Raw genomic sequence first — 60,948 nt, 5'->3', positions numbered from 1 at the left:
ACCTCAGCTACTAGAAATACGTCCTTGTATTACTATTATTTCTCATGTATGGGTTATATCATATAGAAAATAATTTTATCGTTACTTGTTTATTTTTAAATTTATTAATATACTTTATCGTTGCGTTTTATTAAGCAGAAAGATGAGTGCTTTTATCAGAAGAATATTTCCAAAGTTGCTGATTTTTTTGTATGGCAAAAATTGTGAGAAGTATGCTTGTGAGAGACACATCGAACCTTTTCAGGCAAAATTTGTTAAATATATTTCAGAAAATCTTGTGAATGACTAAAAATGACAAAAGAATGTAGTGATTTTTATATTTAAATCAGAACAGCGCTTGTAATAGAAAGATAAATCCGAAAAAGGTTTCCTATAGAATAACTGAAAAAAAAATGATTGCCTTTAAATAAGTCCGGTTGAAAAATTTTAATGACAGTTTTTAAAGGGTTAATGAATGCATTATACAACATATAGGTTCTTGATAACTTTCTGGTTAAAAAGGACTTTGCAGGGATTTTCATTTATTCCCAGTTACCACGTCTTAAATATAGTAAAATCTTTTCGAAAACTAAATATACAAAATAGTATAAACCCTTAAATTTTCATTACTGTTTAACAGTGTACTTAAACAACTTAAATGCCAAGCAAACGGATTATTATTTCAAATTTGTAGTCAGTTTCAGGGTCTTTTATTGTACTTATCTTTGTGTGTGTGTGTGTGTTCGCGTGCGAATGTATGTGGGGGAGGCGCGATTTTTAATGAGAAATTTAGTTTTATTTAATTAGAAATTAAATTATTATATCATATTTCCATTTTATTTCCCAATCTTACATAAAAAATTACGCTCGTGGTTCCTTGGTTTATTGATTCCTTTCAATGGTTATTACTTCCTTGTACGAAGTAGGGAAAGTATTTTGATAGCGAAAAATTTCGGTTTTCAGATTTCAACGGAAATATCCATTTTGACCAGCTCTGAATCAATTTTGACTAGTTTCTGTTCGTACGTATCTCGCATAACTCAAAAACGATTAGCCTTAGAATGTTGCAATTTTTATATTTAGGACATCTAGTGTTGCACCTCCGATTTTCATTCCAATCGACTGGACCAAAAGGTTCCAAAAAATCCCAAAAATGTGGACTTTTCACTATTTCTAAATTCCAGTAATAATCTCTCATTGAGAGTTTTTCAACTATTTAAGTGGTCCTTATTTCTTATTTTCATTGCTTCCAGAGTTATAGCCAAATAAAATTTTAATTAATGAAATATTTGATCTTACAAGGGGAAATCTTTGCACTGTTGAGATTTATTAGTGAATAATGATACCATAATAAAAAATGTCACTTACATTTATTTTTTTAAAAAAATCATCTAATCTGTTTACTACAATTGATTTTAAAACATTACAGATATATTAATTTGATTGTTTAAGTACTATGAAATTATATCATAGTCATTCATTTGAATTAGACAAAAAACATGTGTAAAATCTACTTCTGTAATGCAACACAGTAATGATTTTCACAACATTTCATTCTGATGGGAGAAACCAATAATTTTTTTTTTTTTATTAGGAAAAGGAGAACAAATGTTTGAATCATTAAAAGCGATGATATTCTTCTGACATTTTTGGGCTATAATGTCCAATATGGGCTTATTTTAAGGTTGATGAATTACTTTTCATATGAATACATTTTACTTTTTTCAATATTTACCATAATAATTTCCAATGATTGGTTTTCACAGTATCCACATCTTCAGTTGGTATTAAATTATTTTTTTAATTTTACATATTGTTGGCTGGCAGTTAAAACCTGCTAAGTATTTTCACTTGGAGAGCTAAAAGTTATCATCATAATTAATGTAGCTCTGCTGTTAACATGATACAGTATATATTCATAATTTTTCATATATTATTAAGTTGCAGTGGTTATAAATATAAAATATATTATAATATATATATATATATTATAAATATAAAATAGAACCTTAAGTTATATCCCACAACTAATACCTAGTAGTTCAGCTTTGATTGAATCAAAGTTTATTAATCTTGGCTTGTCAAAGGAGAGGGTCATTAACCAAGAGCCCAAGATATTTTACCCACCTTTCTTCTTTACCAGTAGCTTTAAATAAAATAATAGGAGCTTAATTTTTTTAAATATCAACTCAACTTGACCCCTACCCAGATCTTATTGAGTTAAATGTTTATTGGCGGTTCATATAAAAGCAGTATATTAGTTTTGATGACTTTTGATGTTTACTATTGATATTGTCATTGGAGTGTTGTTCACACACTAAAAGGTTAGGTTATGTAAAGTTAGTGTGTAATCTCCTGTAATGTTAATGTAGGTTAATTCTGTATTTGTTAAACATGTTTTTACCTTATATTTTAAGAGCAGTGTTAGCAGTTTATTGTGCATCAGAAAGTAGAAGAAATTAACATTTTCCTTCTAACCTCCTCTACAGTAAGTTTGTTTTTAAAACCTAACATCCTTAGCAAGTATTTGGTTTTCTGCAATCGTGGATAATACAATATAATCAAGAATAATATTCTCCATTATCCTTCTGAATTGAAGTATAATTGAAAAAAAAAAAATAATGAGACTAGTAAATCTAGAAAAAATATTTTACCATCCTTTCATATCAAACTGAGATTAATAAAATATTCTGTAAAACCTATGAAGGACAGTCAAGGATTCTTTTATACAAGGCAGAAATTAAAGAAGGGATTTTCATTGACCCACAAATAAGGGTCACAATAACTGGTCAGAGATGAAATGTTCAATTCTGTGTTGACAGATGTAGAATTCACAGTCTGGAATTCACATTACTAGTGACATCTGCATTTCTTCCTGCCAAACCTTGGGACAGTAAGTGACAGCAAGATATTTCCACCAAACACTGAAATTTATTAAAAAAGTAATAAAACCAAATCTGTATAGGTAAACATTCAGTGTGATTCCCTGTATTTTTATTTTTATTGAAAATACAATTTACCCTTTTGGTGAATTTAGATAAATTTACTTACTCGTATTTGTCTTCCTTACTTTAGTTACTAATTTACTTAACTAACTTACTCTTAGGTCTTTTTCAGAAAGTACACCAATTTTTTACATTACGATCAATATTTTACAACTCTATTTAAAATTACATCTAAATCATACAGTCTTGAAATTTCCTTTTATGGAAATGCATTACTATACTGTTTCACCTCTAATTTGAAAAGTTACAGTATAGGCTGAACGATTCATTATTAGGGCTGGAAGTATATATCCAAAATTAATGAAATTAAAAAATGATTTTTATTTTTATTAATATATAATGAATTTTAACATTAACATATGACTTTAACCACACAAAGCTGACTCCCACTACATTTCCTAACTTATGACCACTACTTTTAAAACATAAATTTTCAATTAACATAACATTATTATATTAGTTGAAAAAGAAAAACATCACATCTGAATTTACTGCTTTTACACACAATAATTATAGAAATAAGAAATGAAAGATTTTTTTTTTTTTTTTTTGTCTTCAGTCATTTGACTGGTTTGATGCGTGGCCTGCCTATACAACTTTTCCCTTCTACTTGTCCTTCCAATATTAAAAGCGACTATTCCAGGATGCCTTAGTATGTGGCCTATAAGTCTGTCTCTTCTTTTAACTATATTTTTCCAAATACTTCTTTCTTCATCTATTTGCCGCAATACCTCTTCATTTGTCACTTTATCCACCCATCTGATTTTTAACATTCTCCTATAGCACCACATTTCAAAAGCTTCCAATCTTTTCTTCTCAGATACTCCGATTGTCCAAGTAAAATTATATTTCTTACTGAAGGCTCGTTTCGCTTGTGCTATTCGGCATTTTATATCGCTCCTGCTTTGTCCATCTTTAGTAATTCTACTTCCCAAATAACAAAACTCTTCTACCTCCATAATCGTTTCTCCTCCTATTTTCACATTCAGTGGTCCATCTTTGTTATTTCTACTACACTTCATTACTTTTGTTTTGTTCTTGTTTATTTTCATGCGATAATTCTTGCGTAGGACTTCATCTATGCCGTTCATTGTTTCTTCTAAATCCTTTTTACTCTCGGCTAGAATTACTATATCATCAGCAAATCGTAGCATCTTTATCTTTTCACCTTGTACTGTTACTCCGAATCTAAATTGTTCTTTAACATCATTAACTGCTAGTTCCATGTAAAGATTAAAAAGTAACGGAGACAGGGAACACCCTTGTCGGACTCCCTTTCTTATTACGGCTTCTTTCTTATGTTCTTCAATTGTTACTGTTGCTGTTTGGTTCCTGTACATGTTAGCAATTGTTCTTCTATCTCTGTATTTGAACCCTAATTTTTTTAAAATGCAGAACATTTTATTCCAGTCTACGTTATCGAATGCCTTTTCTAGGTCTATAAACGCCAAGTATGTTGGTTTGTTTTTCTTTAATCTTCCTTCTATTAATCTGAGGCCTAAAATTGCTTCCCTTGTCCCTATACTTTTCCTGAAACCAAAAAGGTCTTCTCCTAATACTTCCTCCACTCTCCTCTCAATTCTTCTGTATAGAATTCTAGTTAAGATTTTTGATGCATGACTGGTTAAACTAATTGTTCTGTATTCTTCACATTTATCTGCCCCTGCTTTCTTTGGTATCATGACTATAACACTTTTTTTGAAGTCTGACGGAAATTCCCCTTTTTCATAAATATTACACTCCAGTTTGTATAATCTATCAATCGCTTCCTCACCTGCACTGCGCAGTAATTCTACAGGTATTCCGTCTATACCAGGAGCCTTTCTGCCATTTAAATCTTTTAATGCTCTCTTAAATTCAGATCTCAGTATTGTTTCTCCCATTTCATCCTCCTCAACCTCTTCTTCCTCTATAACACCATTTTCTAATTCATTTCCTCCGTATAACTCTTTAATATATTCCACCCATCTATCGTATCGACTTTACCTTTCGTATTATATATTGGTGTACCATCTTTGTTTAACACATTATTAGATTTTAATTTATGTACCCCAAAATTTTCCTTAACTTTCCTGTATGCTCCGTCTATTTTACCAATGTTCATTTCTCTTTCCACTTCTGAACACTTTTCTTTAATCCACTCTTCTTTCGCCAGTTTGCACTTCCTGTTTATAGCATTTCTTAATTGCCGATAGTTCCTTTTACTTTCTTCATCACTAGCATTCTTATATTTTCTACGTTCATCCATAAACTGCAATATATCGTCTGAAACCCAAGGTTTTCTACCAGTTCTCTTTATTCCGCCTAAGTTTGCTTCTGCTGATTTAAGAATTTCCTTTTTAACATTCTCCCATTCTTCTTCTACATTTTCTACCTTATCTTTTTTACTCAGACCTCTTGCGATGTCCTCCTCAAAAATCTTCTTTACCTCCTCTTCCTCAAGCTTCTCTAAATTCCACCGATTCATCTGACACCTTTTCTTCAGGTTTTTAAACCCCAATCTACATTTCATTATCACCAAATTATGGTCGCTATCAATGTCTGCTCCAGGGTAAGTTTTGCAGTCAACGAATTGATTTCTAAATCTTTGCTTGACCATGATATAATCTATCTGATACCTTGCAGTATCGCCTGGCTTTTTCCAAATGTATATTCTTGTTATTATGATTTTTAAATTGGGTGTTGGCAATTACAAAATTATACTTCGTGCAAAACTCTATAAGTCGGTCCCCTCTTTCATTCCTTTTGCCCAGCCCGTATTCACCCACTTTATTTCCTTCCTTGCCTTTTCCAATGAATGTGCATGAAATTACAGAATTTTGAATTTTTATAAAGGTTCTTTCTGTTTGCACTTCAATTTTATTGCTTTAAAATTTTTTTTCAATAGTTCCATTTTAATAAAAAGTTAACTATTTGGAGGACTAGTAAATTTTCTCTCAAAACACCACGGTCGTTTGGGAAGTTCACGGCCTGACACAGAGGTAGCCGAAGAATGACCAAATGACTGTGATATTTTTCTAGTATGGTGCTTAGATCAGTGGTCTTCAAAGTGGGATAAGCATACCCCAGGGAGTACGATATTCATATATATCATCCTAATTCATCCTCTGAAGTAATACCTTACGGTGGTTTCGGAGGCTAAATAGAAAAAAGAAAGAGGAGGTACACCAAAGAAGTAGTGTAGTTAATAAATAATTTAGTTTTAGTTCCTTGTTTGTGGTGATCGTGTTAAGCAAACAATTTTTGACATTTTTAAAAAAAATTAATAAAATTGAATTTTAACCTTCCATAAAGTACTTTGTTTTAAAAGTAGACATGCAAAAAGAGTTTCCAGTTTAAAGAGTCTTCCCCTTCATTTTCTTCTGGTAGCTGCTGTTTTTCTTCCCAGTAAAAAGGCAGTCTGCTGAAATTTAAACGTGGTCTTCATCCGTTAAAGATGATGAACGCTTGGAACGTCCAAGAACCGCTACTACCAATAAAATCTTAACAAAAATTCACAATGCCATTTTAAATAATCGACGACTGAAAATAAATGAGCTAGCTGACATTTTAAACATCTCAATAGATGAAGTTCCCAATACATTTTACACTATTTTTTGGATATTAAAAAACCTTTCAAGCATAATGGTTGCCGCGTTTGTTAACAATCGGCCATAAACGTATTCGAATAATACCTCTCAAAGATGTTTAGACTTAGTTAAATGCGATTTTGCTAAGTTTCTCTGATGTTCACAACAGTAGATGAGACATGAAATCCAGTAACAAACAGCAGTCTAAACAATGGGTGGAAGCAGGTGAAAGTATGCCAAAGAAATCAAAAACATTTCCATCTGTATGAAAAGTCATAACTACATTTTTTGGACGTGATTTGGCGTTCATAGACTACCTGGAAAAGAGCAAGACCATCAGCGGGTAGTATTACACTTCACCACTGGACCTTTACTTAATGCTATTCAGGTTAAACGTCCACATCTGGCCAAAACAAATTACTCATTACCACGGTAATGCACCTGCACTCACTTGTCGGATTGATGCTGCAAAACTTCAAGACCTACGCTTTCACATGTATCATATTCGCCAGATTTGACTCCCACCGATTATTTCCTCTTCCCAAACCTGAAGAAATTGTTCACTGGATGAAAATTCACTTCAAATGATGAGGTCAACGCTGAGACAACCTCTTATTTCACCAACAAATCACGTTATACTGAAGATATTCAAAAACTGAAAAATCATTGACCTAAGGGTATTAAGATGATTATGATGAAGAAAAATAATTTCTGAAAGATCTTTTATTTTCTTTGTCAGGTCAAGAACTTTCCAAACAGCTCTCACATGCTTTATCTGATTATTAATTTCAACAGTAACTAACCTTCATAATATATTAAAAAGGAAAATTTGCAACTTATTACATAAGGATTGCAAATCAAACTTCCTTGCCATGGCCATTGTTCTGAAATTCAAATAATAATGCTTATAATAATACACATTAAATATTAATTGTTTATTAAATTCAGTACATTGATAACATAAATAACATAAAAAATATATATTTATGTGAATTTACTAAATAATGACTTTTACAAAAATTTCATGCATATATTTTAAATTTGATGAATGCATTTTTATTAAAAATGTAAAAACATTTTTTAATGATTCTATAGCCAAAAATAAGAAAAAAAAGTATGCAAAAACATAGGTCATAAAATGATTTGTTAGCGAGTTTCGGCCCATGAAACATTTAGTCCTGCTAGCTGCTCCCTCTGTAAAATTTAACCATATTAAAATTCTTGAGGTAGAAATTGAAGCTCCCATATGGTTTTTGATCTAAAAGATTGAATAAGTGATCCCAGGCTTCTATCTAACTTAGGTTTTAAGAAAAACATGGTAAAACATGAATGTTTTATTGGAAAATACACATTTTTAGGTTTGGAATAAAATAACTTTGTTAATTTATAAACAACTAAAAATTTCTAGTTAACTTTTTAGAGAATTTAATTCTGAGAAATTGATGTAAATAACGTCTATTAAAATTAAACGTAAATTTTAGAAGTTCAACTTTAATTAGAAACAAAAAACAAACTGGACTGGAAAATTGATCTGATTTTAAACAGAACAATTTACATATAAATGCTAAACATTTGAAGATATCCTTCTAAAACATATTAAACATTTTTATTTTTTATTTTAAATTTTGTTTCAACAAATTATTCACATCACCAAAAAAGAATTTGGTTTTTGTTTAAAATAACTACTTTTCTTTCAAATGTAATGTACTGTTTCTAAATTTTTCTCACTTTTATTTTTTTATTTAACATATCTTACACCATTTTGTTCAGAATTAAATTCTCTTAAAGTTTTGTCTGAAAGTCTCGTGTTTATTACCCATTTAAAAAATTATTTTATGTAAAACAAAAAACACAGGGTTTTTTTACATCAAGTTTATTAGGTTTCACCCCAGATTTCTCAAAACTTACCACAAATACGGTTGTAGGTCAATTTTATTCAATTTTTCAGATCAAAACCTAAAAGAAATCACTAATTCTGCTCCTTAATTAATGTTGTAAAAATTTCAGTATGACCTCATTTCACCATGGTAGCTGAAATCTGAGAGAAAATTTTCACTAGCTGTAACTCGCAAATGAAGCAATTTAGGGCATATGTTTATGTACTTTTCCATTATTTTCATGAATAGAATAAGTTAAGAAAGTTCCAGGAGAACTTTGTGATAGATATGTATATGTTTATATATATATATATATACATCAATCATCTCTTATATATGACTGTGTTCTTGTTGCATATTTTGTCTATTATTATTAATAATACAAGGTACACTAAAGAAAAAATACAGAAGACAAAATCATATAGGAATTCTATTCAATGAAGTTGTTGCACATCAACGAATGAACACATGATGAAATGGAGAAGTTGAACCCTCCATGTCACATATCTTGATGTTTGATAAACCCAAGTGTCCCAAAAAAATAAAGGCTGGCTTTCTTACACTGGATTCCCGACTCCATTGTGGTGTTTTTGGTGTGTTAGATGTCAGAAATTCAGACATAAAACAACTCAGTGCATTAGGAATGAGGTTTCTCTTTGTGGTGCCTACTACATCTGGATGGCACGTGCAGGGATTTCTTAGTTTGTTACACATTACTCTGTGAGATCGTGAAATTGCTCAATTTATAACAAGGAAGTAGCAATCCGGGAAGTAAAGAGCATTCAAAACGTCAGTTACTTCAAAGTTAAAAAAATTCTTGCTCAGCAGATCACTGAAGCTGATCATCTTATGCTCAGGTTCTTATATTTAGCTCAGGAAGCTAGATTTTTAATAAAGAAAGTAATTTCTTAACTAGTACCATCTCTAGTGAACATGCCAAACATATCATTAATGACAAATTGAAAAGTCAACCAATTAGAGAATCTGGTCCAAAGCTAGTGCAGAAAAAAGCATTTGTCTTCAAACAAAGGATTGTTATACAACTGAGAATGAGTCTTTGACCAGTCAAAAGGTGAAGGAAAGTTGAAGCTAACCTGCAGAAGAAATTCAAACATAATGTACTTACAATAAAAGGTGAAATAGATAAAATCCTCTTGCAGGGAATCAGCAAAGAAGACAATGTAAAAAGAGTTTTGCACAAGCATCAATAGCTTGGATGCCTCTAAAAGAGAGGACAAGCTGCCCCAAACATTTTAGCAGAGAGTGCATCAAGCTTAGATTCTGATTTAATGCTCTATGTCAGTTTCATTTGATACCAGCAGCAAGACATCCTCTGTGATTTACTGTGAAGAATCTGAAGATTCAAAGCCTCAGACATCCTGTAAACATAAGTGGAGGCTTTCAGGAGGATGGAGAAAAATTGTAATTTTTTGAAAAATTTACATTAAGGATGATCTTTTAAGAATTGTAACATTATTACCACTATTTTAACAGATGGATGTATATTTTTGATTGGCAAGGGCCCTATACACTCTTGTTATTTTGTATTTCTTTTTTGGTGTTTTAATATCCTGTGAAAATTCAATTTCAGGATGATCTGTCTGACAAGACTAGTCTTCTGATGAAGTTGCTAGTTATTTTATTAGAGAAGGAAAGAATTTTTCCTTCTTTAATTTTTTTGTTTGGGAAAAGGAGTGATGACCACAAGAGTCGATCTGAAACTCCTACAAAAAAAAAATTCTTGTTTATTATAACTAGTTGGCCACCAACTTCCAATCAGTAAACACCACTTACGCTTACTTCTCACTATTGTTCAACTGGTGCTTGAGTACTGTTCTACAATTTGGAATTACAAGAGATATAATTGAAGCAGGCCAGAGAAGATGTTTTCCAACATGCATTGTCAAGGTAAGAGTAAACCAAATGGCGCACAATAAAAAAATCAATATTAAATTATTACTGTAAAAATCCTTTTAAGTAATGTAATGTTTTTAAAAACCTTTTAAAAATTTCAAATTGACGTTTTGATTTTATTGTTATACAAGTTCTTATTTTTCATCTATACAAAATTAAATTTTTTCTATGTAAAATCGATTGGAAATATCAAAAATTAATTCAAATATGGCGTAGTTGGGTTATACCATAGTAATAATTTTGCTTACATTTAATGAACATATGAAAATCAGTTTAAATGGTCATTTAGCCAAAGGGATTAATAATAATCCTAGGAAAAGTTATACTTTTTTATTAATTATAAAACACTATTTTAAAGTAAACTCTTAGTATACACATATATCTTTATAATATATCTAAGGTATATAATTTTTATTAACCGCTTACTCTTTTCCGACATTAAAATAATATTATTTAATTATTTTTTTAAGATTACTGAGATTTACATTTAAAATTTTCTGTATTTATTTTTAATTGTTTTTTTTACCGCAAAATGTTTAAATATGTTCTACCTTCTCTCAGATTACTGGTTACACCTGCCTGACAAATCATCTGTCAGACAGCCACAATAAAAATCTTTCGTATTTAACCTTTTTTATCAAATACATTTTTATTTTTTACCTCTTGACACTATTTTCCGATGTGTCAATTCTTTTAAGTATATAAATCTTTTAAAATGGTGCCTGTGATGTGATACGAACTTAATTTAATAAAATTAATAAGGTAAGAAGTTGTATAAGTAATTCTTAACCTATGCGGTGATACGTACATTACAATATTTCCTTATTTATTTTCCTTTTGCTATATTTAGATGTGCTGTCTTCTTCTCCTTTTGGACTATTATCTCAGTTTATTAAGTCATTAATTTGGTGGTTGGTTTCTCTTGTGCTGATTTTGATTGCTCTTTAAAAGACAGTTGCTTAAATGGAAATATAATTGAAAAAGGAAAGTAGTTTTTGTTTATTCTGTAAATGATTCAGCGTACATAGTTCATTCTGTGATTCATTCAGTTATGGTTTTTGTACGTTTATTTTATATGCAGGAATTTTTACATCACTAAATTACGTCAGTTTGTTAGAGAAGCTTCTACGCAATTAATTACGTAAGGAATATCGACGTAAATGTTTACACCTTTTTATTTTATTGTTACTATATTTTGTAGCCAAATTAAGTATTATTTAATTATATTTTCAAATGAGGCCTAGCCTTTTTTTAAAGTACTACACTTAATCACTGCTGCTCAAAAGCATTAAGTGCTTTTTTGAAATTATATTTTTCAGAGTATATTTTTTTATAATTATGCCACCTAATGTATTTTTTAAATGTTTTTATGTTGTTTGGTACTTGAATATTACTATAGGGTCACCTTGAAAGATTATTATAAATTTGTCGTATGTTATTTTTAATTTTTATATGAAAGTAAAGATCGGGATAATAAGAAATGTTATACATACATGAATTAACATGACAAGTCTTAAGCAGTACTACTGTTGTGTGAAGATTAATTTATTTGTAGATGCTGCATGCATAGAACATAGATTTTCTCTTGCATATTGCCCTAGCTGCTTTTAAAAAATGGTTAATTTTATATTTTTACCTTGAGTACAGATTCAGGATCATGAATTGTGTACAATTCCAATGGACTTGTGCTTGCATAAGTTATTACTGTTGGCCAACATTTTTCAAATTTCAGCACAGATTTTATAATGTCCAAGTAATAAAGTAACATTTATTTTGTGTATTAACTCCTTAGTGTTCAGATATTGAATTTGTGCATTGTTATGGTAGGCTACAAAGAAGCATGTTACACAGAGTTAGGAAAGTATTTCTAAGGTTTATTATTCGGCTGGTATTTTGGACAAAGGGGAGAAATGCAACACACTATTAGCTGGAATGACAGTCATCCAAAAATAATATTTTAGTTATTAAATTTAGCTTGTAAAAATTAGGTAACTAGTATAATTAAATGAAGAACCTGTCTGTGAAAATATATTAACTTTTATGAATGAGATAGTTTTTTTTTTTTTTTTTTTTTTTTTTTTTTTTTTTTTTTGGTAAAGCACATTGAAGTTGCCACAATGTTGATTAAATTTAAGCCCAGTCTCTTTTGAAAAATTTGATGAAGTGACCAGTTTTGGAAACAAAGGTATTGCATAGTTTGTTTTAAATATTTTACAAAGAGTTTACATTCTGTTAATATTAAAGTAGTAACAGACGTTTACCCAGAAAAAATTACAACTTATGCTTTGTTGGAAGCATTTAGAAATAGTCCATGAAAAATGCAGTTGGAAAATTTAAGTGGTCATATTGCATTCCATAACTTTTCTTAAACACATGGTTATTTCTGCTCCTAAGAGATACTAAAAAGATAAATTCATTAAATCAAATCTCTGTTAAACATGGAAGAGAGATCAATTATGTGTTCTACATATATATAAATAAAACTGTTACAAATGCAAAATCTTTAGTCTAAAAAAAATTTTTTTAAATTGATACTTGTAATTCAGATGTAACTATTTCAATGATTATTTTTTTTCTAGAAGAACTTACTCTAGTTGTCTTGTAATTATATCCAAACAACTGAAATGGTCAATTTTTTGTCATGCCTAAATTCAGACAATTTATGAAATTCCACTTCAACTAACTTAAGAACGTCTGATGTGTTAAAAGTTGTATTTCTATTAGCTACTTGCCTTTTCATTTAACTCCAAATCATTTCAATGGCATTTAAGTCAGGGTGATAAGGTGGCAGCCATAGAACTGTATGAGATTTTGGCTGTTTTTGTAGCAGTATCTTGTGATACGATGTATTATCTAGTACAATGACCGACCGAGTTGACAAGTTGGGAATACACTTCTCCCGTGACAATTTCGTGTACTTTTCGGAATCCATTGATTTGTGATAGTCTTCTTTCTTATTTGACTCATACATAAGTAAAGCATTGTTAATGAATCCTTTATTCTAGCTGGTATTAAACAATTATTAATAGTGAACCCTTGGATACTGGTGTTTTCAGTCCCTCATGAAGGTTTGTTGTGTCTACCCACAATTTTGGTCACAGTGACTACTGTGAATGTAGGTTTCATCTGTGTATACAATTAGTCTTTCTTCTTCGCAAAACAGTAAAATTTGTCAGAAATTTCATTCTTTGCATTTTAATGTCATGTTGTTCTATCAGTATTTTCCAGTTTTATATTGTTTTTTCCATTTAAAATCCCATTTTACATAATATTCTCCTTAAAGATCTTTCACTCCCATTGAAATTTTCAGTTTTGCCGGCCTTTTGCATAATTCTCTTCATGATAGGAACGCATTTTTTAGTTACGTAAAATTTATTTATTAAATGCCTCAAAGCATCCTTGTCAAAAAAATCTAAATTGCACACAGCACTGGGGTGATTTACAAGTTTTCTCGGCGAAACAAACATGGATGGCTTCTCAGTTACATTTGATTTCCCTTCTGCTATAATTCTGTGGGCCATTCATTTTGATAATTTTGTCGCTTGAAGAATGTATTCAGCACTTCTGATTTCCTCACTATTCAGGTTCCGGCATTGTTTTGTAAAAAGAAATTGTAAACATTGGAACACAATTTCCCTTGCCTGACTATGAACTACTGTACCTTTTCCTCCTAACTTGGGCATTTTAAAAGAAAATAACTGTATTGAAATATTAAAAATTTGCATGACTGAATTTATGACAAAGCCTTAAATGAAAACAACATAACAAATAATAAAAATATATTGCTAACAGCTATTGACTTCATTACGTAAAATTTATTTAAGTAAATTAACTTAAAATAACCTGCAGTTATTGTAGGTTCTGTAAAGTTTGTGCAGATAGCTCCCTCGCCTTTTGACTGCAGATAAGAAGTTGAGACATTTGGAGGTTTGTCAGAGGCTTATAGCAAGGTTTGCGAAAGAAGGTGGTGCATTTTTGAGTTGGATCATCCCCTGCGATGAAACATGGGTCCATCACTACACTCCCCAGTCGAAACAAGCCAGTATGGAGTGGCAGAGGAGAGGGAAGGCAGTCCCATTGAAAGTCAGGACTTGACTGTCAGCTGGCAAGCTTCTTTCAACCGGTTTTTTTTACTGATGAGGCATTTTGCTCATTTTTTTTGGTGCTTACTACTGCGAGCTTTTGAAAGAGAGAGGCCATCCTCCTCAACAACAATGCCAGGCCTCATACTAGAGCTTTAACGGTCTCAAAACTATAAGAAATGCACTGAACTCAACTTGATCATCCTCCTCACAGCCTGGACCTAATGCTCTGAGAATTTCATTTGCTTGGGCAGCTTAAAGAAGCTCTAGGAGGGCAAAAATTTTTGAAAATGACGGATGTGTAGGGATTCATGCAATTGGCTCCTGACGCAACCAGGTTCATTCTATGATGCTGCAATAAAAAACCTTCCTTTCACTGGGAAAAATGTATTTCTAAAGTAGGAAAGTTTTTTAGCATATAGAAAATTGTATGCCTGACTGGGATTTGAGCCTCAGATCTCTGAATGAAATCTCTTTGTAGTATCTTGTTAATTTTTATTTTTCAATTTATTTTAATATTCAGTAATTTGTAATGTTTTTGTTCATGACAGTCAAAAGTGAAAATTATGTAAAAGTATTTAATTTTTATGACAAACCGAACGACATTTATAAAAAAGTTAATTTTTTAAAATTCTCTTATGTTCTTGTCGATTATAGTAGACTGTGATATTGATTTAAACTTTTCTAAGAACAGATCCAACAAAATATTTTAGACCTATTTATCATTATTAAAATTATAAAGTAAAAACTTGTTTTTATTACTCTTCTGTTAGTTGCATATTTTATTATTTACACTTGCCATTGCTTATTATTACTAGTAACCAGCAATAGCAATAGTAATAATAACAAATATAAAATAATTCAGAAATGAGTTGGGAAAATATATGTATTTAAACTGTGTTTGAAAAACATAATTTATTTGAATTGTGTCTGTGTAATTTATATATCATTGACAAACGTATTTGTGAGTTTTACTCATAAACTTAAGTATGTGATACTTTTATTTGTATATGTGTAGAATATTGAGGATGTTGTTTAAATTGTTGGGTTTGTGATTTGGATCCATGAGGTGGTCGGTATAGCGGGCGGCACGTATACTTACATAGTGTGCAGTACATTGTCAGAGTCGTTCAGGATAGTTAAACAGTAAGTCAGCCGTCAGCCTATGTGTACAGCAATACGCCACCTGCTGTAATAATGATTATATGAGTTTTAAAATATTTATGAAATAAAATTTAAAAAAAATTTACGTAGATTTTATTCAGTTATGCCTATAATAATATTTCTGTATCATTACTAAGCAACTGTTTTTGATGTTATAAATTTTAGTTTTTTAATTTTTAATTTTTTTAATTTATAATGTGAAAATTGAGGTAATATATTTTTTAAAAAAGTTAATACATTTTATTTTAAGCTATTGTGGTTGTTGTAATAAAAAGTTATTCAAGATAGGTTCTAAAAATTTTTTTGTCAAGTTTCAAAAACGTGTAACTCATTTCTTTAATATCAATGAAATGTTGCATTCATCTGCTAAAACTAAGATAATGAAATCTCCTATTGGTGATTATCTTGCTTACAGTATGGGTCAAACTTTATCTGAGCCAGTAACGGCAAAAAAGTCAGCTTGTTGTCGAAATGAATTGTTCAAGATTGGATCGAGCTGCATGCAAGGATGGCGGATTAATATGGAAGATGCTCATACACATATATTATCATGTCCTGATGATCCAGAATCAGCATTTTTTGGTGTTTATGATGGCCATGGAGGTAAGAGTAATTTTTATTATGGTACATTACCTAACTGTTGATTTTATTATCAGCAGTGTTCAGCTTTTATTCTTGTAAATTAATTATGTAAAAGATGTAGGCTTATCTATATGTAGAAGATATCACTGTAAACTTAGAGGCTGCTGGATAGATTATGCCTCTTTTGATGTATTCATGCATGCCCTCTTTCTTTTTGATGGTATACTCTACAGTATTTAAATATGTATATCTTTTAAGAGAATCTTTTTCAAACCTAAGTTAGGTTTAATCATTTATTACTTAGGTAATATGGAGTTTTTTTCTTCTGAAGTACAGGGTCATCTAAAAAGGTTGCAGCAATTTAAAAAAATTGTATCTCAGATACTACTAGAGATAATCAAAATAATAACTCAAAAAAATGTTTTCATACCTTAGAATGTTTCAATTTGAGCTTCATTGGTTGCTCTGCAAACAACCAGCTGAAAATCAACTTCTGCCCAGGTCTGCTGAATCATACAGGTGTAACTATGGCAGTAACAGTGGTGATCGATTGTCTTTTTTCACTGTGACAATGTGATTTTAACATATCCATAAAAAAAGTCTAGGGGCATCAGATCTGGGCTTCTTGGAGGCCAAAGCTCAGGACCGGCCCTACCAATCCAACAATTAGGGAATCTCTTATTGAAAGCGTATCGAATGCCTAGGCTAAAGTGTGGAGGGGCACAGTCCTGTTAAAACATTACAGGAACATTACTTTCTTGTTCAATTTGGTCAACTTGCAGGAAAACATACAGTTGTAGCATGTTTAAATATACATTCCCTGTGATAGTAGGCTCATGAAAAAAGAATGGGCCAATCACACAATTAGACATCAAACTGCACCACCACACATTTATTTTTGGGAATCTCTGACATACTCAATAATTTCATTGGGTTGCTGAGATCCTCATATCATACAATGTGCCGGTTGTCAATGTTATTAAGCATTTTTCTTGCAAATTCAACACATTTAATTAGATCATAGGTTTAATTTGATCTTTATACTGAATTTTGTAAGCGTGAAGTCAATGCTTGTTCAACACATTTTGAATAGGTTTTCTTTGGAATTCCTAACTGAAAACTTCACCTAGAAATTTACTATTTAAGGCTTCTTAAACAACTTTGGCATGTATGCTCAACTGCTTTGTCACTTGTTTTGGGCCGTCAGGGGAACTTTTTCACTTTCACGTTACCAGATTCCTTAAACCGCATACCACAATGTAATGTTGTTTGAATAAGGGAATCATTGCCATAAACATGCTGAAAAGTCTTTTCAGTTTTGAGCAGTTATACTGATTTTATACTTTGTTAACCATAAAATGCACTATGCTTTTTGCTGAACTGTCGCCATAGCACTGACTGACAGTGGCATTGTGTGTTGTGCTGTTTTTCACATCGACTCAAGGTCACGGCCAGTCACATTTAAAAAAACTTGACGATATCCCGATTATTTTGCAGTTACAATTAATACTTTATCTCGGTTATATACAGAGATATAATTTTTTTTTTATTGCTGCAACCTTTTTCAATGACCTCGTACTTATTGATAGGCATGTAACTATATTTTCATTAAAATGAGTTTCAAGAAATTTAAAAAGAAAATTGTAGAAAGAACAGGTCAGAAGAAAAGAATTTGATTCGTTTTTACGAATCAAATTATAACCCAAAATATGAAAAAAACACTGGAATAAATTATCTTAACATGGTCTATAAATGGCAAAAATGAAAAAAAAAATGTTCAAAAACCAATAGTGATCTGAAAACTCTGTTGTTAAAAAAAAAAAAAAAACCTCTATCATTATTTGATAGTAATCCAAAGAAAATAAGATAAAAATTAAATAATTGTTTTACATATATATATATATATATATATATATTGAAAACAATTTTAATCAATAATATAAAATTACTTTGTATATATTTTTTTATCTTATAAATAAAGTAATTGTATGTTACTAATACAGATTACTGCTAAAATTATACATATTACCTAAGCAAAGATTTCTCTCTGGTTGTTTGTTCTTTAAAATTAAAAGCCCCTGGTATCTAGTACTACTTTGTTATATACAGATCAGCTGGAAAGAATTTAAAAAAATGATAATTTTTTCAACAATTTTTTACTTTTTTTATATTTGTTATTAAGATAATACTGTAAAAGGTTGTTGGTCACTCAGAGATATTTGTCAAGTAATTTACATTAGAACTTGCATAGTAATTCTAACCTCAAACTCATAGAGGCTTTTGTTTAAAGTTTAAGAATTTTGTTATGTTTTCACATAGAATGTAATGACTCCAATCATGATGTTAATAACAAGGTTTAACTTATATTTACAAAACAATACAGATACAATCATGACTCCACAATAATTTTACAATCTTTAAAAACCACTGGCTGTTAAAGTACCATGTGTCTGATCAATAGGAAATATTCGATAGTATTTTTAGCCCAGAAATCAGTTGATAATAATTAAATCCAGTCATAGAAATACAACCAACCAACAAGCAAACACAAGTGAACATTTCTTTAAAAAATACACAAATAATAACCTATTCTACTTCCTTGTATACTGTTATCTAATTAAATTCTTATCTACTGGATACAAGAATTCCTATCTTTTGAATGTAATATACCAAGTAAACACCAGCCACAAGCAGTTAATCTGCTAACAGACACAAAAAACAAGTAGAGTTACAATAACTCCAAAGTACCGTTATTTTTAAGACTTGGGTCTGCAAGAGAAATTTGATTTTATATACCTTTCTTTCTCAATTATAATTTTTAAGAATTATTTTTTCCCCCAAAAATGAATAATTACAAATTTTTTTCCTCACTTTAAAATTGTTTCATTGAAAAACTAGATTACAGTACTAGAAGTATATTAAAAAAAAATCATTCTTCCAGGTTTTGCAAGAGATTAAATGAGAAATCTGTGCCAAAAATCCTGTTAAACAGTAAAAAAAAATTGTGGAAGGTGGCAAAAGATGTTTGCTTGGATATTTGTAGAATATTTTCTAGTTTTCTTTGTGTTTAATTAAATTTCATACTTAATTTCAATCACCTTTTTTAACATAAGCTTTTTTTATTTTAATATTTTCAGTTTCATTTAGAACTGTCCTGCTCTATATGTTCCTTCCACACTTTTTTTATTTTTCAACCAACATCTTTAATCTGTGGCATTGTTTTTTGGTCGGAATACTCTACCGACCTTATCTTTTGGTTCTTCACGACACTTCTCAAATCCTGTCTTCTTCCAACCTTCAATATATCTTTACCTAGCGGATTATTGATAATTTTGATGGCCCAGCAAGTGATGAGCACCCATAGTTATAATTTTCTGCAGCTTTCTACAGAAGCAACAATATTTTTTAGATATACTACAGGTTTTATTTCACGTACTCCAAATCATAATATGCATTGATTCAAGCTATAAAATATTTCAAGGAAATCAACAGATATGATAAATTTTGCTTGTTAGCACAATTTAAAGGTTATTTTATGAGAAGACAAAAGGGTATTTCTACAAATTATTTTACAGAATAAGTATTCAGGTACAAACTACAAATAATAAAATATAAACATTAATAAAAAAAATCTATTTTAATTTTTATTTAAAAATGTGTAAAGCCTTATTAAGATTAATTAAAATAGTTATCTCTGTGTGTTTAAGGTAACAGCTTGTGCGGTATGTATTTCTTATTCTTATAAAAGTTTTCTATTTTTAGGCTGTAAAATTGCTCAACATGCTGGTAAAAATTTACATAAATATATTATGAAAAGAACGGAATATAAAGAAGGACATATTGAAGAAGCTATGAAACAGGTATTTACATTTAAATTTTATGTAAATGTATTTAGTCTGTTGACTGTAAATTACAAGTAAATACATTTTATAATCATGAATACACTTTATTGGTGTAGTATGATTCAGGTAATTACAGGTGAAATAATTCAGGCACCCAGAATTAATAAGTTAATTTTGTCAGGGAAAGAACTTTAGAAGAACTGTATTGTGTGATAAAATTCTAGTATTTAATATAGCAAATAAATGCAGATGTAGGGTATAATAAATGCATGTTAATATTAAAGGATTAGTAACGAATAGATAGAAATGGAAGAATGCATTAAATTAATGAAATGACCCATGATGAAAAATGCATACTTTTTATGTACATGTGCTTTTGTTTGTAGGTGTAATATAATATACTTGAATATGATTTTATTAAACATTTTATTATGAACTGACAGCAGTCTGAAAAATGCTCTTCACCTAAAAGACAAGTAATCTGTATTGGCAAATTTTTTATGAATTATCTTTATTACTAAGATTCAGAAAGTACATCTAATTTTTATGAAGTATTAAATTTATTATAGATTATTTGTATAGAAATTTATTTAGTAGAAACTATTTAGTAATTCAATTTAAGTTATATTTGTATGGTATCTACTTAATTCATGTGGAGTTTTAAAAATAATGTCAAATGAATATTAGTAAATTATGATAAAAATTTGATAATTCAGATCAAAGCCATTAATGAGGTGTTTATCATTTCTTTATCATTAATAACTAGGATTGGGAATGATAAATTGATGAGAACATTTTATGATAACCTCTCATATACAATATTTAATATTAGTTTGGATCATCACCTAAATAAAATCTATAAAGAACTTATACTATAAAAGAAAGCCATTAATTATAGAAATATGAAACCTGTAATTAAAAATTTAATGATATAGAATTAGAGAAGTTCCTTATTTATTTATAAAGCAATAATCAAATTAAGGCAGAGAATTTTAAGTAAATTCAATTACTCATAATTATATTAAGAAATCTAACAATTAATTTTATAATTCTGTAGAACATTATTTGAGTGTAAGCTATGTCTGATAAGTACATTCACAATATTAGTTGAATGTAAGCCATCTTAGTAGGGTTAAAGTTCATGGAGCAGAAATTACTGTATGCCATAAGAGGTACATGTAAGGGTAGAAATATTTTTATAAAAAGAGTAAAACATTTGTTAAATGAAGAAATTTTATTTACTTCATTCAAGAATTTCTTTTCCTATCCAGTCATGAGCAAATAAGATAGCTTTAAATTAATGATTAAATTTAACTTTTGATATGCTCTATTCCAAATAATGAGTCACCAGAGAATATTTTTATCTGTTCAATGAAATCTACTTTAATGTATTATTTTGTCAGGTTTATATTTTAATTGATCAATTAGAGAAGTTCTGTAATCAGTCTTAATTTCAATTCATGGTTGAGAAAAATTTCTATTTGGCTATGGTGTTTACTAAATGAATAATTCTTCATCCTTCAACTTCCTCAAATGCAAAACAGTTAAAACAAGTGCTGGTTAGCTATACTAACATAATTTATTATATTTTCTCTTAAATTATTTAACAGTTTTACATGCAGTAATGGTACTGTATCAAGGTCAATATGCACATCTTTAATTCTTTTATAATATTACTTTCTATCCTGTGCTTCCTCATCTTCTAATACTTCTTTGTTAGGTTCTTTGACATATTATCTCTTCTCTTTACTTTCCCTGCTGTGTTCAACTTTTGAATTCTATTTTCAGTGTATGGTTTATCACTTCACCCCACATGTAAAAACTATCTCGGCTTACATTCCTGCAGCTTTCTGCCCATTTGGCTTACTTTAGCTATTGCTCTCTTGCATTGTAGTTCTTGCACATATTAATGTTCTTCTATATATATATCTTCTTGTATCCATTCTGTATTGATTTTACATGTTCTCATTACTCCTTTCATTTGTCTTACTATTCTTATCTCTACCACTTCTACCTTCATTTTTTATACCTTAATTTCCCATGCCTTGGAGGAACATCATTTTTGACGTTGTCACAGTTTTACACTTTTTCCGCTTTATCGTTCCTTGTTTTTCTTATACCGCGTGCTTGCTTATATTTCTCAAATTATTATTTGCCCGTGTAATATTCTATGCTTTAATTTCAGTTTTTACTTCCATTCTTTTCTATGCTGAAATTAAGATATTTGGTCATATTTACTGCCAATCTCACCTTGGAGACTTGTAAACTACTGTTCTTTAAATACTCTGTTTTGGCTCTTCTGAAAATTAATATCTTTCTCCTTGAGACCTTTCCTTCACTCCTGCAGTTCCTTCTCAATTTCTTTAGCATTGGTTTACACAGGATATCATCTGCAGATAGCACACTCCACAGTGATGTATTCTTTCCATCACTCACTAATAGATTTGTTACTAGATCAGGTAGATATAACTGAGGATTGATCTCTGACCAATTAATCAATCTATTTATACTACTCTTCACCTGGGTTGTTTGTTATCCTTTTGTTTATTTCTGTCACTTTATGGTTATTCTTTTTTATATTATTCAAAAAGACTTTGAATAATATAAATTCCATCTCTTATGTTAGATTCCATGTTTAAATTTTTTTTTAATATTAATTATTGATTTAATAGCGTTGTTAAAATTATTTTTATGTTTTAGGGTTTTCTTGATCTCGATGCTGCTATGTTAGAAGAAGAAGCATTAAAAGATGAATTAGCGGGTAGCACTGCCATCTGTATTATAATTAAGGATAATAAATTATATTGTGTAAGTTAAACAGTTCTTTAATTTTTATATTACCAGTGATCATTTTATTATTTAAGCTTACATTATTTATTATTTATTTACATTAATACAGGTCAAAGTCCAAAATAAAATTTTTTGTTGTGTATAAACATCTGAATTTGTGTGCATTTCTTGCCAATTTCATGCTAAGAAGGTTGAATCTTTTTAATGTTGTAAAGACTGAACTGGTTTCAAAACCTGATCAGCCTTGCTATTTTTCATTTGCTTAAAAGATGTTTTTACACTTATTCTCTTGTACAAGCTTCAACTTTTTAATGACTTAAAAAACTTCATATAAAAAAAGATATGATTTTTGCTGTACTAAAATTCTTGGGATAAAAATTAAGGAGTAAAATTTGGTGCCTCTTTATGGATTTTGATCTAAGATATTGAATAAAAGTGCTCCCAGACTTCTTTCTCACTTAGGTGTGAAAATACGGGATAAAATAAAAAAAAGGTTTTATTGGAACCTTTTCTTTTCCATGGAATAAAAAAAGAAAAAGCCTTTTGCTAGGTTTGGAATAAAATAACTTTGTTAATATACCAATAAACATATAAAAATTTCTAGTTAACTTTGTATAGAATTTAATTCTGAGAAAATTGGTGTAATTAACATCTATTAAAATTAAACACAAATTTGAGAAGTTTAACTTTAATTAGAAACAAATCACAAACTGGATCAGAAAAGTGATATGATTTTAAAGAGAACAATTTACATACAAACACTAAAAGTTATAAAAATAAATTTGAAAGACATCCTTCTGAAACGTATTAAATTTTTTTATTTTTTCCTAGGTTGGTTTTTACAATAGCTGATTTTCATAGCCGATCATCAATTAAGTTGTGTCTAGAATTTGAATATTCATTTGAACAGTGTTTGTGCTGTTATTATTTGGTCAGTCATTCACAATGGATAATACCTCAAATTTGTTTTCATTTGGAGAGTTGATAGACATGTTAATTTTTGGTAAATCAAATAAAAATGGATTAACTACTGTATATGAATATCAGGAAAATTATCCAGATCAGAGTACCAAATCTTCAAACATTTGAGGCTTTGGAGAGGTGAGTTCAACTCTGCCAACTCTGAAGAAGCAATTTTGAATGCAGTACAATTATCTCAAGCACCAAAAGTTTTGTAACAACACTTTTCATGTTTTGCAATCAAGTACATGGCAAATGTTACAGGAGCAACAATTATACCAAATACATACAGCATGTGTACAAGAGTTATTTTATCCCCTGATTTTGATAAAAGGATGAAATTCTGTCAATGATTAATTAAAAAATGTGAACATCATCCCAATTTCTTAAATAATATTTTAATTACTGATGAAGCTTGTTTTACAAGAAGCATTATAAATTATCAAAATATTCACATTTGAGCATAAGAAAATACCCATGAGACAAGTCATTTCCAATGCACTTTTTCGTTTAATGTGTGGTGTGGTATGGTCTTCTTGGTGATAGACTCACAGGCCCTTTTTTCTTGTCGCCAAGACTCAGTGGAGAGCATTACTTGCATTTTTTATGCAAACAGATCTGATGGAACTCTTGGAAGACACTCCACTTGCAGATAAGAGTGCAGATGTGATTTTTCACTAATGGCGCACCTGTTCACTACTGTTGTAATGTGATGAATCATTTAAATAACACATTAGTAAGCAATGGATTGATTGAAATGGACTAGTAAAGTAGCCACCATGATCTCCTGATCTCATGCTAGCGGGCTTTTTCCTTTGGGGTTGGTTGAAGTCTGTTCTGCTCTTATTGGCTAACAAGAAGAACTGACATCATATAATAGAATCTGGGGCTACTATTAGGAATAATAATTATGCTATTAGACGTGCCTGGATAGTATGGATTCACTGAGCTGAACTATGCATTGAACAGTATGTTGACCACATTGAGCAACTGCTTTAAAGAAAAGTTTGCAACTTTATCAAGTAACCATTTTGGTATTTAATAATTAAAAAAAAAAATTAAAGTATGAGATTTCTATTTTTTTAAATCTATTTTTTATTCCTTTTTTCTTGTTTTGATAAGTTTTATATTTGTTTTCATTTACATTATGTTGTCAAACATCGTTGAAAATTGTTCTGTTTAAAATCATATCACTTTTCCAATGCAGTTTGTGTCTTTTGTTTCTAATTTGAAAAGTTACAAATTTGAGAAGTTCTTTCTCAAATTTGTTTAATTTTAATAGATATTATTTCTATCAATTTTCTCAGATTTAAATTCTCTACAAACTTAATTAAATTTTTGTTTGTTTATTGATAAATTAACAAAGCAATTTTACTCCAAATCAAAAAAGTGTATTTTCCAATAAAACCTTTTTGTATTTTACCCTGTTGGTCTTAAAACCTAAATGAGGTAGGTCCACTGTTATTCAGTTTCTTAGATCAAAAACCGTAAGGAAGCACCAAATTTATCCCTCAATTTGTACTCCAAGAATTTTAGTATAGTTTAATTTTCACAAACGCTATGTTTTTATGAAATTTTTTCTTATTTTTAGCTGTAGAATCATCTCCTGAGAGTTTACTGTGCAATTTGGAATAACTCTATATATATAAAGTGTATAATTTTTTTTACATGAATAAAGTATTTATTTATTCCAGGCAAATGTTGGTGATTCTCGTGCCATTGCATGTGTCTGGGGTAACGTTATACCGTTATCATTTGATCATAAACCTGGTAATGAAGATGAAATGAGAAGGATAACATCTGCTGGTGGTTGGGTCGAATTTAATCGTGTTAACGGTAACCTTGCTTTATCAAGAGCTCTTGGTGATTTTGTATTTAAAAGGAATGATAAGAAGAGACCAGAAGAACAGATTGTTATAGGTAATAACAAACATTTTGTTTATCGATTAAGTGCTTATCTTAGTAATGTCATATTCTACTATGTGATAAATATTATTTATCTTCAAGCTTGAGGATAAATTGGACTGTCAGATTTTAATAAAAGTATGTAAAAAATTTAGCCTGTTCAATTATACGCAAAAATCTGATATACATGAATTTGGAATAGTACATACCAAGAACATGCATTTAAATGATTCATGCTCTTTATTACACAAACATTGAGTGCAACAGTTCATCAGTACAAGTCTCACATTTTTAGTATAGAATGTGATTTGTTTTATTTCATACTTTGTTTTATTATTTTATATTGGAACTCTTATTTTATTTATTTATGTTTTATGAAATGACTTAATATTTTTCTATTTCAATCTATAACCTTTATTTTCTAACTTTGTAATATTATAGAAATAGAAATAAAAATAATGAAAATTAAAGGTGAGACGGTAAATTGTACATTACCTTAAATAATATTATGTACTCTTAAACATTGTAATTGTAAAAGAGGTTAAACTTTTTTCATAAAGTGCTGTACTGCATGTGAAGATTTTTATTATTTTTGAAGACCTAATATCAACAGTGGTTATTTGTTTACATAAAATTGTAATTGATTGCGGTTGTTTTATGGTTACTTTATTTAATTTTGGTTTTCTTTGTTATAATTATTATCCATTTTTTTACATTTTTTATTTTTGAGAACATACTTTGTATTCATTTTATTTGTATAAATACATATTATCTGATAGTTTGTCAGTTTGGAATAAGAATGTAAGTAATAATTTTGGAAATTTTCCTTCACATTCTGTTTCCATATTAATATTTAAAATTGTATATTAATATGTATACATTTATCTTATTAGCATAATTGCTAGTCTCACTACTATTATTTTCTTATCTCTCATTATAGTTTGTAAGTTACCAACACACCATAATACAATGTTAATAAACTTAACAGTTTATATAAAAAGCTTTTCAAATCCACTGGTTCAAAGTATTGTATCAGATAATGTATTACTCATTACACGTACAGTGAAAAGGTATCTGTTAATTAAAATTATTAACTGCAACCTGCTTGGCGACGTGTATAATATATAAATTTAATATTACATGAAGTATAAATCACCATAATATAGTAATTAGATAAGTTAAAGTTACCATATTAATTTCCAATAACCATTTTTCACAGTATCCCGCATCTTCAGTTGGTATTAAATAAAATAATTATTACATTAAAGCTTATTCTTTTTTAATGATTTGTCATATTCTTTTCTAAAATTATAATGTTTTTTATTGTCAAATTTTAAATAAGTACATGTAATTTTGTTGTACAGTACTGGAATATATATATATTATTTAAAAAACAAAAACTTAACCACCAAAACACAGTATCAGAAAACCCTAAAAACTAATACCAATATTAGACTTTCATGATCCTGCTTCAACAGTTGGTACATTATTCTATAATTACATCAACAAATAAAAATAAAAAACTACAAAAACTTAACAAATTTAAAAAATGTAAACCCTAACAACCATAAAATTTGCAACAGCACAACTTCACTACCATATTGGAATGATTTAATTTAAAACATCACACAACTATGTTCTTAAACAATGTTGCCAATTGCTACAACTCACTGTCTTAAAACATTTTCAAAAATGATCTGTTGGTTAACCATTTCATACTTGTTTTAATTTATAAATATAATATTTTTCAAGTTAATTCATTTTTCTATTTTTACATATTTCCAAAATTTCAAAATTCTTTTTGTAATTAGTAGTACTATGCCTATATTACAACAAATGGTTGGCCACATTAGACACACATCTCTCTTGGTTACTGTAAGCATTGTAATGATCCATAAATCTTTTTTTTTTAAAGAACTGCTAGTTTTACCAATTAAATTTTACTACAGTCATTACATTTAATTTTATATATTTCCCTTAAATCGTCTCTGTTATTTTTGTTATTATTCCTTAAATATTTTATAATATGGTAATTTATTTATTATTCCGTAAATATTTTATAATACGTTTATTTGGTTTGTATGCTTTTTTACATTTATTTTTATCATAAACATTATAAATTTTTTCTATTATATTATTAGTATAAATGTATTCTAAGAAAAAACTATTAAAAATTTCTGTTATTTCCTTATTTCAATTTTGTAGAAATATCATGATACTTTATTCTCTACTTTTTATGTAGCTTTTCTAATCATCCAAACGTTGAATACTACTACGTTTTATTACATCTATTTCTGTGTTAAGTTTATTTTCATTGTTCCTTGTATAATGTATAGCTCTAAACATCAGGTTTTAATGTGTTCTAATTTTTTGTGACATGGATGATTAGAATTTTCTTTTAATACTATTCGTAGTGGGTTTTCTATAAACTGATAGTTTATTATACTGTTTCTGGTTATCTCAATTTCAGTATCTAAAAAATGTATTTTTCTGATATTTACCATTTCACGTGTAAATTTCAAATATTTATTCTAATTAAGTTTATTTAAAATAATCTAATGTTCATTATTTATAACTGGGTTTTATATATGACCAAAAATATCATCTACATATCTTATTGATAGTAGCATGTGGTGTTTTTTCAATATTTGTTTTCTAAATTTTTAAGTTTTTTTTTTGTTGATGTAATTATATAATTATGTACTGACTACTATATATATATCTATATATATATATATATATATAAAAATTAGACTTGTATGAGTGAGTGAAAGTATCCCTAAACTACCTGATAAAAAAGAATTATTTTAATTTGTATCCAAAGTGATTCCAAAACTGCTGTGTTATGATAAATATATTTTTAATCGTTTTTGTGTTCCAGCTCTGCCAGATGTACAGGTACATACTATTACTCCGGAATGGGAGTTTGTAGTTGTTGCATGTGATGGTATATGGGATGTTATGACAAATGAGGTGAGAATTTTCTTTAACTATTATCATTAAAGCCATAGTAATTGAAATTTTTAATGTATTTTGATTAAAATTAGCCTACGTACTAATGTATTCTTCAGCATCACTGCCTTCTCATTCAATGAAATTAGATTACTGCTGCTGAATTATTCTTTAGTTCATTATGACAGTATCAAAAAATAAAACTTATTAGATATTATATGGTTTTGTAATTAATATTAAAAAAATAGCATCCTTGTTGATTGCGGTCATCACTTTGGGATAAACGGAACCAGGTATTAGCATCTTATTTTACCTGCCTTAAGGGACAGTCAAATTACCCGGCTATTGATGCAGTTCTTGGAAATACTTATTTTCAAAGATAAAAGGACTTCTTTCCTGTTTAGCCTCCGGTAACTACCGTTTAGATATTACTTCAGAGAATGAATGAGGATGATATGTATGAGTGTAAATGAAGTGTAGTCCTGTACATTCTCAGTTCGACCATTCCTGAGATATGTGGTTAATTGAAACCCAACCACCAAAGAACACCGGTATCCACAATCTAGTATTCAAATCCGTGTAAAAATAACTGGCTTTACTAGGACTTGAACGCTGTAACTCTCGAATTCCAAATCAGCTGATTTGGGAAGACGCGTTAACCACTAGACCAACCGGGTGGGTTAAAAAAGATAAAAGGACTGTTCACATTGTACTGCACCTATAGGTCTCGTAACCAACTTTTACTGTAACTTATGAATGTTGACGCACCTTCTATTTTTCCTAATTCATGTTCATATCCTCTGTGGACAATCAACCTTATAAATTTTATGTTTGACCTCATGAAATACAATAAAGAATCAACACTACCTATTTTCTTTCAGCAAATGTTTCACCATATTCTCTCCAAGGCAAACCTGGAAACAGTAGTATACATGGATGGATCAAAACAGAGCAATACTGTTGGATGTGTGTTTATTGTTAATGATCGAACCTATATGTTTGGTCTACCTGGTTTTACGATTGTCTTTACTGCTGAACTCAACGCTATAATGAATATCATTAACTCCAAGTACCGTCATGTCCTTTTATTTGTAGCAATTCGTGTACTCCTCTCCAAGCCTTAGAAAATCTTTATTCCAAGTATCCTTTTGTCACCAAAATTTATGACTTAATCGCTGAGTTGAACCGTCGCAACACATAAGTGAGTTTCTGCTGGAACCCTAGTCACATGGATAATGAACATTCTGGGTAGTGAACATGCAGATTTTGCTGCTAAAGATTCATGTGGTCAACCGTCTTTCACTACCTGTGTTACTACATCTGATTTTATTAACTGTGTAAAACTCACGCTGCACGTAATGTAGCAAGTTGACTGGACTGTTACAGTAGATAACAAACTCCAGCATGTTAAAGGTTGTTTGTTGTCATGGGACTCCTCATGCAGGAAAATTCGTCATGATGAAGTGGTCCTCTGCCATTTGCAGATAGAACATACAAGAGCTACTCACCGATATGCATGCGATGCAACTGCCGCTTATGCATGCGATGCAACTGTGCGCCACATTCTTGTGAAATGTATATGTTATGCGGCTTTGCATAGTAAATTTAAATTGCCCAGGAATTTTTGTCAAATCCTGGGCAATAATAAAGAAGTTTTGGACTAGATGTCTTTGTTTCTCCAGGGTGTTAATATTTTACATAATTTTTAATGGTGATAATAAGAATTTTATACAATAGTTGTATGTTTTTGTGTCTTAACATTTTAAAGATTTTTGTTTTTAATTTTTCACTTTAAGTTTTTATTTTGTTTTGATTTTTGTTATATTAGGTTTTGTATTTATATTTCCTGTTCTGTTTTCTAGGCGTTTTTATTTAATTTGTAATTGTGAATTTTTAATTTAAGTTTTTTAAAACACATACATCATGTTTGGGCGATGATATTGCTGAAGTGTTTTTCGTCCAAAAAAAGCCAAACATAAAAAAATAGTAGTATGTTTTTGTTTGCTTTTTTTGTTGACATTTTTAGAAAAATTATATAATTTTTGTCAGTTCTTCATAATCCTTTAGGAGTGAAAACCATAATCTGTGGTAATAAATATATTTTCCCGCTCACTCGTAGTCTTGTATTTATTTATCCCTCTATATTTTGTATATTTTAGTTTTAAATTTATTAATAAAACAAGTAAAATTTGAATAAAACAAGAATCTCAACTTGCATATAAAATACATTTTTTTAAATTATCTAATTAGACCTTGATGAAATAGAGATCTAGAGAAAAAGTGGTTTACTTGATGTATTTGGTATAAATATTGACAGTTTTCCTGTCATTGTGTCTTTATAATAATAAATATTTTTATTGAACATAAAAAACAAACCAGGAACTAATTCTGCTAACAATACTTATGGCAAAAGTTGTCTGAGCAGTTGTCCTTTACAATTGATTATTAAAAACCAGATATATATTCTAGAAGTAGTATTAATTGATTATTATACTCTTAATTAACCATTCCAGTCAACAGTATTAAAACAGATAATAATAAATGACAGCTTATTGTTTAAAATGCTATTGTTGTAAAGTAATCGTGCATAATTAACTAATCAATAATTAAGAGAATAGTTATTACCCTTATACATTACTTTTTAGTTTAATTTATTTAATTATTCACTCATTTATTTACAATCAAAAGTATAATTACCACTAATTATAGTGAGTGAAAGTGACAGTTAAAAGTAACACCAATTACATTACGTTTTAATTTATTTTAAAAATAAGGCTAATTAAGATTTTCACGTTTGTGAAAAATACACTAAATTTTCAAGTATATTGAAACAATATACAGGAAATACATACATACAGTACGATTTCACTTTAATGCAGTTCAAAATTATATGGATATGGACTTAAATTATATTATATGGACTTAATTCTAAATCCCCCACCCCAAAAAAAAACTTGTAAAATGATGTAAAAAAAAATGTCTACTTTTTATAGTAGAAATGTAAAATAAATCCTTTTTTAATTGGTTTGATAGTGGCGGGTGTTTTAATTTCTTAGGTATAATTTTTATTTTGTTTATTATTTTTGCTCAAAAGAATTCTTATGATAATTATTTTTGTGGTTAAGTTGTTACTTAGGACATAGTTCTGTTTGGTTCAACATATAGTGATTCTGGTTATGGGAGATTTGGAGACCCAGGTTTGTTTTGTTCTTACAAAAATTTTGTGTTATATTCATTCTAAGAACTAGTGAATCTACTTACTAATAGTAATGAGAAATACTACTGCTGTATGCATGAGAATAGTTGTCAAAAGTATAACATTAGTCAATCCATTTGCAATTTTTTGACTAACTTTTATATGGGGTATAAACATCAGAATCAGCATACTTGAAAATACCTTAGGCAGATTGTAATCTACATTGTTCCTTAGTGTAGGTTTTGATCCAGACTTCTGAAACATAAACACTAAAGGAAGTATTCAAGGACAAGAAAAAAAGGAGAGTGATGGAAATACATGAGTTACCCAAAATGAGCCTGTGTAACAATATTAGACAGTTAATATTAATTAAAAATGAAGTTATCTTATAAAAGAAATGAGCTAGCTTGATAAAACTTGGGCTCATTTAACATCAAAAGAATAACAGACTTTCTTTTCCTAACCTGATTAGTTTGAAGCATGCATGGGGCTTTTACAACCACTCCCTAATTCACATGTGCATGCAAACACACAACACAGAATTTATTGTAAATGAAGTCTCATTTCATTTTGAAATTTTGAGTTTTTTTTATTCCAAATGGTTTCATAAAGTGAAATAAAAAGCTAAAAAATGAAATTATTTTAAAACTCCTTGCTTTATGTGAAAAACATTTATAATTAGGTAACAGTTAAAGCACTAACATTTTGTTTCTACTATCGAGCATCTGTCAAATTAGAAATTGAGTAAATGTATTTTTAAAAAAAAAATTGTTTTTTCAATAACTACTTCAGAGAATAAAAAGTTATGGTATAATTATCATGCATATCATTCACTGCTGTTGCCTATAAGACAGTGTGCGTTTTTGCAAATTTTTTTTTTAATTTACTGTAAATATTTAATCACATTTTTATTCTCAAACAGTTTGTATAAATATATCAGTTTTTTTTTACCATTTTTGATAAAATTAGTTATCCAAAAATATTCCAAATCTTGTGAGAAAGTAGTCAGTTATTTGCTCATAGGGGATGTTTAAAAATGTTTCATGCAAGTTTCTTGCAGGTATTTAGATGCTTTAACCAAAAAATAGACAAAAAGAGTTTTATTTTTTGTAGAAAAATTTCAGCACCAAAATGAAAATACAGAACCTAACTGATAAATGATTACATTATTAAAATAGATATCCACATTTTTTTTTTACTGTCTGTATGAAGCAAGTTATTTAAACTCATCAGCAGAGATAAAGTGCATTTTGTATTGTCTTTCTTTCAAGTGTCAATGAATGGGTACAAGAAAGTAGGAAGTTAAATGATTTGTTTAAAAGACAGATAAATGAAACAGCTATTTTTTCAGCTTGTGGTATATCTTCTATTTTATTTCATATTTTTAATCATTAAAAACTTGATAAGTTTTCTTAAAATTTGATTTTATGAGAGGAAAATACATTAACATTAGGTTGCTTAATTACAGAATTGTAATGGATTGTATCAGTTTATAATAACAGTAGGGGGTTGATTTATTGGGTATGCATATAAAACTGTTCAGACTTAGTTAATTTTTACTTCAGTTTATTTAATGATTTATTGTTAACAGGAAGTGGCAGATTTTGTCCGTATGAGGATAGGAACAGGTATGGAACCTGAAGATATATGTGAAGATTTAATGACACGTTGTCTCGCTCCTGACTGTCAAATGGGAGGTCTCGGTTGCGATAATATGACTGTTGTTATTATATGTTTTCTTCATGATAAACCATATTCCGAATTGACATCGCGTTGCAGTATCACTTCATCAAATTCATTGCAGATGCAGTGTACTTCATAACAACAGTCTATTTGTCAATCACTTTTATCGCACTGTTATCACCAGAATTAAAATCACTAATATATTTATTAAAAAAGAAAATATATGTATAAAAAATAATAAAAATGGAATCATATTTTGCACATGTGTATATGATTTTTTTTTTTTATTTCGGGTATAAATATAAATTAAGACATTTCCAGTTTATTTATACTGATTTTACATTGGAATTGATAAACTTTATTTCCACTGATAACAGTGGCATACCTTTTATGTAGTTCTATTTTTATTCCTATACCTGATTGTATATATATATTTTCATAAAATTATTACAGAGGCCATATTATTTGCGAATCGAATATTTTATTTTAATTTTTTTCTGGACGTAGGTGTATGAAGTTCTTACGTAATATTGTTTTGTTGTGAATTTTTTAATTTATTTATTTATATATTTTTCTTTATATTTGTAAATCTATTATTTTATTATAATAAATCTAATATATTATTTTTTATTTTATTATCTGATATTTTTTTATTTTATTTATTACTGTTATTAAAAAGAACATTTTTTCAGTATTCCACAAGAATAATGTATGATATGTATATATTTGTACTTATCAGGGCTGTGGATACGTGGGCATGTATTAATGTTAGTTAATGTTGTTTTGGTGCTGTACAAGTGCTGGTTAATTTATAAAAGCTAGTAAACTGTTATTAGTTCACCAGTTGACTAAACTTGCTCAGTATTTTATTTAAAAAGAGGGGAAAAATCAGTATTACACTCCACAAACTTACCATGCTTTTATGTGTTTTTAACACATTTTAATGTGTAATGAATACACATTCCAGCAGATTATGCAGCAACTACCAGCATTGATTAATGCTGGTATATGTTTCTGAAAGTTTTTGGTTTTATTTATATTAACATGTGTGCTTACATTAACTGTGTTTACTCAAAATATAACCTCTATTTTCTTACATATCTTGATGATGAAAATTCTGCATAACAAATATGTCCATGAGTCCCCAGTCTGACATTATATTCTTTCTTTGTTTTAAATTATTTTTTTTTTCATTAAAGTAATTACGTATTCTTATTATTATTTTATATATATATATATTTTTTTTTATCTTGATATATTCATCTTCTATCTTAAATTGTACTTATAATTTGTTTTGTATTATAAATTACATAATACATTCTTTTAACTATTTGTGAAATATAATAGGCAAGAAAAAAATAAAGATTATTGATGTTACATTTATTTTTTGTAAAAAAAAAACAATTTATTATTTTTTGTAAAAAATAATTATTATTAGTAAATAGAGCAAAATATTGTTTGTTGAAAATTTATTATGTAAAAATTTTCCTTAAAAATTGATTACAAATTATTTTATTATCTATAACAATAATTATAGAAATAACAATTAGTTGTCTGTAACTAAATTTAAAAGAAAAACAATAGAAATTTCAAATAGCTACATTAAAAAATTTAGTCTTTATAATAACAATCAAGAAACATTGAGACAAAACTATTCACTACTACTGACACAAAACAACAATTATTTCTGATGTACCAAGAACACATAAAAAATGGGTTTGTGTGGATAATTTAAACTTCATACCAATTAGTATAATAGTTGCTGTTTTAAACTCTTCTGAATAACATGTCTAATTATTTAGAATAAAACAGGAAATGAATTCTTAAACATGGTTCTGCTGATAATTTTTTTAATAGAATAAAAAATTATTAAAAATTTTATATCCACCTTATCAGAAAATAAAGATGTGTTTTCACGAGATCTTTCAGTTTATTTCAAACCATCATCAGGAGATAAAAATAATAAGTCAAAAATTAAAATAATTACACAGTTATGACTGTTCGAATGTCAAAATTGTACTGAATAGAATATATATAATTCCTAGTGAAAATATAAATCCTGGTGAAAGAAAATAGAATTAAAGAATCCATGATAACAGAAATGATATTATTGTTGTTTATGATTGTCTTTATATTTATATTTAAGAAGTATTTGAATAATTTATCTTCTTTAAAAAAAATCTTAGTTTATTAATTAAATTATTGTGGTTACTGTGTATGTGAAAGTTTTCTAAATTGTGTATTTATAGGAATTACCTAAAATTTTTATAAAATTATTTTGATTGTATATATGACCATTACCTAAGATGTGTTAAGCAAAATTAGAATTTTCAGGTTTATTATTTTTTTTAATACTATTGATGTGTTCTTTTGCGCCTATGAAAAATTTATGGTTTGTCATACAGATATTTATCATAGAACAATCTTTACATTTTAGGCTATATAAATCTTTGTTTATTAAATTTACAATTAATTATTTAATGTTTTATTATAATTATTATTAATATTTTAATTAATTTACTATTTGTAATATATTCTGGTATTATGTTAATCTTTTTGTAAAATTTTTCAGTTTTTGACTGTATGGCATGGCATGCATTCATTTTTATATATTTTTTCATTTTTTTCTGGTAATAATTTTATATTGTTTATCATATTAATTTTATTATATAATTTATTTATTATATTAGTATTATGTCCATTTGTTTGGGCAATATTTTTAATTATTTAAATTTCTTTATTTAGAGAAACTTTTTTAAATAATGTCTATTGTTCTATATGAGTTCATTAAAAATGGTCATCTTTTGGGACCATGGATAAAGTTTCTCTAAATAAAGAAATTTATATAATTAAAAATATTGCCCGTACAAATGGCTGTAATACTAATATAATAAGTAATTTATATAATAGATTAAATAATAAAATTAGTTCAATAAACAATATAAAATTATTACCATAAAAAACAGAAAAATATATATAAAAAATGAGTACTTGCCATACCATCAAAAAATTGAAAAATTTTACAAAAACATTAACATAACACTGGTGTATATTACAAATAATAATTCTAAATTTAATAAATAAGGGTATATAGTCTAAATTGTAATATACGCGCAAAAGAAATACAATGCGTAAAATATGTATTGATAATATTAAAAAAAAATAAACTCAAAAATTTTAATTTTGCTACACTCTTAGATAATAGTTTTACGTATAATCAAAATAAATTTTTAGATATGTGTATATGAGGGGGTGCTGAAAAGTTCCTGACTTTGCCTAGAAAGAATGGAACCGGATTTTTAAATTATTCATTAAGTCAATATATTCTCCACTGAGACTGATACACTTGGTATATTGTTGTTACAGCTTTTCTAGTCCATGCAAATAAATATCCTGTGATTGGGCGTGAAACTAGCTCCCAACAGCCTCTTTGACATCATCAGTGTCCTAAAAAGGAATACCCTTCAGGTGTTTCTTCACGTTCAGAAACAGGTAATAGTCTGAAGGGGCTAGGTCTGGTGAGTAAGGAGGATGGTTGACTAGTTGGAAGCCCAGGGTTGTAAATTTGGCAGCCACACTGTTGGTTGTGTGCGCAGGTGGATTGTCATGCAACAGATGGATCCCTTTGGCCAACTTCCCTCAAAATTTCTTCTTAATTGCCTCCTTCAACTGGTCCAGCAGGTTAGCATAATATTGTTTGGTTATACTAGATCCCTGAGGTAAATATTCCACCAACAGAGTGCAGTCTTTGTCCCAGAAAATGGATGCAGTCACTCTTTTGGCTGATTTCTGGGTGCAGAACTTCTTTGGCCACAGGGAACCGCTGTGGCGCCATTCTTATGACTGCTCCTTGGTTTCAGGATCATAAATGTGAAACAAAGTTTCATCCTCAGTCACTAACCTAGCCAAAAAGGCCTCTTTAGCTTCAAACATTTGGGCACCCCACCCACTTTGCCAAAAGCTTGCGCATGTTTACAATTGTGGTAATAATGAAACCACCATGCTCCTTGGAGGTGTCCATTATCTGTGTTATCTTTTTAGCGGATAATCACTGGTCCTCAAGAATGAGTTTATGGACAGCATTGCATGTTGCAGTGTCAGTTGTGATTTGAGGGCGCCTGCTGCAAGGCTTATCTTTTCAACAATGAAATAGCCAGTCCTTGAAATGAGATGCAAGTTTTCACAGTGGTATAGGAAGCACACTCTTTCAGAGTTTGTGACATCTCAGTGATGTTAATGTCCTTTGCTGACTTTCCCTAGAGAAACAAAAACATCATAATGACCCCTAACTCAACTGATGAGAAACTTGCTTGAGACTCTGCCGTCTTGGATTTCACCTGCAACAGAAAAAATTATATGAATCCTAGACCTTTTTTCTGTTTAGCCTCTGGTAATTACCTTTCAGATAATACTTTAGAGGATGATTGGGGATAGTATGTATGAGTGTAAATGAAGTATAGTCTTTTACAGTCTCAGTTCGACCATTACTGAGATGTGTGGTTAATTGAAACCCAACCACCAAGGAACACAGTTATCCACGATCTAGTATTCAAATCCATAACTGACTTTACTAGGACTTGAATGCTGGAACCCTCGACCTCCAAATTTAATTTGGGAAGACGCATTCACCACTAGACCAAGCCGGTGGGTTAATCCCGGATACCTGATGTTTGCACAGCTACATACTAAGATTTTGAACTTTCAAACGAGCCCAAAGTTGTTTTTCTGTTTCAATCACAAGACATCAAAGCCAGGAACTTTTCAGCCCTCCCTCGTATAGTTACCATAATAATTTAATTAATGAACAAAGATTTTTTAAAGAAGATAATTATTCAAATATGTCTTTAAGTACAAATATAAAGCGATAATAATCATGAACAACTATAATATCATTTTTGATAACATGATTTCCTTTAATTTTATTTTGTTCCACCAGGGTTCACTATGTTCTCTTCAGTATTCTTTTGACATTCAAACAGTCATAACTGTGTAATTATTTTAATTTTTGACTTATTGTATTTTTCTGTCCTGATGATGATTTGAAATAAACCTAAAGATCTCAAGAAAACACATCTTTTTTGCTAGTAAGGTGGATCTAAATTTTTAATTATTTTTTATTCTATTAAAACAGGAAATGTTTCCCCCTCTGCTTAACATATGGTTTGGATAACACAATTTCTTTCCAAAGAGCAATGGACTCAAATGTATTGATTCAAATGAATTGTAATGTAAAAGAAATGGTGTATTAATTATTTGTGATTCTCAAACATGTAATCATGTTTGATTTAAAATATATGAAAAGAAAAAAGGTCTGTCTTTACCTGATAAAACAAATTAACCACACTAATTTACTAATTAGGCCTTGTGTATAATGCCTTAATAGGAAACTCAATCCTTGAGCAGGTACACATTGTTACCATCCCAATAAAATGTGATATAGCAGTTGCCCTGCTTGCTACTAGAAGGTGCAAGTATAACACCACTAATGGAACCTAGGGGCTGAGTGAGTTTTGATGTAATTTATCCAAGGAAATAGGAATAAAGGATAAGGAAAGGGATGAGAAAGGGAGTTGATAACCTACAGTACAGAAAGACTGCTTCAAATTGATCAGAATGAGGTTAAAAAAAAGAAAAAAAAAGCTACTTTAGTAGAAAAAAAAAGAGTAGTTTCTTCAAGAGATAAAACTAATATTTAAAGAGATGAAATGTATTTAGCCCAGGGTTAAATACATTTTAGAAAACCTTTCGCAATAAAAATTACACTAGAATAATTATTCTGTATGTTTGAAAGTGAGGAATGCAAAAACTAATTTAAAAAAAAATTTCCCATTTTTGGATGGTATGGATTAGCCTTATTTTTCATTGGAATGAGTGGGAATAATAAAAGACTATGTTGATATGTTCAGTAAATAATAGCAAATATTATGTAAATGTTTAAAATTTAACCATTTGCAATAGTCAGTCTATTTATAATTAATTTTTGACTTCTTGAAAAGATATCTGAAATTAAATTGAAGTAAATATTTCCATAACTTGTTTATACCAGAAATCATATGCTGTTGTATGTAGTTGGACATTACATTTATTTTTTTTTTAATATCCTCTGTATATAAATTACAGTATATTTTGAATTATTGGAGTATGTATTAAACAAATTTTTAATTACAATTTACTGTGTTATTGTTTGACTATCAGAAAATGAAATTATTTGTAATGCAACTTCGTAAAATGTGAATAAGATTAAAAAAAATAAATTATGTGAAAATATACTTTCAAATTACAGATAAAATATTTAACAGAGAATCTTTTGTAGTTAATTATGCAGCTCCTTTTCACTAGAGTGTTATGGAATTGTTTTTAATGACCATAGTTTTTCTAAAGGTTAAGAAACCATTTTAGTATGTGGTCAGACTTTTTTAATAACATTAATAATGAGGTTTATTTGTATTTCATTTATATTATATTTATTAATTTAATATTTTGTCTTTATCAAATTTGGTGTGTTTGTAATTTTAAAATTAATTAGTCTGTTTGTAGTATAAAAACAAATATTAAAGCACAACATAGATAGGTTTCAGCATCATATGAAGGATATTTTCTGACCTTTTTTAAGATAGGTGATATTGATTACAGTATCATAATAATACTAAAGCAGTAGCTACATAACTAACTCTGAAAGGTCTTCTAGAAGTGCAACTTATATCTAATTTAAAAGCACTTTATAATAATTATTTTGTTATATTTTAAGAATTTGTATTAACTATAGTTAGAAGTAACCATTATTTTAAAAACTTGTAAAATCTTATGGTTCTTTGAATCATTCTTTCTTTTATATTTTTTATATGGTAAGTTAAAACTGGACTTTTTCCTGGTTTTGCATCTTGTAACTACTTCATTCAGATTCTAATGACATGTGGAGAAATTTAAATCTTACTGGTCACAACTAGAAATAATTGCGTATTTGTACAGAGATTGCCATCTGCAAAAGATTTGTTAATTTGGAAGCCTTCAAGAGAAATATAAAACTTTTTAATGTGTAAATTGTTGAATAAGGAATTAAAAAAAAAAAAATTATAAAAAAATTTACTAATTCCTACAGTGAGTTGTGGTATTCTAGGAGTAAATTGTTGGCAAGTCTCAAAAGCTTTTGTGACTTATTGTAATTTATTTAAAGGATACTCAAACTCATTCAAAGCACCTGGTTTCATTGTTGGAGAAAATATTTTGGCATGTTCTGGCTAAGGAGTAATCAGAGATTCATTGAAATTTTTCTTTTTATAACTCTAGAAGTTGCTAAATTTTATTATATTGATGGATGAATATTCAAATTGCTTTTTGCAGTAGAGCAGTTAAAAGACAGTGGCCATTACCTTTCCTGCTAGTGGAATGGTTTTCACCTTCTTTAGAGTAAGTTCTACAACTACAACTCATTGTTTTGACTTACTTGGTTTTAGGTTGTCAGTGATATATCAACCATTGTTATGAAATTGTCCAAAAATTCCTCTCAATTGCATTTAAACTATCCTAAACTGTGCTTAGAGATGTTTACTTGTTCAAGCTTGACCAAGTTTTGACTAAATGTGGCACTTATTTTCTGGGCAGCTTTCTCATTTGTAAATGTATTATTGTAAAATATGATACATTCCTTTGTGTGACTTTTGTCTTTTGTGAACTCATACACTTTATGCTTCCATCACCATATCACAGTGGATTGCTTCAATATTCTCTGTAGTTCTAATCCCAGCAGGCTGTTTTTAATGTTTGTGCTCATATGACTTCAAAAATAACCAAATCACTTGTATACTTTTCTAGTCAATGAAGATAACTTTATGTGATAGGTAAACATCTTAGCTTGAGTTTCTTATACAGTTTTGATTTAGTAAAAGTAATATAATCACAAAAAATTTTGTTTGGACCATTTTTCACAAATCACAGTACTTGATCGATTCAAATTACTGCCAATAACAGAATTATGAATACTGAAACTTTGTGAGAACTCCTAGTGGAGATGCGGGAGACTAAGTACACCTGAACAGTTGTATCAGGTGTAACAAGTGCCATCTCTTGTTGCGTGGAATTTATCAAACACTTCTCATATGCTGAATCACAGTATCTGTTTAATTCGTAACATAATGTAATTCATCATGTAATTATACTTTTAATAGTACAATACGGTTGTAATTAATAAATTTTGTAATTATTTAATATTTTGTTTGAAAAGAAAAACTCCCATTCAAGTCCATTTAATCACATTCCACTTTTTAAAAAATATTAGTTATAGTTGCTGTTTTTTACATATTGTATATTGCAATTAGATTTTTTTTTTTTTTCTTATTGTAGTTAGTAAACCAAAACGATTGAGTTGGCAGTAGTTCCTTCAGTTTTCTGTAATTTTTGTTATCAAAAATTCAAACTGCTGGTTATTTATTTATTATTTATATATCTTATTTAAAATATATTGGATTTTCCTACACTTAAAATAATTAAGATTTTTTTTTAAACATATTACCACACCTTACTACCAAGCATTAAGCACCAAATAATAAGAAACTTGTGATATAGTGTTATAATTTCTTTTAAGCAGCAGGTTGACTAATTAATGGATTTATAAAAGTTTCCCAGTATTTTTTACAGGTTTATTGATTTAGTAGAATCTATAGATTTGTGCTTTTATGTTTACCTGTAGCTCTTTCATCTGTATATCGGCCTGGCTGGATAATCGAATAATAGAAAATGGTGGCTAAACAATATTTAGAAGAATAGTGTGTTTTAAACATAAAGTGTAGCTTGACTTCAAATAATCAACATATCTAGTATAGAATGTGTTATCCCACTAATCAACTCTCTTAGCTAAATAAAAGGAGGATAGTTTTATCATGAGATAAAATAAAAATTACTTAAATTCTCTGGCATAGTTTTAAAAGAATGTTTCTTTGCATCCATATAATACATTTTTAGTAGAAGAGATTTACTTTAGTAGAATTTATTTAGTAGAATCCCATAGGCAGTCGCTGCACTACATAGCTCGATGAAACATCAGGTACTCTGTTAGGTACCAGAAGGTTCCAGCATGGTACTAAAAATTACCTACAGTGGTAATATTAGGTATATAATTCCTGTCTAAGAGAAAGGATGGAGTATAAGTCATAAAATTGGGGCCAATCAACAAATATAGAGACTGTCTCCAGTAATGTAGTTACTGTCTTTGTATGTATCTGTCTAGATATTAATTATGAGAATTATTAGGCATTTCACAAATACTGCTCCAGCATTGCTAGATCTTTTCTGTAGATAACTTAATTTTGTGTGTTGCATCACAAAACATTTTTTATATTTTTATAGAAAGTAATTTTATTAACAAAAAACTATAAAATAGTTATAATAGTTTTCATTAATAATCAAACTCATCATTTCAATTCTGTGAATTGTAATAGTTTGAAATAAAAACAAAATGAACTGTAGATGCTACAAAGAGATAAAAATTTGTTCTAGTTTAGATATCAAATAAAGTTACTTATAGAAATGTTTTTTTTTAATGTATAGGTTAAAATATTCAAAATGTTATATTTAGTCAAAGTAATCATTCATATTAACAAACTTTTGAGCAAAATGAAATGCCAAACTGTTTTTGAAAGTTAATTTGCTTATTTTTACTTTCTAGCAACTTGTGTATCTGTTATTTTCTTTTCTACTGAAACTATTATACTGAAATATAAAAAATAAAAAGTTTTGTTGAAAATAATCTGTTGAATACAGTAAGAGTATCGTTTTTTAATATATTTAAAAAAATATAATGTTCATATAAATTGGAATATAAGTGTTGCATATGAATGATTTTTTTCTTTGTTCGGTGTGTCTACCTTATAACTTATAAGTGCATTTTCTTAGATGCAATTAATATTTATCAACAGTTTTAAAATTATCTGTTTTCTTGTGAGTAGTTAACTTAAGATTTGTTGACTTATCATTTAAAGAAGGAAAGTACTCTATGAAGGCTATTGCCATCTTTTAAAAAACCCAAAAAAATAAATAATTTCATAAGTATTCAAAAACAGTAATTTACAAGGTACACATATACATGTACACACACAAAATGATCTTGTTAATACATTCACTATTTTATTTTCTCTTAAAAAAGTCCATCCATAATTTTTTTTTTTAAGTTTTTCACAGCATTTGCATGCTACTATGTCATGCCATCTCTTCAAAAGTAAGATATTAGATGGTATTGCCTTCTTAGCCTGTGCCACGAAATGCAAGGCTACCTATGAAGACAAAAAGTTAAGAAAATGCATGTAATTAGAGTATAATTACTCTCTATAGTACGTACCCCTGTCTCTCGTAATACGCAATTGCTCTCTATAGTACGTACCTCCAAAGCTCTGAATCCATCTTCTGGTGTCACTGTATGTACGTCACTGCCATGATCTTCATGCTCTGTGTCATCTGCTTCATTCCTCGTTTTCATCACAGCCTTCACAATCTCTTGCATCAGTCAATTTCACTTCCATATCATCAGACTGTAGCCATTCATTAATTTAACTTTTTTCTATACCTTCAAAGCCCGGTATAGTTTTAATCATGTTTTTATATTTTTTCTCCTCCATATTCCAACTCTGCATACAATTTGTTCCATGCTTTATTTAGCGTAGTATCTATAATTTTTTCTCAACTCTGTGCGCACCAGTAAATTACATGTTTCATATTCAAAGGAACTATGTAGTAGTTATTAAAAGATAATGTGGAGTTGCTGATATGAAATCTAAGTTTTAATACTGATTAACCTGGGTTTCAGATAAGCTGAGTTTGGTTAAAAAGGGTTCTGCTGTATATATAAAACTGTATACTAATATATAATTAAATTGTATAATCTGTTTTTATATACATTATATATATATATATATATATATATATATATACAATTTGAAAGCTTTAAGACCTTGTGAAATAACTTATTTAAAAAAATTAACTGTGTATTTTATTATTTCTTTTTATTCAAGCCCTTGGTCAATTTTATATTTCTCCACCTACCTTGATCCATACATACTGTTGATTGATGTTTGTTACTCTTTCCACATCACACACCTTTCTCTTTACAGTTCTATCATCCTCAACATTTCACTGTTGTTTTGTTCCTTGATTTTCTTCTCTCCTTTAAATCTACCATTTTTTTTATAGATATTATGTTACTTAATTCTCTTTTAGAAAGTTTTTTCTAAAAATCCTGTCACAAGCCAGACATTTTCAAATTTTTTTGTATGATTTCCTGTCCTGTAAGCTCTTTAAAATGTATATTTTTTTAATTTTTACATCTCTTCTTTCAATGTCTTTCCTCTAGTAAAATTATTACATTCTTACTATATTATATTATATTATATTATATTTATTATATTCTTACAATGCTGTAGGACATAATTCTAAATTAAAATTTTGACATTACAGAAAAACCACTTTGCTGTCTTCATACTTGTCCTTCATTTTCATTTCCTGATACTCAGAAAACAGTTCTTGAATTGGTTAACTGTTTTTGTTTTTAGTTGTAGCCTTATCTAAAATCCAACCTTCAAAAAGTGAAGATTTTTCTCATGCCATATTTCCATGTTTTTCTTGTCCTAACTTTTACATTTTTGCTACTTTATTGTCATTTAAAAAAAAATTGGGTAGTCTTCATTAATTTCAACAATTACACCCATTTTTTAAACTCCCCACCCAATGTTCTCTACCCATTTTCCTAATATTTCAAGTTCCATTTCATACGATTTGTTCTTCTCTAAAATGTTAATAATGTAATAAATTTTCTATCACAGAGTTCAGATATAGTAGTATTTCATTTATTTTATTGTGATTAAGGTTATCAGTAAATCATTTAAAACTCATTTTGGAAATATTGATGTAAACTTATGTTGACCAGTCTTTTTGATTTGCATTCCACACATACCTGTATTACTATTTACTTATTTCTGTTCTTTCATCAGTGTACATGTGAGCATACATACATACATATATATATATATATATAAGATTTTTGAAAGTATATGTTTGGAGCTTAGCTTTATATGGAAGTGATACTTGGACACTTGGAATACCTGAGAAGAAAAGATTAGAAGCTTTTGAAATGTGGTGTTACAGAAGAATATTAAAAATCAGATGAATGGATAAAGTGACAAGTGAATAGGTGTTGCGGAAAATTGATGAAGAAAGAAGCATTTGGAAAAATATAGTTAATAGAAGATAGACTCATAGGCCACATATTAAGGCATCCTGGAATAGTCGCTTTAATATTGGAAGAACAGGTAGAAGGAATAAATTGTGTAGGCAGGCAACATTTGGAATATGTAAAACAAATTGTTAGGAATGTAGGATGTACGAGGGGGTACACTGAAATGAAATGACTAGCACTAGATAGGGAATCTTGGAGAGCTGCATCAAACCAGTCAAATGACTGAAACAAAAAAAAAAATGCCTATATGCCATATTTTTACAATTTAATTGAATAAAAGTTTAAAATAAAAAGATTAAAGGTTTAAAATTTTAAGTTTTAAATAATATAACTAAATGCATATGTTACATATTTTACGAAGTTTGTAATGTAATTTGAGATGAATATATAATGCAGGTGATGATGCGACTAAATCATAAAAGCATTCCTGCATACAAGTGGAATAAGGTAATATTCTACTTTATTTATTATGTGCTTTGGTTGATCTAATAGTACAGAGGAGAGTATGATTCAAAAGAATTTTTTTTTTTTTTTTAATATTTATATATATATATATATAACTTGAATACTAAACTGCTCACATTTAGGCAAGTTTTCTTTCTCTTAAAAAAATTTAGAATGGTACTTTAATATTCAGTAGTAAGAAATTATATAATGCTGAACTTTACTGCAGATTCCTTCCTATTCTAAGACATTTATCTTTTTTCCCTGTATTAATCTTCACCATTTCATTGTATAGTTTATAAGTTGATGGGGTTGAATTCTTTTTACGTATAACAATAATTTAACATGTCCTTGTGCATAGAAATAATTTAGACCAAAGAATTTGTATAAGATAAAATAATATAGATCAAAGAAAAAAGGTTACATGATTAAAATGTGCCTTAATTGTTGATGGAACAATCAAATAACATTTATAAATATATTGAAATTTTTCATACTTGAAAAAGTAAATAATTATTGAATTTTGAAGAGTCATTTATTGAAATCTAATAACAAATCTAAGAATTCTATTATTTTCATAAACCGTCATAGCCTTTCAGATGCTTTTGCTTTATTAATACACAACTCAATTCATCTTGTACATTCATTATCATTAATTTCAATTTAAGTAGCCCTCACATTATTAATTTTACACCCATTGTTAAAAAAATAATATTAAATACAATATTTATACAAGCCTATATTCATATACCATGATACACGTACGATTCATTTTAGTTAAAAGAAATTCAGATGCTAAAGAGAGTTTACTGTGATTTTCATTTCTAATTGGATTAGGGTTTGCCAGAAGAGAAGTTTTAAAGAAAATAAATGTAATTGTCAATTATTCCATTATAATAAATGTTTGTTAATTTTAAACAATTTCCTTCCTCTTTGGACTTTTGTTTTCTTCCCCCCCCCCCCCTCTTTGTATATTTATGTAATCATGAAAACAAATTACCTTTTGTTTTGCTACATTTTAATTTGAATTTAAAAAAAATATGTTAAGGTTTTTATTTTTTTTTTTATTATAAAAAAATAAATATGTTCATGTATATTTTTAGTATCATATCAGTATATAATATATATGTGGGTCATTCTGTACTTCATTTTATTTTATATGTAAAAATTGCCTGTTATTTCATATGTAATGTAAATCAAAATGTTTGTGTCATATTTTATTATCTGTTGATTGATAACTGTAATTATCTCAACAATTATATTTAGTATGCATCATACCATTTATTAAAATTGTAATTAAATGTTGTTAATTTATGTTTATGTTGTACTACATTAATTATAATTTTATTTTTTATTTAATTTAATAATAAATTATTAAAAAATCTTGTTTTAATACAATTTCATACAACCCACTTTATAATTTACTTTTATTGTTTTACATTATGTATTTGAAAGTTGAATCAAAATAGCTATTATCCATTGGTAATTAGATATAAAAATTCTTTTATTAGTAAATTTATTTCACTAGGATATAAAATGTTAGTATCTCTCAATTGGTATTTTTGACAAAATCAATCTATTATTACTTCTCATATCTTTAACAAATGAGTGTTTATTGGCTTAAATTATTAAATCTCATAACAGGAGGAGGTTTATAGCAGTTTTTTTTATTCTAGCCTATTATATTTTATAAAAATGACTGATTTTGGTGATTGCTTTTAAAATTTTTTAGAAGGAAGTAACTTTGGTGGTGCCCCATTGTAGTTTTTAGCCAAATAAGTGAAAAGTATAATACATTAATAATTTGATTTTATTATTTTATAATAAATGCTGATAGCTTTAAGTATTATTTGTAAATTCTGATAATCGAAGTATTTTCATGTAAAAATTCAAGAAAATTAGATGTAAAATTTAATACATAATGCAGCCCATATTCAGAATATCTCATTCTTGATAACCATCTACATTGTTTTTCTGTAGTTTTCTTTTTTCTTTTGCCATTATATAACGAGCAACTTTTTTTCAAACTGTTGGTGGTTTTGAAGGCTTATTCAAATGTTAAATGAAGATTAAAATAGAGTAATCTTAAAAAAATAAAACCATCTCAAAAAAAAGCTTGTGTATATTTATGTACGCACGTAAGAAGTTATACTTCTTTGGTGTGCATAAAAAAAGAATTTTTTTATGCATTCAAATAAATTTGAACCGAGTCAAACGATCAATAGATGATATTAAATACCATGAATAACATTTTTAATAAATAACACTTAAAGTAAATAATATTTATGTTATACAATTTAAAAAGTATTGAAGTATTCGTTGTCATATAAAACAAAGTTCATAGAATATATTTAGATTAGTTTAGTTCCATTAATTCTTTGGATGACGATTGAATAGGCACGAGGGTTATCAGGAGCTTATGATATGAAAAATATGATACTAATAGTTTTATTTTATAATAGTGTATTTTATCAAAAATTTTGTTTTTGGTAAATTTAAAATTATTTATGCAAAATCAAGAATTTAACTGGTGTGTGCAATTTTCTGCATCATTAAAAAATATAATTTTACTTATAAAAAATAATACTTAAATAAATATAACCTCAAATCTTGATACACAATTTTCACAAAGAAATAAATAAATATACACTGCAATATAAATAAAGTTTTATGAATATGAACAATAATATTCACAGTTTAAAGTATTTGTCTTCAGAAATCCGTGTATATAAATGTATATTTGTTATCACTCAATATCTGTTATGTTTACAACACATGCTAATCACTTAATTGCATTAAATGACTGACTGAATTAGACACTACTTGCACGTGCGCGCAAACTGATCCACATGGGCCTGTGCAAATCTTAATGGTGTGTTACATCGGCGCATGCAACTTCTGTAATGTGTTGAAAATACGCTCTGATCAGTTTCTTCCAATACGCCAAAAGAAGTTTAACTTCAAAAACTATTAATTTTTACTGTTTTTAAATCTGAGCCAAATAAAAAGAAAATAATTATTATAATCATTTTATTTAATTTGGCTCTTACTTCACAGAAATACAAATTTTTTTTTAATGTATACTTCTTTGATCAGATTGATTATTTTTCAAGTTTGCTTTACACGAAATCATCTTACCAGTTTTAGTTTTATTGCATTCTCATTTATCTTATGAATATGTTATTGTTATATTAGCTAAAAAAATAAGGTTTTTTTTTTGTCAGACTGTTACAATTTTTATTTGAAGTTTTAATACTGAGCTGAAATATTAAATAAGCCATGTTTATTAATGTAGGTGTACAATCTTTTAAAATCAGAAATTTTGCTTTCAAGTAATATAAGTCTTATGGAAATGAATAAAAAAGATACTTGTAGATTTTAAACGAGACCAGAGTTGCTGCATAGAAATTCTGGTCTTAAAAATGCTGTAAATAAACTGCAAAGTGAGAAGTAAAAATGTCATTTATAAACTGAGGAAAAATTATTATATATCAAGAATTGTATATATGTTCAATAAAATTTAGCTTTTGGAACACTGCAAACACATTTATGAAATAATGCAACATAGACAATTAGACAATTTCTTAATGATTGGATTTACTGTTTAGAAATTATCATGTAAACAACAGGATGGATGGACCTACATATTCATTTGAATCAATGAAAAATGTAAATAGATTATTCAAAAATTGATTTTACAGAGGCAGTGTTATAAATCACTATCGGTTTGATTCAGTATAAATTCTGTCAACATTGACAGGAATTTCTAAATTTAGATTATTTTCCAGTGAGGATCTGGCTGGAAGAGTTTATAGTTTAGTTGGATACTTCCATACTAAACAAATTACAAGGATGAGCAAGGTTGTACCTTTTGTAACTCTGTATTTCTTTCAAGGTAACTTAATTTCTGGATGGAAATAGTTTTTAATGTAGCATACCTAAAGATGCTATATATATAATATATGCATATACAAGTACTAGTATATAATGTATATATAAGTACTATATAACAGCTGATGTCCTGTAGAAATTTCTCTTTGGGTACAAGATCCATTACATCTGGTAATATTGCATTCCACAATTGTTCATGCCTGGTCTCAGGTGAAACCTTCAGAGATGCTATATGTAGTGTCTGTCACCTGTCTTTTCCTTTCCATTTCTCCTGCTACTTTCTGTTTTATGCAAGGAGGTCCTGTAACAGGAAAAGGGTGAATCTTGAGGTGTTGGTTTCAGGTATTCAGTTACTTGCACATTGTATCATTCAGAGCTACTTTGGTATTTCTAGTGCATGCACATGCTTCCCACACTGGAACTGTGTACTCTTCTGTCATTGCCATGGCCGAAAGCACTAATGGTTGTACTCTTCATGTTGAACTATCAATTTATGAATAACATTATTTATTGCAAGAACTTTCAACACCAGGCAGTGCTGTTTAAACGACAATCTATAATCTAGCCTGACTCCTAAGTTTCTTGGATTACTAAAGTATTCCAGCCAATATCTTCATTCTATATAAAGTTCCCTTCTCACTTTCTACTTTCAAAGGCGATAAGCTCAAACCTGTATTATGGACAGATGGGTGTTAAATACTTGGAGAGGGTCTTTAGGTTTTAACTTCTGGATGCTCTTGCCATCCATCACTTTTTCTATAATTTTGATTCTGTGATTGTAGACCATACGCTGATAATTACATACTGTTTTCCAATACCTGTACAGCCAAAAATATACTTAACTTTGGTGTATTCTGGCTGCTTTTTTTGGCCAATGACTATACAATCATATTATTCAAGCCTAAATACACCTAAAATACAAATACTGTTTAGAAACAGATATTTTTTATAAAAAATACTTATTGATGTTATATAGCATAAGATTCATTTAAGATAACACATCTCTTTATTATCATCCTCCTCTCAAAAGCCCATTTCTGACAATAGTTTTTCAATCGCTTTAAAACATAATACCTACTAAGCAGCAATTTATACCATGCATTGAAAATTTCTTAAACAATTATAAAATCTGCCTAAAATGATAGTTTCTAATGTTCCAGTCAAAAAAGCGTTTTTGAGTCAGTTAATTTGTGGTTTAAAAGTTGTTAGTTTGAATTGCATCACGTAAGAGATTTTTTTTTAACTAGAAATATTATTAATGTATATTTTTTCTTGTGTATTAATATATTTATATTTTTAAGTATTTAATTTTTTTTTAACTGTTAATCAAATTTGACAAATTAAATTTAATGTTTCATTATTCTCCTTACTTTATTGGCAAAAAGTATGTTTATAATTTTTTTTTTGTGTATGTATATATAAATAAATACACTTTTTATTTGTATATTTTATTATTTAAGTTATTGTTATTTTATATTACAGAAAATTTGTACAAATGGTTTGGGGAAAAATGTTACTGTTGTAATATAAAACAGTAAAAAAAAAAAAATTAGTGCCTCATAGATTTAGATAATTTTATTTTGTGAGAGTTTGCTTATATGTATGAATGTGTGTATGCATCTCTTTATAAGAATCTGAAATATTTTTATGAACACCTAATGAATATATTCATATTTTATATTTATTTACTTATTATTATTTTTAATTTATTCAAAACTAATTGGTATTTATTCATTGTGTAGGTGTTACATTAAATAATTTTCTTCTAGTAGTAATTATAGTAATAAATATTTAATAAAAATTCATTAAATCATGATAAAGTTTAAAAATGATTACCTGAAAAAACTATCTACACACATCATATCAAAATACTTATAAAAGAAACAGTGAAGTACTATCTATTAAAATGTTTTGGTGCAAATGACATTTATAGTTAATTATAATTTTACAACAAAACAATTTATTTGAAATGATCAATTTAGAAATAATTTGGTTTGAAAAAGATGGTATACACATTGCCTTTTTTTTCAAATTATCAAGTGCAGAGTATATTCCCCTAGTTAAGAAAACTTGTTTGTTACCTGTTTAATGAAGATTATTGTCTTTATGATATTTCTGAGCAAAAAATTAAATACCACCAAAAAATACACTTTCTGACACAATTACATAATAAAACCTAAAAAAATATAATTTGTCTTCTAGTTGAACTCTGAGCTACCATGTACACTACAGTTTGCCAAATCTATTCTAGACCAGTAAATATTATCAAACCCATTCTGTGTTTATTCACCTTTTTTTTTGGTAAATTAATAATTAAATTTTCCTGTACCAATTTTGAGTTTTTCAAAAATTTATTACACAGTATTATTAGAGTTTGATTTCTATACTGTGAAATAGCTTGACAGAAATTCAGTTTATTCCCTTCATGAACCACAGTAAATTAGGAACCATAATTCCTTTCCATAACTTCTCTTACATGTAAATAATTTTTATTGTAATGGTGGCTGAAAATATTAATTTCATCAGTTTAAACAATTAATTGACATTCTTATAAACACTGTTTTAATAATAAATAGTCGAGCAAACTGTATCCTAACTCCAGAATATATAATTATTTATAAAAATAAATTTTCATCTCTACGTTGAGCACTTTTGCAGAGATCTGCTTTGTCAGATCATTTAAATGTAGAAATTTTGAATTAAAAATATAGTTAAAAAATGTTATATCAGTTATTGAGATTGTAAACATATCTCCCTATATGTCTTTAATTTTTTAACTATACTTTTAATCTGAAATTTGTTTACTTAAGTGTACTTATGAAGATTCCTGCAAAAACACTGTAAAAGAGGAAAAAATATAAGCAGTCAGTAAATTAAAATTTGTATTTATAAATAAAATTTGGTTTTAAAAATTTTTAATTTCATTAATGTACATGATGCCTTCAAAATGTTTCTGCTACTTAAATCGAATTGAATTTGAAATTTTTGTCAAGCTATCTCTTGAAAATAATTTTATCTTTGGTCGTAAAAAAAAGTTTATTAATAGTATAAAGACAACCTTTGGTTGTGCATACAATTTACCAATTAACAGTGAAATTCAATTTGCTTTAAGGTTATAATCAAATGAACAAATAATACTGAAGATAGTTTTGAGTGATAAAATTTACTAGTCTTTCTACAATTAAGAACTTTAAAACATCAATTTATTCAAATCAAATTTCATTTAAATAAGCCAAAAATTTTGATAATTTGTTTATACACTTCTGTTAAAGGTCTAATAAATACAATTAGCATTTGAATAGTGAGGAGATTTTTTTAATTTTATAACTGTTATAGATACACTTTTCAACTCTATATGTTTTAACTAAAATTATTTATTGAAGAAAAATTATTTTATCTAAAAGAAATAAAATAAAATTAGAATCATCAGTATAATTGGCAATCAAGGAAATTGTAATTTTATTTTTTAATTATTGTAGTAGCAAAAAATTGTTAGTGTTAACTGTACAATGAACAAGTACCAAAGAGATTTAACATTTCATGAAATTGACTTCAGGAAAATGCATTTTTTATGCAAGTAAAAATATATTAGTTATAACAAAATATATTTAATTATAAACATTATTATAATTAATTATTGTATTATAAGTATTATTAATGTAATTAGTTATTTGTAGTTATGTTTGTAATGCTTTACGTGTGTGCCAAATTTTTTTTATTATTTTAATTTTATAGAAAAGTAGTAAATATTATTATATAGTATGATTATTGTGTTGCCATATATGTTGTAAAATGTTATAATGAATAGATTAGTTATAATACAAATAAGATAATTTGCTGTTTTAATTACTAGTCTTTTTAATCACAAATTTATTTATATTTGTAATTTTTTAGAATTAGTTTGTAATATTTATTTATTTATTTAAAATTACTTTATTTGGCGTTATATTTAAATCTAAATTGATTTTTAATATAGAAAATTAATAAATTACACTAGATATTGTGTTAAAATTGTTTTTTGTTTTTTAACTCTTAATTTTGTATCCTGTTTCTATATTCTCCAAAAAAATTTGTCATAAATTAGATAAATTTTTGAAATAATGAATCAGTAAGAAATAATAATAAATATGCTGTAATCATATTTATTGGTTTGTCTACAAAATATATTTGTACAGCTGTACAATAAATTTTATCACATTGCAAAATACAATACAATGTGCATATTGGTAATTCCATGAACAGTAAGTAGATCTAAAGTTTATTGGAAGTGAACATAAAATGAAACATTTAATAATTTATTTAGAATTCTATGAAGCTGATCGATAGAAGAACAATCTCAGAGACAAGTGTTAATCTTAAAGATTGAGTAAAATGTTAAGAGAGTACATAATTTCAAAGATAGGTAGGGTTGTTTGTTAAAAAATCACATACATATTATCATCGCTTGTTATTTCTATAGAAAAGGCTTTTTTTAGTATAAGTTTAAACTAGTCAATACAAAACCACTTATATCACGAGATTAAGCGCTCCAATGTTCTGAGGGAGTGTGAATAGAATTATACTTGACAGTCTGGAGAGTGCTTGAGCTATCTTCTGGGTGGGATTATTTGTCTCATTTTGTAGTAACTCTTTTAAACATCACTAAGCAGTTATATCAGGGGCTGTCAGCGCCTTCTGGCGGTCTATGCATAATTCATAAGAAATGCATACTACTTATGCTGCCCTTTCAGTTCTGCTGTTAACCTTTATGAGGCGTGTTAATTGAATATTTAGTGTTATAAAATTGTTTATGGTCCCAAGGTTTTTACGTTATTTTCTTAGTGGCTGATGGTGAATTCCCGAGCCATCTCGGTCAGAGACAACAATTGTTAAAAAAAAATTATCCGTTTAAGAATTAAAACATATTTTGGAAAATAAGAGTGTAACGGTGAATTCGATGATGAAAGTGACTCTGAATATGAATATTTAAATGACAGTGATGTCAAATCTGTATTGAAAGTTATTTGGGTGAAGATGAAATTCTTATTGACACAACTTATACACAGAGAAACTGAAATCAATGACAATGATATTCAATTTACTGAAAATGACATCGATACAAATATTCTTGTGCTAAAAACCACTCAATGTACAACAAATATGAAAGTGACAAGTAATGTCGTGTGGGTGACCAGTCCACCAGAACTAAAAAAAATTGATTTTGTTGAAAATCCTAATCTTCGTAATCTGGTTCCAACTGATCGTAAGCCACTGATAGTAAGTAACTATGTCCAACTGCTAGCTGATAAGTTTTTTTAACTAGAGTGTACGTAAAATGAATAATTATGCAGAAGTCTTGAACAAAAATTAATTACCCTAAATCTCGTTTATTATGAAAACCTATAACAAAAGAGGAATTTTGCGTGTTTCTAAGTCTTGCCTTGTACACATGGGGAGCATTAAATTGAACAGAATAAAACATTATTGGTTCGTTGTTTAATATATACTGACTTTTTGTAATTATCTGAGCCGGAATAGATTTATGGTAATTATGACTGCTCCTCATTTTTGTAATAATGAACTAGCAACAGGTAATCAAATATACAAGATACAACCTTAATTGATCTTTTTAACGAAAAAAAATGGCTAATTTGTACTATCCCAAAAAGGAATTATTTATAGACAAGTTTATGGTTTTATGGCATGGACTCCTAATCTTTCGTTAGTACATTAAGAATAAAAAACAAATACGGGATTAAAAATGTATTGGATAAGTAGTATTTTAAAACCAACAATAATTTTCATAAAGTAATTATAATATTGCACATAGACTGAAATTGATTATTATGACAACCATTAAATCTCATCGGTGCCAAATGGCATGTGTGGCCCTACAAAGCATGCATTCATTCAGGAGGCCAAGAGGCATAGTACACATTTATGGTTTTATAAGCGATATTAGCATAAAATTGTTAGTAAACCCCCCCCCCCCCCAATGCTTTATCCAAATTATTATTATTGCTATAAAAAAATTAGAAGTCTGATTTTCAGAATTTTGTCAGATCAAGTGGTACTCAGTGCGTTAAAAGAAATAAATCCCAAAAAACTGGGTAAATAAGAAGTGTAAGATTAAAGAATTATCTGTACCATATTATTTTTGTTATGAATCTCCCATTGCACATTTATTTTCAGGAAAAAATTATTGTCAAATTTTCATTAATTTTTAAAAAAAAATTATAACTTAAATGACTATAATTTCATCTAATATAAAAATTTGTAAACCACCTATAGAGTGGTCGTGCTGTGAGGAGTGTTTTTTCCAATATTATCACAAATTTTTTCATCATCATATAAAATATTTATACACATTCTTTAATTAAAAACTATCACCCTATTTGTAAATTATTTCACTAATAATGACTGCATGATTAATACAGAGTTGAATGTACCAATTTGAGCTGACATTTGGAGGCAGTACGGTACAATATACATTACTGTATACATAAATGTACAGCATTTTAAAAAAATTAGGGTTCAAATACAGAGATAAAAGAACAATTGCTAACATATACAGGAACCAAACAGCAACAGTAACAATTGAAGAACATAAGAAAGAAGCCGTAATAAGAGAGGGAGTCTGACAAGGATGTTCCCTATCTCCGTTACTTTTTAATCTTTACATGGAACTAGCAGTTAATGATGTTAAAGAACAATTTAGATTCAGAGTAACAGGACAAGGTGAAAAGATAAAGATGCTACGATTTGCTGATGATATAGTAATTCTAGCTGACAGTAAAAAGGATTTAGAAGAAACAATGAACGGCATAGATGAAGTCCTACGCAAGAACTATCGCATGAAAATAAACAAGAACAAAACAAAAGTAATGAAATTTAGTAGAAATAACAAAGATGGACCACTGAATGTGAAAATAGGAGGAGAAAAGATTATGGAGGTAGAAGAATTTTGTTATTTGGGAAGTAGAATTACTAAAGATAGACGAAGCAGGAGTGATATAAAATGCCAAATAGCACAAGCTAAACGAGCCTTCAGTAAGAAATATAATTTGTTTACATCAAAAATTAATTTAAATGTCAGGAAAAGATTTTTGAAAGTGTATGTTCGGAGTGTCGCTTTATATGGAAGTGAAACTTGGACGATCGGAGTATCTGAGAAGAAAAGATTAGAAGCTTTCGAAATGCGGTGCTATAGGAGAATGTTAAAAATCAGACGGGTGGATAAAGTGACAAATGAAGAGGTATTGCGGCAAATAGATGAAGAAAGAAGCATTTGGAAAAATATAGTTAAAAGAAGAGACAGACTTATAGGCCACATACTAAGGCATCCTGGAATAGTCGCTTTAATATTGGAAGGACAGGTAGAAGGAAAAAATTATGTAGGCAGGCCACGTTTGGAATATGTAAAACAAATCGTTAGGGATGTAGGATGTAGAGGGTATACTGAAATGAAACGACTAGCACTAGATAGGGAATCTTGGAGAGCTGCATCAAACCAGTCAAATGACTGAAGACAAAAAAAAAAATAAATAAATGTACATTAAACTACATAAAAAGCTACTTTTCAAGCAACAAGATACTGCTCATAAATTCTAATACTATTTGACAAGAAAGATTGAACTTCTTGAGAAAGGATAATACAATATCCCATTTCTTTCTAAGAGGATTTGGATGGACAATTAAATACAAATTTAACACATTGTTGTTAAACAAAAATGTGTATTCTCACAACCTAAATAAACATCCTATTATTTTTATTTTTAATTTTGTGGGGTAGGAATATCGTCACACTCCACAAATTCTAAGTATCATATTTTTTAAGGAGCCTGAACTTTTTCTCAGGTGAATTTTCTAGTATCTGCAGGAAATTAATCTGTTAAATTGATCAACACAAAGTCATTAATAATTTATATTCTGTTAAAAATATCTTTGTATTCTTAGGTAAATATACCTTGATCTCTTGAAGAATTGTGAGTGGAATTGGTATTTTGTTTAAATACAGGGGCTTGAAGCTCTTTTTTGTGATGGCCTTGTTATCTTCATCTTTTCATAATAAAAGTGTTCTTTGAATTTTGGTCAGACATGCATCCATACTAGGTATCCAAGAATATCAAAATCTGTAAAATTAATTGTGTCCTGTTATAACTGTGTTTGGTGTATTGTTGTGTTCTATCTCAACTCGTGGAACTTTATTAAACTCATTTTGGTCCAATAATTGAATGAAAAATCCATCCACGATCTGAGGCTATCAGGTGAAGTAGGCTTTATGAAAATGATAATATTATTTACATACTCATGTTGGCTCTTACATGTTTAAACTTTTACTTCAGGTTACTTCTGAACCTTCCCTGCAGGTAGTTTATTAAAAATCGATTCCTCTCACCTTTTTTTTTAACACATTCGGATTTTTCACATTATGACATATTTAAACCGCATTCTTGCAGTATATTCCCTGTATCAGAATGAGTTCTTATGATGAAAATTAATCCTTGAAATGAGTGCTGCTGTACTTGTAATTTGAAAAAATAATTTATTACCTCTGAAAAAATGTATTTTGTCTCTTATTCTTCCAAAAGGCTTCATCATATATTGCTAAATCGAAACCTGTACTTGTCCGTTACAGTACTTTTTTAATTGGTTGACTTTGCCTTTAGCTTATTTCTCCTTTTAAGTTTTTTTTTATTCATAGTAAAATGTAAGTTTTCCTATATATCAGTAGCCAACTGGTTTTTAGATTGTGAAAAATTCCTCTGCTTTTTTAAGTTAGGATAATTTTTTGAAATGTCTCATTCGGAGTTTGTTGTTGCAACCAAAGAAAGTTTTTCATTTTTTTTTTCCCAAAGTAAGGATTTTCTTTTTTCTGTTAATGTGATTGTGTTTTCCTGTCTTTTTAATCGCTATTGACTATGTTTGATATATTTTGTATGACAGAGATTCTGGCAAAGAAGTAGACTAGCAATCTTTAGTAATTAAACAAATTTATTAACTGTTGAAAAAACAAACTGTAAAGATTCTTTTGGAAGATTTATCATTAAAATTGCTTAAAATAGAGTCATTAACATAAAACAGTTTAAAGAAATTTTGTTATCTTAAAAATGTGTATTTGAGGAATAATATTTTAATATATTATAAACGATAAACTTCATTTTGTATGCCCAATAACCAACCATATCACACATAATGTCAAAACAATATGTTTCGACATATTGTTCTAAATTTACTTTAGTTATAATTATTCAATAACATTTCACCTGTGCTTCTATGTGTTACAGAAAATTAGAGGAATAACAAACTGAATAAATCAATTCAAAAAAAAGAATAATAGAGAATAATTTTATTAATCAATTTAGTTTGAGAAACTTAATAAAATAGAACAAAATAATATTAAAACATTTTTTATTTTTCAGAGAAGAGATCACCTGACCATTTTTGTTATACAATTTTTTTAATGTAGCTTAAAAAATTCATTATATCATCTCTATGTATTATGAATAATTAAATAATATTTACAGTAATTTAAAATCGTGAAAATACAATAATAAATCAAATATATTTATCATTCACTTTCATAAAAAAAGTGTGGAAATTATAATAAAAAATAATAGTAATTAAATATAGATTCAGGATATCCCAAAAACTCCACTTCACTCTTATACGTATGTGAAACGTACAACTCAGAAGTAGTTATAATTTATTGATATTCATAGAGAGAGGTTGGTTAAAATGTTATTTTTCTCCTTAAGGATGGTTAAAAATTTCTGAAAAATAGAATAAAAACATATATAATTAATTTTTAATACTTATTGATTAATTATTATATTAAGTGTATAGTTAGAATTAAATATTCTAAGATTATTTCATATTGAATTTAGTTTTGTATCTTTGTTAGGAGCCATAACCAAAAAGGTTGTACACACAAGTCACAAAAGCTGTGAAACTGGATATCACTGAATTCTATGAAACTGGAATAGCCATTCTGGCCATTTTCTTAGTAAGCCAGCCATAAGTAAAGTGATTTTTCATTGCATTATTTAATTGGTCAGACATACTGTAGCAAACTGACATGTTAAGACTACTGAAATGTAAATTTTTAGCTGTAAAAATAATACCATCACTCTGTTCATCACAGGGACTGATTAATATCATTAATCTCAGAGAAAGCAGCTCTGACTAGTGTTTTGCACATCTTAGATGCTTTGAATGTGCACAATCATAAGGAGACTGGGATAGACACTGTAAAGTGGTAAATTAATGTGCGTAGCCCATTTATCAAAAAACAAAATTGTATATATTACCTTTATTATGTTCATTATGGGATTAATTTGGTTTTACATGTGAGTTAAACAACATTGGATGCAATTTCACTTAAGTTGGATGATTCTATCTTTATTGGAAAACAGACACTGTGGATTTTAGAAACTGCCTTTACATTATGAGTATTCATTTAAAATCCATGTATGGCAGTGTATTATTCTACTTGTGTTATAATTATTTTAGAGAAAATTTGAAATTTTATTTAAAAAAATTAAATTAATATTTCATCACTGTAAAAGAATTACAACAAAAATCTGTAAAATCTTTTATTTTTATTTTTCAATAAAAAGTAGGTAAAAAAATACTAAAGAAGAATTGTCTGCTTCATCAGTATTTTTGCTTAGCTTTCTTTTGTTTTCACTTAAATTTCTTTCAGTGAAATTAAGAAATGTTCAAGGTATTGAAACCCAATGCAAAAGGTACAATCACTATAAAAAATTAAAAAATAGAATTAAATGGTAACCTTCTTTACTGAGCTTAATATCAACATGCCATACTCTTCACAATACAGTTGATTTTTAGCCATATAAGCAAGATATTCACTACAGGAATTGGTTTTATATTAAGTATAACAACTTCAGAAAG

At 28.3% G+C, this 60,948-nt stretch overlaps 2 protein-coding genes across 11 annotated transcripts in view; one reads left to right on the top strand and one right to left on the bottom strand.

Moving 5' to 3' along the window:
- The first annotated feature begins 10,918 nt into the window (after nucleotides 1-10,918).
- LOC142332576 (putative protein phosphatase 2C T23F11.1) lies at nucleotides 10,919-34,966 on the top strand. Of its 2 annotated transcripts, none has more exons than XM_075379070.1 (7): nucleotides 10,919-11,106; nucleotides 16,006-16,193; nucleotides 19,935-20,032; nucleotides 22,715-22,822; nucleotides 25,459-25,684; nucleotides 28,551-28,642; nucleotides 33,409-34,966. In XM_075379070.1, exons 2-7 carry the CDS (start codon nucleotides 16,007-16,009, stop codon nucleotides 33,637-33,639), a joined length of 942 nt encoding a protein of 313 aa, XP_075235185.1. In that variant the 5' UTR covers nucleotides 10,919-11,106; nucleotide 16,006; the 3' UTR covers nucleotides 33,640-34,966. The 2 variants fall into 2 exon arrangements, with proteins under 2 accessions (XP_075235185.1, XP_075235186.1); XM_075379071.1 differs by lacking the exon at nucleotides 10,919-11,106 and adding an exon at nucleotides 11,357-11,485.
- Nucleotides 34,967-59,368: 24,402 nt separating this feature from the next.
- up (Troponin T, skeletal muscle) overlaps nucleotides 59,369-60,948 on the bottom strand; it is a 109,209-nt gene continuing 107,629 nt past the window's right edge. For all 9 annotated transcript variants that reach the window (XM_075378122.1, XM_075378124.1, XM_075378116.1 and 6 more), the window contains one exon: nucleotides 59,369-59,807. The gene's annotated coding sequence lies outside the window, so the exon portion shown is untranslated. The remainder of the gene's footprint in view (nucleotides 59,808-60,948) is intronic.

This window comes from Lycorma delicatula, chromosome 11, assembly GCF_047948215.1.
Source record: "Lycorma delicatula isolate Av1 chromosome 11, ASM4794821v1, whole genome shotgun sequence".
Taxonomy (NCBI): domain Eukaryota; kingdom Metazoa; phylum Arthropoda; class Insecta; order Hemiptera; family Fulgoridae; genus Lycorma; species Lycorma delicatula.
The sequence above is the reverse complement of the archived record's forward strand: the minus strand, read 5'-3'. Positions and strand labels throughout refer to the sequence as shown.

Coding starts and splice junctions, on each gene's coding strand:
- LOC142332576 (XM_075379070.1), top strand. CDS start 16,007: ATGGGTCAAACTTTATCTGAGCCAGTAACGGCAAAAAAGTCAGCTTGT. Junction 16,194..19,934: donor TGTTTATGATGGCCATGGAG/GTAAGAGTAATT, acceptor TTCTATTTTTAG/GCTGTAAAATTGCTCAACAT. Junction 22,823..25,458: donor AGGATAATAAATTATATTGT/GTAAGTTAAACA, acceptor TATTTATTCCAG/GCAAATGTTGGTGATTCTCG.